The sequence below is a fragment of the Ursus arctos genome, unplaced genomic scaffold (assembly GCF_023065955.2).
Source record: "Ursus arctos isolate Adak ecotype North America unplaced genomic scaffold, UrsArc2.0 scaffold_4, whole genome shotgun sequence".
Classification (NCBI taxonomy): domain Eukaryota; kingdom Metazoa; phylum Chordata; class Mammalia; order Carnivora; family Ursidae; genus Ursus; species Ursus arctos.
Window position 1 is genome coordinate 92,973,075 of NW_026623056.1, and position 68,161 is coordinate 93,041,235.

General features: G+C 57.9%; 1 protein-coding gene and 1 non-coding gene across 3 annotated transcripts; both read left to right on the top strand.

Annotated features, from left to right (window-relative positions):
* Positions 1–6,661: 6,661 nt before the first annotated feature.
* Positions 6,662–60,712, top strand: TRPM2 (transient receptor potential cation channel subfamily M member 2). 2 transcript variants are annotated; one of them, XM_057306754.1, is made up of 34 exons: positions 6,662–6,788; positions 7,402–7,470; positions 9,555–9,827; positions 10,521–10,609; positions 19,172–19,340; positions 19,922–20,102; positions 21,779–21,945; positions 24,285–24,465; positions 25,630–25,691; positions 26,675–26,875; positions 30,577–30,679; positions 33,837–33,958; positions 34,178–34,531; positions 36,686–36,823; positions 38,134–38,263; positions 38,415–38,560; positions 39,049–39,161; positions 39,726–39,939; positions 40,701–40,819; positions 41,359–41,491; positions 41,917–42,088; positions 46,296–46,479; positions 47,695–47,876; positions 48,048–48,180; positions 49,851–49,938; positions 51,793–51,880; positions 52,567–52,724; positions 53,354–53,430; positions 53,684–53,785; positions 55,054–55,140; positions 55,700–55,805; positions 57,412–57,513; positions 59,038–59,154; positions 59,736–60,712. In XM_057306754.1, exons 3-34 carry the CDS (start codon positions 9,663–9,665, stop codon positions 59,859–59,861), a joined length of 4,509 nt encoding a protein of 1,502 aa, XP_057162737.1. In that variant the 5' UTR covers positions 6,662–6,788; positions 7,402–7,470; positions 9,555–9,662; the 3' UTR covers positions 59,862–60,712. The 2 variants fall into 2 exon arrangements, with proteins under 2 accessions (XP_057162737.1, XP_057162738.1); XM_057306755.1 differs by lacking the exon at positions 59,038–59,154.
* On the top strand, positions 57,411–57,451 carry LOC113257031 (Z6 small nucleolar RNA). Its single transcript, XR_003316793.2, has one exon. It is a non-coding gene; the product is annotated as a Z6 small nucleolar RNA (small nucleolar RNA).
* Positions 60,713–68,161: the final 7,449 nt, after the last annotated feature.

Sequence of the window (68,161 nt, forward strand, 5' to 3'; positions counted from 1 at the left end):
GGGGCTGGATCCAGGACCTCAGTCTTCGTTACCACCCTCCCAGCCCTCAGTTGCCCATGTCGGATGCCGTCTACCCTCTGCTCAAGTCCAGCAGCCAGAAAGCTTTCTCCCAGTGACTTGGGTGCATGTTTGGGTATCGGCCTGGCATTGCCCTGTGCTACCGTGATCCCACACTACGCCTGGCTCTGCAAGGCAGACTGCTGGCCTGAGCCACATGCCCGAGGCATGATGGGAGGGTGCATGATGGGAGGGGAGGTAACCCAGAGGAACACCCGAGAAAAAGAGAACCTGCTGCTTCGGGCTGGTGGCGCCGCGGGAAAGATGACAGCCTGCATGCACTGTGCCTTTGGCTGGCCACCACATCCTTCCTCGTGTCCCCTGCACACACTTCCTTATTCCTGGGGAAACTCCCGTCTCTCAGCGGTCTGTCTGGGGTCTGCTCACAGGGTGGTCACGCAGCTGGTGTCCTGGGGTTGTCATGGTGGCCCCAGCTACAAAAGCACAGTCTCCTTCCTCCACCCCCCTTCCCTCTTGTTCTAGCCGAGCTGAGTTCTGAACTTCGTTTCCGCCAGTACTGTATGCCAGGCCCACGTGGCTCTCCCAGAACTCCCGCAAGCTGCCTTTCTGGTACCCACAGCGACAGCGCCTCCTCCTTAGGGCTCTTTGAAGTCCTCGGCTGGAGGGGAATGGGAGGGCCTTCCAGGGGCTGGAAGTGCGGTCATCCCTCTGCCTGGGTCCTGGGGCCCTGTGAAGTTTTGGGGATGGCACTCCTCTAGCAGGGGTGACTAGGACCCAGGGTAGGGGCCTGCTCTCCTCTCTACAGCCCGACAGCTCAGGTTTCTTCCAGGGGCCTGCCCCACAGTGGGTAGGGACTGAGGCGCAGGGGAAAGTTTGGGGCACTTGGGCTGGACCATGGGGCAGAGAGGAAGGTCCTGGGGTGTGGAGGGTGGAATGTCCTCTAGGCATGAGCTCTGCTTCTCCAATGGCAGCAGAAACTCACTAGCGAACAAGGTGATCCTGGGGTGGACAGTCCCCAGGCCTGCCTGCTCTCCTCCTGCCCGGTTTTATGTTGGGGACTCACCCCCTCTGTATTTCAGCCACTCTGCCTCCAGACTGCCCTCAGCTGAGACCCTCCCAGGAACCGGCCCTCTGCAGGGGAGCTGCCCCGCCCCAGGGCATGGGCCCTGGCCTATCACTGGTGGGGGGTCCAGAGGCAGACCCCTGGGGCTCAGGTGCACAGCTGGAGGGCCACCGGCCTCAGAGCTCCCTGTGGGCCCCACTCCCGGGAGAGCACAGGACTCAGCCTGGCCCAGAGCTGCTGCCCAGTCTCCCGGGGGCGCTGTCCAGCACTCCCTGCTGTGGGGAGTCACCCGCTGGTGTGGGCAGGGCTGCCTCTCACGAGTACTGCTGAGGGCAACAAGCTGCTGTCTGTGCTCTCCTCGATGCCCTGGGAGGGAGACTGCATGCTGGGCCCGCTGGCCACGGTGTTCTGACCACACAGGGCCTAGGTGATGACCCAGACCTGCCCCAGGCTCTGCCCCAGCTTCCCCTTCCCTCCGTCTGCCCTCCCCCGGTTCCACCATCGAACCTTTCCAGCTGTATCAGTTACCGTGGCTGCATAACAAACAGCCCCAGATGTAGCAGCTCACAGCTGTAGAGGTTACCATCTTACCGCTCCCGAGGGGTGGGGGTCTGGGAGCTGCTGGGGGCCTGGCTTGGGGCCTCTTCAGAGGTCAAGCTGTGGGTCGGGGCTGCCACCTCTGGTGACCCAAGCGGGGTTTTCCAAGGTTGTTCACGAGGCTGTGGGCAGGAAGCTTCACTTACCACACGGCCTCCGGGGAGTGAGTGGTGAGAGAGGGGGAGAAATTCAACACAAACTCAGGGATGGAAGCCTGGGCACCATAGCCCGTCCCCTTGGAGGCGACCCGCCGTCCCTCATGCACAGGGGACAGCACGGCAGGACCAGTGGGGGCCCCCTTGAGCCGCTGCCCCATGCCAGGCACTGCCCTCAACTCCACATGGCTCTGGGCTCCTAAGCTGGGGGTGCCCTGAGCCACCCCGCCAGAGGCTCCTGTGGGAAACAGCTTCTCCCCGGCTTCTGGGTGTGCTGGGGCCACAGCCCTCAGGTGCAGGCTCCTTGGGGTGGCCTTCCAGGGGCCGCCCCCTCCAGTGACGGACTGATCAACGTGGGGCATCAAGGCCTAGCCCCTCACTCGACTTGGGGGCCTCTGGGGTGCAGGCAGCCTGCTGTGCGGGCCATACAGGGGTGGAGGGAGGGTAATAAGCCTCAGTAGGAAAAACACCCCACAGTGTTCTGGAGCAAGTCTGTGCCATCTGAGTGGGGGCTATCCACACTTTGGAAGCCCTGGTAGACACTGTGACCAGGCGGCCAGCCCCATCGTGCCTGGGTGTGCATGAGGCCCAAGGTGGACCAGCTCCCCCCACGGAGCACCAGCTTCTCTGCTCTGTGGGGGAGGGGACGAGCGCTGACATCAGAGCATGTGTGGAATCATGGCTGGAATGGCCTGATGCTCTGGTGGGGGCCCAAGGGGAGGAAGACTGGAAAACCAGGGGCAAGGGGATCTGGAAGAGACACTGGGAGTGGGCAGCAGGGCGGAGATCCTCCTACCCCCCGCTAAGGCCCACCAGGGCATCCACCGTGGACGAGGTGCTGGACAGCTCGGGAGGGAAAGTCCTTGGCCAGTTGGTGTCCATCAGCATCTGTCCTGAGCTGGGTCTGGGCTATGGGTGGATCAGGAAGGGCATAGCCACGAAGGCCCAGACAGAGGCCATGCACCACAGCAAGGAACAGGATGGCAATGCTTTCCCACAGAACGGACACATTCTGGGTCTGAGCTTGCCCTTCCTGCCTGTGGGGCCTCAGCCAGCACTGTGGTCTGAGGGCCCATGGTGGTTTGACCGACCAGCACAGGGTCCCAAACAACATTGTGTCAGAGAAAGGGACCTGCTTCCCAGCCAGGAGGCCCTTCAAGGTCTGGCCCCTGCTTTTGCCTCCCCTCATCTCCTGCCATAGTCCCCCGGCACACTCTACTGGCCATGGTGGCCCTCCTGTTCCTCAAACACACAGACTTGAGTTCACCTCAGGGCCTTTGCACCTGCTCTTCCCTGACATTGACTCCCCTTATTCCCCAGCTCCTGCCCTGCTGAGTTCATCAGATTTTATGACACACAACCTGAAGCTGTGGATGCAACTCTCCCGTAGAGACCTGGGCTCCCGTTCTTCCAGAGCCCGTGCCCCTAAACAGGATCTGGGCACCATAAGGCTTCAGGAGATGCCTGGGGATGGGCTGAGCAAGATGAACGCTGGGTCTGCAGGTGCCTTTGGACCCTGTCAGGGGTGCTTGGAATGGTCCTTAGTTTCCCCGAGTCACAGATCCCTCATCAGGGAATGGGCATGAGAAGGTTTCCCGGCACGTCACATTGTGAGGACCGCAAATGTGCATGGGGCGCATGGTGTGGTTCTTGGCACGGAGGGTGCACGCTAAGTGAATAAGCCTCGCTGACCCCTCTGCTGGAGGGTGCCCCCGGCTGGTGCTGAGAGAGGTCAGGAAGGACGGGCCGCAGGCATGTTTCAGATCCCCGCGGCTAACCACAGAAGATGCTGGCAGAAAGAAGAGTGGCCTGTGTGTGTTCATCTCATGCGGTGACCGGAGAGGTCCTGTGGGGCCCGGGGTCATCTCCAGCTCGGTCCCCATCACTGTTTGCTCAGAAACACCCAGGCTGCTCTGGCTCTCGGGGAGGGCTGCAGAGACCAGGAGGGCCGTGGCCGCGCTCCTTACTTGCAGAGTATCTGCCCGCGCACCCTGGCTCCCAGTTCACCTTCGCATCTCATGGGGAGCTCTTTTCCAGGAGTGTTTGGGAGTGCAGCTGGTCTGTTGACCTCAGACACGAAGAGGTGAAGGAAAACAACGGTGTTCCCAGCAGGAAACCCACCTCTCTCCGTGCTTGCTCTAGACCAGGGGTCTGGAAACGCAGCCGCTGCCTGTTTTTGTCAATAAAGTTTTATTGGCACACAGCCACACCCATCCATTTACCTGCGGCCAATGGCTGCTTTCCGGCTGCAGGGGCCAGAGTTGAGCAGTTAAGAGGAGATCCTGGGCCGAAAAGGCCTGAAATCTTTACCAGGTGGCCGGACAGAAATTTGCAGCCCCTGCCCTAGACCCTGGCCGTGTTGTCTCCCCAGCCCTCGGAGCCGCGCCAGGAGCCCGCAGCTGAGCTGCTCTGCTCCTGTGTATTATTCATGACCAGAGCAAGCCGATGCCAAGCGGTCAGGCTGCTCCCTTTTTCACGGATTGCGGTTTTCTTTCTGCTGCTGGAGGTTTTATCTCGGGCATGTTGTCCATGTCGGAAAAAGTCCTCTGCTTTGCATTTCCTTTATCTGAACTTGAGACAATGCGCAATCAACATCACTCACCCTTGCAGGGCTCCTGCTTTATGGTCAAATGCCTTTTTATTTTTACGGGAAGGATGTTTCATAAGTGCTCTTGCAATGGCGTCCCGGCAGATGGAACGTGGCCTTCTTGTGAAATGTGTGGTTTCTCTTTAGAAGGGAAGGAGCCACATGGGGGACAGCACGAGCACAGATGTCGGGTCAGCAGCCCATTCGTGAACGACTTCCCCTCAGCGACGTTCCCACAGAGGCCCTGGGATACTTGGAAGCACACGGCAGTCCGTCCGTGCCGCCCGCCAAACTCGGCAATCGCGACTGTGTCATGAAATATTAATACACGCCCATGCACGCACACACACACACCGCGTGCTTTTAGTCCATGAGATGGCTCGCAGGCCCGACGGCACCCGGGGAAGGAGCGGCGGACGGGGCTCTGGACACAGCCGCACACGCTGGTGGGTCTCTGCTTCCTCTGCTGGTTACCTGGGGCCTGAGACCCCTCTCCAGGGCAGCGGCAGCTGTCAAATGCCTGAGCTGGCTGGCTCGGAGTGCCACAGTGACAGGCGGGCTGGCCTCCGCAGGTGTCTCGGGCCCGCGGCGGCCACGCTCGCTGCTGTCCGCTCTCCGCCTCCGCGGTGCTCAGCTTCGGGGAGCAGGTCTGTCAGCGCCCTGAGAAATCCCTCAAGTGCCGGCCTATATGAGCGGCTCTGGTGGGTTCTGACACCTTCTCCAAGCTGCACAGAGACCTCCAGAGGGTGGGACAGTGAGACGGGGTCCCGTGGACCCACAGCACTGTGGCTGGTTCCGTCGTGGAGACGCAGGGGTAGATAAAGGCCAGGGGTCTTCCAGTACAGGGTGTTGCGGGCAGGAATTTGGACACTAGGTCAGCACGGCCGGGGAGGAAGTGAGGGGGTGGCCAGTCAGCCAGGGGTCAGCCGGCAGTCCCCCGCCCCTTGGTCAGAGAGGCCCAGGGCCTGGGAGTGGCTGCGGGACACTGTGGGCTGGTGGCTGGAAAGGAGAGGGCAGTGGCCTTTGTGAGGTGAGAGCCCTGTGAGGATGGTGTGGACCTTTAGGAAAGCTGCTATCAGCTTTTTTTTGGTGGTGGGGGGGTCAGAATTCCTTGTCGTTCCTCCAGTCAGGAGGACTGAGAAGGGCCAGGGCAACCAGGGTGGAGTTCAGACATCTGTGGGGCCCCGTGGCCGGCACCTGCCACATGGGTGCTCTGTGGTTCAAGCTTTCGGGCTCTTCCTGCCCTCCTGGGTCCTGCCTTACTGGGAATGATCTCCTGGCTTTGGGTCCTGCCGGGAGGACTGGGGGGAGGGTAGCGTCTGGAAGCTTGGTGGAGGAGGTTCTGAGGCCTGTAGGGAGGTGGCTCACCCAGGCCCCAGGCCCACTTGGGTCTCCTGCCCTGCCTACCACCTGTGCCCCCCACCCCCACCTCCCCTCCCAGCCCAGCGTGGTTTAGGGCTTGGGGAGAATTGCTGCCGGCCAGCCTTTCAAGGAGAAGCTGGCCCCTCAGGAGGCAAGCACCTGCCTAAGAGCCGGGTCTAGGGGTCTCTGGGAAGGCAGAACCCTGCAGACAGGGCGTCTCCGAGTCCCCACGTCCTTGGCTCTCTTGCTGGCGCGGGACTCTGCAGGCTGAGCTCTCTGGGCCAGTGACGCAGAGCGTGCTGCGCGGGGCGCAGGCTCAGCCCGAGATGCGGGCGGCCCCACGGGGCCAGCTGGCGGTCGTGCACAGCGGCGCAAGTGAGGTGGGGACAGGGACCCGCTCCCAGCAGGTACGCATTCCCTTGCCGGGACGGAGGACACCGGGGTGCGGAGACAGGTAGCAGGACTGGCGCAGGCGGGGGGAGGGGAGCGCGGGCGGGGGGAGGGGAGCGTGCGCGGGTTGGGAGGAGGGTATCCCAGGATCCAAGGGCGCGGATCGGGCTGCAGGCACTAGCAGAGCGCAGGCTAGGATGCGTGCGCCACCGGCTGCGGGGAGCTGGTGCGGGCGCGGGGCCCAAGCTGGAGTGCCGCGGGGGTGCGGGGTCGAGGGCAAGCTCCGGGGAGGGGATGCAGGCCTGGGCGCGGGCAGGAGCGTGGAGTGCAGGGACCCAGGCTGCAGGCGGGGTGCGGGCCCCCGCTGGGCTGCGGCAAGGCCAGGGCGGTCTGTGGGGGGCGACTTACCCGGCCTGGGAGATCCGCAACTTGGCCCATCTGGGACTTAGGCTCTGACCACAACTTCCCCACCCCCATCCCCCAAGGCTACGGGGCCCAGGGCTGTTGGCTGGCACTTCCTTCGTCCTTCATCCAGTGTATGGCTGTTTTTAGTCTTCGAAGTGTTTTCACAGCCTGGATTTCAGCGGCCGCTGACCTGGGGAGCTGCAGGGAACAGGTACACGGTCTAGAAAGAGAAGTAGAGAGGCGGGTGGTGGGGGCCCCTGGCCAGCCTGTCCTCATAGCCTCACCGATGAAGTCTGTTGGTTGAGCCTTTCGGGCTGGGGTGGGTGGGTGTGAGGAGGAGACCCTGTTTCGGTGATTTCCCACGGTCCCGGCCCCAGGTGGCCGCTCTAAGCCGCGGTCCTCAGTACTTTCACTCCGTTTGGACCTGGTGTCTCCTCCTGATGCCACCAGGGGCACCGTCTTTCAGGGCACCCCCTGGACCGTGGGAGCCGGGGGATGAGGGGCGCTGCCGTGGGGCTCCCTCCCCGTGCACCTGTGCTTGTGGCCCACGGCCCCATCTGAGGATTGCTTGTGGCAGGGCTCAGATTTGGACATCGGCCCAGCTCGGCCCGGACCGTTCAGGCCCGCTCGCTCCGTGGCGACAGTTTCGCGTTCCATCTGGGGGCTGGTACCAAATGACATTTATAGAGGTGCTTTTTGTGCATTTCAGAAACATTTATATAGCTACCCTGATTCCATATATTTATTAGAATTAGTGTTTATACCATGATGTTCTACTTTTTGAGTCCATTGATTGTGTTTGGGATGTTTTCCTACTTTCTAAGGAAACACTTCCAAACTTTCCGCAAAGTGAAGTTTTACCGCGAGCACCTGCACGTGCACTTCATGCCACGGTACGTGCAGCCCGTGCGCTGACACCGTCTGTGTCGTCCCGCGTCTGCGCGCCTGCCTTCTTGGAAGTCCTTTCCCTTCAAAGTGTTCTTAACACCCCCTGTGCTGTTGTGCATGGAGAATCAGACTGCGAACCAGGGTGACCACAGCTGCTTTCGGGGGAAATGTGAAGAAAGACTGATGGGCGGATTTGGGGGAGAACCTCAGAGAAGGCTGGAGGGGGGACTCTGTAAGGTCATGGTCAGCCCTGGGTTTCCAGACTCTTCCAGGGCTCAGACTGTGGGGTGGGGGAGGGGGGAGGAGAGGTGGGGAGGAGAGGGAGGGTCGGGCCACTGTCACCAGGCGCAAGTGAGGGCCCTTCGAGTCTGACGGGTGCTGGGCAGGGGGCTGGTGTCGATCAGTTCTTGGGGTCTGAGGGCAGCTGGGGTTTGGGAAAGTCTGCACGGGACCCCAGGGGGAGTCTCACAAAGGGCCTGTGGAGGGAGCGGCCGAGAGTGTCTTCACGCGGAGGCCTTCATGGCACGAGCCCGCAGTCTGAGCACCGGGCACCCTATCTGGAGGCGGGAAGCCCCTTTGGTTCAGGTCCCTGCAGACTAGCGGGCGGACCGAGATTTCCGAGCCTCGCTCTCCTCTTCGGTCACTAGGAACATTTCTCGCTTAACTGCTTCCCTTGGAAGCTGGTTGTGGGGCCCGGTGAGCTCCTCTTTAGGACTGCCGATGGCCCTGTGGAGGCCACGCTCGGGTGAGGCATGGTAGCCACCGCGAGGGCTGGCCAGAGGCCCCGGGAGGGACGGCGGCCTGGTGCGGCTTGGCTCAGCGGTGTGTCCGTCTGGGCTGCTGTACCCACAGGACCGGCAGCTGGTGAATGACAGTTCATTCTCACAGTGCTGGAGGCCCAAGTCTGAGATCAGGGTGCCAGCACAGGTGGTGGGGACCCCCTTCTGGGCCCTCAAAGTGGGGAAGGGGCAGGAGGGCTCCCTGGGGTCTCCTTCCTAAGGGCACTCACCCCCATTATGAGGGCTCCCCCTCCTGCCCTAATCACCTCCCAAAGGCCCAGCCACCTCCTGCCATCACCTTTGGGGCTCGCCGTCAGCCTATGAACTTCAGGGGAGCACATTCAGACCCTAGCATCCCACTCCTGGCCCCCCCAAAGTCATGTCCTTCCGCATGAGAAATACATTCACTCCATCCCAACAGCCCGAGTTTTAACTCATTCCAGCCTCGACTCCAAAGTCTGAGTTGGAGTCCGATCTAAATCTCGTCTAAGTCAGGTGGGGGAGACCCCAGGTACGTTCGTGCAGGGGCAGACTCCGCTCCAGCTGCGAGGCTGTCCCGAATGCAACGGTGGGGCCCGGGACAGACATTCCCATCCCCAAGGGGAGTAGCTGGGAGGAAGGATGGGGTGACGGGGCTGACCAAACCTGAAACATGAAGGCCTTTGGCCTGGTGGTCCTGCCAGACGTCTTGCTGGACATAGCCCCCTGCAGCCCCCACCTGCTGGTGGTTCTACTGGTTTGGGGTCGTCCCACCCCACCGCTCCACTGGGCATTGCCCCAACAGTGGCCTTCTCTCTGGATCATGTGCCCAAGGCTCCGGGTGGCCCCATCCTTTAAAGTCTGGGTGGAGGTGGCCGTGATGGTACATGGTGCCAGGTGCCACCAACCTGGGCCACAAGGGGCCCGCTGGGGCGGCACCTGGGACTCTTGCATGGCTCGCTGCTGGAATCAGAGAAGCGAGCCCAAGATGGGAGGGGTGCAGGGCAGCTGCGGCTCCTCCTTCGAAATCGTTCTGCCCCCTCCCCCGCCGAACTCTGGGCCCGTGCAGGAGGGCAGCCCCATGATCTCCATGCTAGGAGCAGCAGGGGTGGGGAAACAGTTTTTTCTTGGGACCTTCGTGGTGACCTGAAGTCACTACCATTACAGATGGGCACCTGGGCCCTGGGCTCGTGCGAGTGCTTCCAGACTGCCCAGGGGTCCCAGCTGGGGGACAGAGCGTGGGCGACAGGATAAGTGTGCAGACCCATGAGGGGAGACACATGCCTGCTCCTCTCAGACACCTGCCTCATTTCCTCTCTGACCTATTCCAGCAGCCGTCCATGATGTCCTTCTAGAACCTTCAGCCTCGTGAGCTGGAGGAAAGGCTGTCCTGAGGGGGACAGGAGACCGAGGAAGCTGGAGTGGGAGCAGGCCACAGGATGGAGCCCCCAACCCTGAGGAAAGCCGGCTCCAAGCAGGAGGAGGGCTTTGGGGTGCAGCCCAGCAGCATGGCTGACCTGGGCATGGTCCCCAGTCTCCGGCGCAGCAACAGCAGTCTCTCCAAGACCAGGAGGTTGCATCACTTGTTCAGCAACAGTGCAAAGGTAGGCTTCTGGGGGTTAGCTGGCCCCCCTCGTGCAGGTCCACCAGAGCCCTGTGGGGCACCGTGACCACCAAAGAGGGCTGTGTTTCCCACCTGGGCAGAGGCTCAGCGGAGCTGGGGGGAGGGGGCCTGGAGAGAATGGTAAGCGGCCAGGTCTGTCCCCTCCCATGGACGGCACGACCCCTCCATGTTCTTGGTCTGGTTGGGAGGGTGCTGGGTAAGCACTTCGGTCCTGTCCGGGGCCAGACTCACGGGAAGCCGTCACCCCTGACCTCCCTGATTTGACTGGGAGGGCCCTGAACACCACCTAAGTCCTGGATCAGATTCCTGGAGGCCTGGGACAGGACTGTGCACAAGGGCGCCTTTGACATGTTAAGCCCCTGGTCATATCGGCTTGCTGTGTCGCCAGGACGGAGGCAGGTGTCCAGACGCTTTCTGCCGCATGGCTCTGTTCTCGAGGAAGGCAGTGTTGACAGAGAAACTGAAGTTCTGGGATACTCGAGTGGGGCTCGGGATGAAGTGGTCCCCCTGTCAGCACCCACACCTGAGAGCCTCGGCCAGCGCCCCCACCCCCGGGAAGAGGCCCCCGAAGCTGGACAGGGAGCTCAGCAGTGTCTGGGAGCAGCGTAGGGTGTGCTCCCCCGAATAGTGCTGTGATTGCTCAGGGGTCTCAAAGTGCCCTTTTCATCCTCAGCAAGAAAATCTCAGCTCGTGGGTCCCGCAAAGTATTAAGAAGAAGGAGTGTGTGTACTTTGTGGAGAGCTCCAAACTGTCCGACGCCGGGTGAGTGGCCTGGCACAGTCGTGTCTGTGTGGCTTGGGTGCCCGCGGCATTTCCGCCTACCCCTGGAGCTCGCTGTGGGGGCGCGGTGTTGCCCCATCCTGTGCACAGAGGAAGCACAGAGGGCTTAAGTGACCCGTCCGGGGTCCTAATGGGGCCACCCTGTGGTGGTGCTTGGACTCGGATCCAGTTGTTTGGGCACCACGGGGCACGCCTCTAGAATGTTCGTTTCCCCCTGGAGTAGAGGGTGTCACAGGGTTCGGGGACTGTAAGGGGACTCGGGGAAGGCCCACAGCCCGGGCCCCTCACTGGGGAGGGTGCTGAATCCAGACAGGGCCCCCCTCACCCCAAAGCCCCACTGCACCACCGTTGTCGCTCCTTCCCATGGAGGCTGTGGCTCGGTGCGGCCTCCACGACTACCTCCACGGGCAGCAGCGGACACGTTGCCTCCACGCTGCGGGACATTTCACTCCTAAGCCCCTGGCTTCCCGGTGGGGCCCCCCACAAGTCAGGGGGAGCGTGCGGGCGGCTTCACAGGAACCTCCCGGAGGTGTGGCGTGTCTTGGCGTTCCTTGAGGACGTGCTTCCCCTCCAGCCACACTCCAGTGCGTGCTGTGCCACAGACGGGCCACGTTCTTCCTTACTTCTTCCACTCCTTCCTTGTCACCGGCTGAACTCTGGTGGCCCACGCTGCCTCTGCTGAGCAGCCCTCCCTGACTGCACTGGGAAGGACCCTCTCCCTCCCCCCCATCCAGGTACTTGTCTTTTATTCCAGTCGGTTGCACATGGTTGTGTGGCTCTGTGGGGCAGAGTCACTTTCTCAGTTCCCACCGTGGACAAATAGCGTCCAGCTCACATGTGTCGCCTGAGGAGGGAGGAGCAGCCCGTGTGGGGGGTCCTGCGTGGGTAAGGTGGAGAGATGATGACATGGAGTCAGGCAGGAGTGGCCCCCACGATGGTGCCGTTCCCGGGGTCCTGTGGCACGCCCCGGTGTCATCACACCCCACGCACGTGTGGCGGTTCACGCCCCTGCTTGGCCCCACTTCAGAGAAGAGTCCTCACGTCTCAGTGCTGGGAGCAGATCCCCAAGCCAGAGGGCTGCCGGCATGTTCCAGAGCACGGGGACCTCTAATACACGCGGTGGGGGGTTTCCAGGCCACACCGCTCTGTCTGACAACATACAGAGAGAACTTTGCGTCGAGGTTTCTGGTGTTAGTTATGCTAAAACAGGCTCATGAACAGCCTCAGAGACACCTAGAGCCACCCGAAGTCCCCGTACAGGACTCACAGGCCGCAGAGGCTTCTGAGACCTACCACGCCTGGTTTCCATCTTGCGGGGGCTCCGGGCGCCCCCGATGGAACCCCGGAGCCCTTCTTTGCTCTGAGTTACGACCCCTGGAGAATGTTGACAGGGGTCAGAGAGGGCTGGGGGACACAGCTTGGGTTTGAGGTACTCCTTTTGTACCCCTTTCCCCACTTTGGAGAAAAGGGCTCAGGACGTGTTTGGTTCTGGAAATTTCCAGAAGCACCTTTACTAGCATCGGGTTTAATGCCGGGCGTGCCACAGGGAGATAGCAGGTGGAATGGCTTGTTCACTCGGGTGTTACGTTGAGGCCTGGGGGCCACGGGACCCAGGGAGGGCCAGAAAGATGGGGGACACCGAGAGGTATTTTACTGTGAGGACGTGTCAGTGTAATTGGTTCATAGCAACTAGAGTGAGCAAGTCCACCGTTTCCTGATTGGCCACGACTTATTAACGTAGTTCCCTAAATTGTGTTTCAGAAGCTTTAAATGAGTGTGAACTCGGGGAGAGGGTTTATAGCTGGAAAGGGGAAGCAGGCTTCCGGAGGTCCTGGGGAGAGAGCCAGGGCCCGGGGCATCAGGAACCTCAGGGAGGGTGGGAAGCTTGGCGAGGCGCAGCTGCGGGAGATTTTCCGTCCTCCGCTAACTGGGAACTCACCAGGCACGTTGGGTGCCCTGGCAGCGGCCAGGGTCTGGGTCATCGCCCTGAAGCACCTGTGGCCCTCAGACTGTGGGCTAGAGCCCATTTATTGAAGAAGAGGGCACCCTTATGATCTCCTAGTTTCCTTCTCGAAGATTTGGGACCACACGTGGCAAGAGTGGGGTCTGTGGAGTGGTGGGGTGCCTGTGGTTGGGGCCGTGCGGCTGCCTGGCACCCTGGTAAGCATGCAGGAAGCAGCGTGTCACAGCCTACTGCTCGTCCGTGTGCTTCCCACAAGGAGGTGCTCCCTGCGGGTGGGCAGGCCCCAGGGAGGAAGGGGGGCTGATTCCAGGCAGAGGTGGGCGGTGGAGGCTGGTTTCCGGGGGTCCTCGAGGCCGCCCTACGTGTTCAGTGATTTGCTAAGACTTCTAGGACCCAGCGACAGGCTGTCACTGCACAAGGACACACACCAGGCTCAGCAAGGGAAAACACACGAGCAGGGTCCAGAGACCCCCACGCGCAGGCTTGTGACGCTCTCCCCCTCCTGAGGGGCATGCCCAGAGGGAGAAGGGCTGCAAGCCATGCGGCGGGTCTCTGCCCTGCAAAGCCGTCGGGGACTCCGTGCCCGGGGTTAGCCCTGTGAGCTGGTCCCATAGGCGGCTCTGCCTAGCCCCCCCCAAATTCCAGGACCCGAGGGAAAGCAAGTGTTCCGCACAGATCCCAGCGTTTGCGCGGTCGGGGCCCAGGGCAGAGCCCACGGGTCGGGGACAGCAGAGCGCTCTGAAAGCCGGTCGGCAGGGGCCGGCAGGGGCCAGCCGTGTGACCAGGCCCCTCTGGAGCCGGCAGCGTCAGGCCTGCTGGGAGCGCGTCCTGCACAGAGCCCTTGTCATCTGGCCCATCAGACCGGTCCCTCCAGCGGATGGCAAGAGGGCGTGGAGGACTGGGTCCTCCCCGTCACAGACGGAGCTTCAAAACAGATGTATTTCTAGACTTTAAACATTTCCATCAAATGCGCTAGGGTCTCCCCCACCCTCTTCCAGACCCGAACCCCCTGCCCCCCACCATCTCTGGTTAGTCCCACGTCCTGAGGGTCCTCCTCGGCTCTGTCCTTCCCTCCGCTGCCGCCCCGGACTGTCCCCGTATTCTGTCACGTTTACGTCACGGCCTTGGCGTGTTGGTTCTCTTCTCTGGAACACCAAATCCTCCTCCATCAAACGCAGAGACTGAAGTGGATGCTTCGGAAACTTCTCTCAGGACGAGGCGAGCGAGCCCAGTGAGACAAGGCGCCTCTCCAGACCGCAGGGAGGGACGCAGACGGAGAGACCGCGCCTCCGCGGGGTCCGTCCTCCCACCGGGGCTGGTGCTGGTGCTCCCGTTTATGCCTGTCTGGGCCACGACCTCCACAGAAACTCTGATTCTGTAATCCTGGGCCAGTGGACTGGGTGCCGTTTCCTGCCCCGGGTCAGCCTGGGGAGCCGCGTAGATGAAAGTCCAGCAGAGGGGCCGGCGCAGGGACCAGCTAAGGAGCTGACCCGTCACAGGCTGTTAGAGACTGAGGAGGTCTGGGGCAGCACTGGGCCAAGACGAAGAGCTGGGTCCTCATCCTGGCGGCTCCATCCCTGCCGTGGACCATAGGTCGAGGAGGTCACACAGCACACTCACGTGCACCCCGAGATCACAGCAGGTGTGAGAGTGCCTTGCGTCTGTCTTAGGGGGTCTGTGGAGGGGGTCGGAGGGCACGCCCTTAGCTCACCACAGGTGGGCCCTTGTGCTCCGAGCACTGGAGGCCCCTGTGTCACTACACACAGCAGGAGGGGCAGCCCTGAAGGAGCCCAGGAGCACGGGGAATAGGCAGGCTGTGAGTCTCTTTTAATTTTTTATTTAAATTCAATGTAGTTAACACATAGTGTTATTATTAGTTTCAGGGATAGTATTTAGTGATTCATCAGTTGCATGTAGCACCCAGTGCTCATTACATCACGTGCCCTCCTTAATGTCCATCACCCAGTTACCCCACCCCCCTTCCCTCCAGCAGCACTCCTTTGTTTCCTAGAGTTAAGAGTCTCTCATGGTTTGTCTCCCTCTCTGATTTCATCTTGTTTTATTTTCCTCTTCCTTCCCCTGTGATCCTCTGTTTTGTTTCTTAAATTCCACATAGGAGTGAAATCATATAATTGTCTTTCTCTGACTTATTTCGCTTAGCATAATACCCTCTAGTTCCATCCATGTCATTGCAAATGGCAAGATTTCATTTTCTGATGTCCGGGTACTATTCCATCGTATATATGAACCACATCTTTATCCATTCAGCTGTGGATGGACAGCTGGGCTCTTTCCACACTTTGGCTGTTGTGGACATTGTTGCTGTGAACATTGGGGTGCAGGGGCCCCTTCGGATCACTCCATGTGTATCTTTGGGGTAAATCCCTAGTAGTGCAATTTCTGGGTCGTAGGGGAGCTCTATTTTTAACTTTTTGGGGAACCTCCATACTGTTTTCCAGAGTGGCTGCACCAGTTTGCATTCCCACCGACAGTGCACGAGGGCTCCCCTTTCTCCACATCCTCACCAACACCTGTCATTTCCTTCCTTGTTGATTTTAGCCATTCTGACAGGTGTGAGGTGGGATCACTTTGTGGTTTGGATTTGTATTTCCCTGATGCCGAGTGATGTGGAGCATTTTTTCATGTGTCTGTTGGCCATTTGTACGTCTTCTTTGGAGAAATGTCTGTTCATGTCTTCTGCCCATTTCTTGACTGGATTATTTGTTTTTTGGGTGTTGAACTTGATAAGGTCTTTATAGATTTTGGATACTAACCCTTTATCTGATAAAACATTTGCAAATATCTCCTCCCATTCTGTTGGCTGTCTTTTGGTTTTGTCGACTGTTTCTTTGCTGTTCAGAAGCTTTTTATCTTGATAAAGTCCCAATAGTTCATTTTTAGCTTTGTTTCCCTTGCCTTTGGAGACATGTCTAGCAAGAAGTCACTGTGGCCGATGTCAAAGAGGTTGCTGTCTGTGTTCTCCTCTAGGATTTTGATGGGTTCCTGTCTCACATTTAGGTCTTTCACCTATTTTGAGTTTATTTCTGTGTACGAAGTAAGAGGCTGTGGGTCTCTTAACCTATCCTTGGTGCTCTGCAAGGTTAATTGTTTTGCACTAATTTTATAAATTATTTCTAGGGGCACCTGGGTGGCTCAATCGGTTGGGCATCTGACTTTGACTCAGGTCATGATCTTGGAATCCTGGGATCGAGCCCTGCATTGGGCTCTGTGCTCTGCTGGGAACCTGCTTGTCACTCTGCCCCTCCCCCAGCTCATGCGTTCTCTTTTTCTCTCTCAAATAAATAAAATCTTAAAAAAAAAACTATTTCTAGAACCTTGTTTGACCCGCAAAGCAATTTTGAGGGTGGGGTTTTCCCCATCTACCAGTAGAGAAATGGAGAGCCAGAGCATCTGAGACTATGCACTGGGTAAGTGGCAGGGCAGCCCAGCCATCCTTCCCCTGTGCCACCTGGCCCAGGTCTCACCTCGCTCCGGTCTCACCTGGCCTTGGACTGCTTGTTCTGTCTCATCTGGATCTTGTCTTTCAGGTCACTCGATACAACCAAAAAGTCAGAACCTAAAAATTCATAATTTCCAGTTAAATGAGGTATAAAGAGCACATTTATCTCCTCTCCCTCCTGAAGCCCCAGTGAATAGCAGTGAAGGAATAAAAAGTCTCAACCCATGAACATGAAGGAAATAAGAGAGGCGGTCATAGCTGACAAGAGGTGTTGGTGCATTCTTGCGTGGAAAGAAGAAACCAGAGCGGGGAGTCCCGGAGATGGGCTTCTCCTGTAGCAGCTCCCGGCTTAGGCCAGCTGGGCCCCGGGCCAGGCTGCAGGGTGGGGCCTTGTGCACCCTGCTGGCCCTGTGTCTAGAAGGTGCTGCTTGGAGCCTGCACTACATGTGGGTTTTTAACTTTTTTATTTTGGAATAATTACAGAGTTTGGGAAGTTGCAGAGATACAACAGGTATCTCCCCTGGTTCCACCACGGGCTCCGCGCCCGTGTCCTCTGTCCCCGTCACCCTAACCCCTGGCAACCATGAATCTGTTCTTCATCTCTGTAACGTTCTGACCTCGAGAATGTCACATGAGGACTCCTACCCTACACGATCTTTTCAGTTTTTTGCTCAGTGCAATACCATCAAGATCCACCGGGTCGTTGGGTGTGTCCAGTCTGCTCCTCTTCATTGCTGAATGGTCCGGTCACTTCCAGTCACTTCCAGTTGCCTCCATCATTACACTGGAAGTGAGATTTTTGAAGAAAACAAATAATTAGGTCTCATTTTTTTAACCCACTCTCCCAATCTGTGTTTTTTTTTAAACTGGCGTATTTAGGACATTATATTTAATGTAATTATCGATATGTTAGGATTTAAGTCTGGTGCTGCATTTTTCTGTTTTCAGTTTGTTTTTTTCATTTTTCTCTTTCTGCACTTCTGGGGGACTTGAACATTTCTTTGGAGTCCTGTTTACCCTTCCTATTGCTTTCTTCTTTTCTGATATTCAACAATTCCACCTGCTATCACTCCATTTCTGTTTAGAGCACATCCTTTATCCATCCTTTTTGGGTAGCTCTGCTGGTGATTCTCTTAATTTTCCTGCATCTGAAGATGTCCAACTTCTGCCTTCCGTGTGAATGATGTGTTTGCTGAGTAGAGAATTCTGGGTTGGTAGGTTCTGGTTTTGTTTGCCACTTCCTCCTTGCACTTCTTTCTGGTTTCTGATGAGAAGTTGTTTGTTATCTGAGTTAGTTTCCCCCAATAGATAAGGTGTAATTTCTGTCTTGCTGTGTTTAAGATTTTTGTTTTGTCTTTAGTTTATAGAAGTTTGATTTCATGTCTCCTGGTATACATCTCTGTGGGTTTATCGTATTTGGTGTTCCCTTAGATTCTTGAATCTGTGAGTTTATGTCTTCTTTCCAAATGCAGGAGATTTTGGCCATTTTTTATTTTTCTTTGCTATTATAGGTATTATTTTGTTTTGATTTTAGTTTCTAATTGTTTGTTACTACCAAATAGACATAGAATTGATTTATTTCTGTTGATGTTGTACCCCATAAACGTGTTAGACTTATTGTCAGTCTAATAGCTTTTTATAGATTCCTTGGGATTTTCTACACACAGAATTATCTCATCTGTGAATAAAGATAGTTTTACTTCTTTCCCTATATGTGTGCCTTTTTTTCTTTCTTTTCTTTCCCTCCTTCCCTTCCTCCTCTCTCCTCTCCTCTCCTCTCCTCTCCTCTCCTCTCCTCTCCTCTCCTCTCCTCTCCTCCTCTTTTCTTTTCTTTCTGCCATTCTGCTAGCTAGGACCTCCAGTGCCTTGCTGCACAGCGGAGTTGAGGGTCGACACCACTGTCTTGTCCCCAGTCTTCATGATGAGATCTCAGCCTTTCATCCTTGAGTATGATGTTAGCAGTAGGATTTTCACAGATGCTTTTTCACCAGGTTGAGAAAGTTCCCCTCCATTCTTACTTTGTTGAGAGTTGCTATTATAAACAGGTGTTGAATTTGGTAAAACACTTTATGCACCCAAACAAATGATCATTAGACTTTTCTTCCTTATTCTGTTAATATGATAACCCAAACTTGCATTCCTGGGAAAGCTCCCATTTGGTCATAATTTTTTTATTAAGTGTTAAATTTTAATTTCAGCGTAATGTACAGTGTTATATTGGTTTCAGGTGTATAATATAGTGATTCAACACTTCCATACATAACTCAGTGCTCATTGTGATTGGTCATAGTTTCTTTACATGCTTTTCCAGCCCTGCCTCCTTTCTCTCTTTCTTCTGGGACTCTGAGGACACACGTTTGCTCTTCTGTCATAGTTCCACTAGTCCTAGAGTCGTCTCACTTGGTTGTTTATTTAGGTCTGTTTTCTCTCTGGTGTTTGTATTGGGTTATTTCTATGTTCTATCTTCAAGTTCATGGATTCTCTCCTCTGCCACCTTCATTCATTGGCTGAGTTCACCCACTGATGTTTTTTTTTTAAATTTTGGTTGGTTAGTGCATTTTTTACTTCTAAATTTCCATTTGATGTACCTTCTATTTTTTTGCTGAAACTATATTTTTTCATTTTTTTCAAGTGTGTCCATGATTCCTTGGTAAAGCATTTTTATTAGAGCTGCCATAAAATCCTTGTCAGATAATCCTAACATCTGTATCACCTTGACATTGGTAGTTGCTGTCTTTTCTCATTCTGGCGGAGATTTTCCTGGTGCCTGATATGACTAGTGATTTTCAATTTGAAACCATGATATTTTGGATATTATGTATAAGATTCTGCATCTTGCGTTTTAGCAGGTCCCTATGACATATCTATGGGGGAGGGAGACACCGCCTCATTATTGTTATGTGGGGATGGGAGTCCAAGCCCCTCTCAGCCGGAGTTGATACCTGGCAGGGAGGGACTTCTTATTCCTGTGGTTGTGGGAGGGATGCTTAGCTCCCCACTGGGCCTCCACTAACACTGTTGCTGGGGGTGACTCATCATTGCTGGGGGGTGAAAGTCCTGACACCCTGGAGGGGAGCACAGAGGCAGCTTGCTTCCTCCAGTGACTGTGTGGTCTTTGCAGGAAGGTGGTGTGTGAGTGTGGATACACACGCCAGCAACACTTGGAGGAGGCTACCAGGCCCCACACTTTGCAGAGCAAAGATTGGGACCCCAAAAAACATGTCCAGGAGATGCCAACAGATGCTTTTGGTGACATTGTTTTCACAGGCCTGGGCCAGAAGGTGGGAAAGGTTGGTCTTCATCCCTCCATTGTTCCCACTGTGGACTCGCATCAACTTTCCATGATCTGAGGTGGCCAGGACTTCCTGGCATGGGAGAGAGAGGCTGGCTGAAACTCGAGGCATCCAGCCTGCCAGCAGTAGGGGAGGGGTGGGCGGGGGCTCCACAAGGCTCACAGGAGACCCCCAGTACTCTCAGAGTTCTGGGTCACCACAGAACAGGATTGGCCTTGGGCTGGTGTGTCCTACAGCAGAGAAGCAGGGTGGGGAGGGTGCTGTGGCCACAGGGCTGTGCTGAGGGGGTTGGGAAGATGGGAACTGGTCTCCTCAGGGTGGCCGGTCATCCCCCTGGGCCTTGCTTCTGGGCCTTTGCCATGTCCCCCTTCCTCTCAATCTGTGTCCTGCTTGGACGTGGCCACTTTTACTCACTGGATCTGGATCCATGGTGGGAGGTGTCCATCCACCTGGCTGGGGCTCTCAGGCATGGCCTGGTGTGGGGGTGCCCATTGCCCCAGCTGCACTGCCATCTCTGGGACAGGGCTGGCCACCCACTGACACAGGGTGTCCTCTGCTGTCCTCTGACTTCCCTGCAGTACGTTCGCCTCTCCCAGGACACACCCCCCAGCGTGATATACCACCTCATGACCCAGTACTGGGGCCTGGACGTCCCCAACCTCCTCATTTCGGTGACAGGCGGGGCCAAGGACTTCAACATGAAGCCCAGGCTGAAGAGTGTCTTCCGAAGAGGCCTGGTCAAGGTGGCCCAGACCACAGGTAGCACTTGGGGTTGGGAGCCATGGGCGGGCTGAGCAGACAGCATCAGGGGTGTTGGGACTGGAGCGGCCCTCAGGGGTCACTGAGGCCATGCCCCCCCAGGTCAGACTCACCTGGCCCTTGCTGGCCTGCAGCGGCTTCTGCTTGGCTTACTCATGGGACAGACATAGGCCTAGCGAGCTGCTGAGAGCGCCACCCGGCTCTGCAGCCACAGACGGCCTGAGTCAACTGTGAGCTGCTGTGGTGGCCGGTGGAGTGGCTAGAGGTGGTCGTGTTAGCTGTGGGGATCTTAGTGAAGGTCTCCGTGAACCAAATCCCTGTTCCCTAATCCATCCGTCCACATCTGGGAAGGATGGACTGCCCTGTGAAGAGACTGCCTCAGGGTTCCATGTCCCTAAGGCCACACCTCCAGTGAGTACAGGGCAGGGCCCAAGGCTGCATGAGCGCCACGGGAGGCGGCCCTTGGTGCTCTCTCAGAGTGATGCCATGGTGCCCGTGGCCTCCAACAGGGCTACGCTGGGTAGGTTAACAGCAGGAGAGCAAGGGTTCTGGGTCCAGGTGAGACTGGGGCACCCAGGGGACACTGACCCTCTTTCTAGGGCCTGGTTTTAGCAATGTAGGAGGGCCACGCCCCTGTTTGGTCCTTGCCCTGAAACAGAGGCTCAGTCTGAGTCCTCCTGGCCCGAGTCTCTTGGAGTCTCCTCAGCACGTGGGACTTGACCGTTCGCCAGGCACACTCATGACCTTGGCTGTGAACCCGTTAGGTGCTCACCTGTCCCCCAGGTCATCACAGGTGACAGTGTGACCACGTCTTGATGGTTATCTTTTTAGCATTCAGTGGCAAAGCCCTTGCTGCCACGTCCCGGCCCCAAAGCCGTGCCATGTGTTTGAGCTTGTTCCTTATGGTGATGCCACACATAACTGACTTCCAGGCACTGGTTTCCGTGCCGTGGTCGGCATGGCCCCGGGAACAAGCGTCCCCCACAGCAGTGAGCTTTGCCCTCGCCTGCGTTCCGTGGAGGCAGCTGCAGGTCTGTGGCTGCAGCTCTCCCCGTGTCCCCCCTCATCCGGGACACAGGTTAGGGGAGGAGACCCCACGGGGGATCTGCTTTCTCGTGGCAGGAGAGGTGCAGCAAAAACAGCTGTGGCACAAATCCGCAGCGCCCAGGCCTGGTGGTCCTGCTCCTTGCCTGCGCGGGGCGACCGGAGCCGGTCCCCGGGTCAGGCTGGACGGTGGGTGGGAAGGGAGTGCCAATGCGCAGCACGGCGGGGCGGGAGGTCAGGAGCAGGGGTTCAGTCCACCACACTCGGGCCCAGGAACTGAGGGGAAGAAGGGACATTCACGCCTTGGAGTAGAAGAATTCAGACAAACGTGTTCCCGAGTCCAGGACAGAGAAGAAGCAGCGGGCAGGTGGGGAGAGAGGCCTGCAGTCCCCGTCCCTGTGCCCATGCCCTACATGAGCAGGTGGGAAGCCTTGGCCCCTAGAGCCACACCGTGAAGACAGAATCACAGTGTGGCTTCCTCCGTGGTCCTGGTTCTGAGACTTACGCCTGATGATGAGTTAGGGAGCCCTTGAGGAGGGACCCCGCAGATGAAGGGAGTGAGCATCGAAGGACACAGGGCCCTCGGCGTCAGGCTTGTGGGTGGCAGGTGCACACCTCGCTCCTCTCCCCAGGGGCCTGGATTATCACCGGCGGGTCCCACACGGGCGTGATGAAGCAGGTGGGCGAGGCGGTGCGGGACTTCACCCTAAGCAGCAGCTGCAATGAAGGAGAGGTCGTCACGGTCGGAATTGCCACGTGGGGCACCGTGCACAACCGGGAAGGCCTGATCCACCCCTCGGTGAGCTCGGCGACCTCCCCTGGGGGGGCACAGGAGGTGAGGGCCTGATCCCATTAGCACCACAGTGGACAGACCGCCGTCTGGACACCGGGGTAAGGGGAGGGAGGAGCCTGGACGGGAGCCCTGGAGACGGGGGCTCATGCCCAGCCGCACCGCAGACCCTGATGACTGGGTCAAGCAGCTAGTTCGGCTGGACCCCCCTTCCAACCACAGGACAGGTCCACGTAGGAGTCGCCTCAGAACTACCACAGGTCATCGGGACAGACACTCCGATGAGACGTGGATTTCGCAGAGGGCAGGGCGCACCTGGGTGGGGTGACCCTATGCTGTCTGATCCCAAAGTCTGAGCCCTTTGAACCCGCACCGAGTGGTGGCTTCAGCCCAGCACGGCTTCTGGCGTCACCACCACACAGGCATGTAGAGGACGGGGCAGCAGGAGATGCCATCGTGCGAACACAGAGACTTGCGTTGGAAAAGATCAGATTCATTCAACGAAATTTTTACAGGACACAGTGGATTTGGCCCAATGAGTGCACGGGCACTTAATTCACACGGTCGAGGACATTCCAGGAGCACGCTGGCCCACGACTGGCCCGTGAGTGGTGGTTTATGAATGGGCCTCCCGTCCGCCACGGTGCCTCCTGTTACAACACGGTTGCTGGTGACGTGGCCAGCCTGCCCCCCCAGCCTTTGTCCTCCTGCACCCGACGGGACTGGTTCCACCTTGGTAGCTCATTCCAGGGAGTGGAAGTCCGAGGCTGAGAGAGATGGGGTGACTTCTGAGACCCCTTTTGACCTTCTCCCCGTGACAGCTCCCTGATGTCCTCTGTGGACGACAGGGGATGTGTGTGCTGGCCCCACAGCCATCCCTCCTGCATCAGTGTCCAGGGGCTGCTGGCACAAGTGATGGCAAACGCGGCGGCTGAAAGCAGCAGAAATGCGTTCTCCCACTTCTGGAGGCCAGAGGTCTGGAATGAGCCTCCCTCACCACAGTCGAGATGCGGACAGGCTGTCGTCCCTCTAGAGGCTCTGGGGGAGGCTGCTTCTCCCTCCCACAGACTCTGCCGGCCGCTGGGCCTTCCTTGGCTTGGGGTCCTGAGTCTTTGGATGACAGCAGCTCAGCCCGCTGCAGGCTACCCTTGACCCCCAAAGAGTCACGTCCGTCCCACATGCAAAGTATATTCACCCCATCCCTAGACTCCCCACATTACCAACCCATCACAGCATCCGCACAGCCAAAAGTCCCCGACCTCATCATCTGAATCATCCAGTCCGGGCTCGGACGACACTCTGCGTGTGATCCATCTGGGGACAGCACTCCTCCTCATGTGTGGACATGTGACGCTGGAAAACAAGTTACTTTCTTCCAGAATACAGTAATGGGACGGGCGTCCCAGGGTAGCTGCACGTTCTCATCCCAAAAGGGGGAATGTGGCAGGAATAAAGGGGTCCGGGTCCCCTTCAATTCCAAGCCCAGCAGGGAAATCGTTAGGTCACTGAACTCTGGACTCTCTGTGACTTGAGGCTCTGGCTGCGGCCTGGTCCCTGCCCCCGCCCCAGGGATGATCGGGCCGTCTTCTTGAAGGTGACCTGCCTGTTTCCCGCCTGTAGAGGTTTGGAAGTCCGACGTCCCGTGTCCCTTTGGTCCAGGTTAGCAGTGCTGCTGACACAATATCCTGTCTTCCCAGCATGTGTCCCGAGGGGCATGCCCCAGACACGGAGCCCGTCCTCAGGGCTTTCGCGGATAATGCCGCCTCTGTTCTAGGCTCCCGCCGAGGTGGCCAAGCCCACAACCACCCGCCACCTCTCCCACCCCAGCGAAGGTCCAGCTGCGCCTGAGAGCTGGCCTCCTGTCCGCGACCCGGGAGCTTGCAGGCAGGCTTCGCAATCTGGATGGGCTGTGTCCCAAGTCCTCAAGTCCCCGACCCCTCAGTGTGTCCCCCTCCTCAGCAAGAAGCAGCGAGGCGGGGCCTGCACTGCTGCTCAGACAGCCCCTGGCGCTGCGTCCCCGCCCACCGCTTACACTCGCCCCACGCAGCTTAGCTCCGCTTCCTGCTCAGAGAGCAATGGTCGCCCTCCTCCCGTTTCCAATGCCATGGTCCTCGTGCCCCTCCTGTCCCTCTGGGCCCCGCCCAGCAGCCCCTCAGCGTCCGTCCATACCTCCATACCGCCAGGGACGCTCTGCCGCTGGAAGACGACGACGGCTCGCTCCACCCGCTCCTCACTCCCTCTGGTGGCGCCCTCAGCACCTGCGCTCCCAGCGCTATCTGTTCCTCTTCTACCACGTGCCCTGTGCACTTTCCGTCTGTCTGTATCTGAGCTTCTCTGGCTGTCCCCAGGGTGGCTTTCCTGCTGAATACATCATGGATGAGGAAGGCCAAGGGCACCTGACCTGCCTGGACAGTAACCACTCCCACTTCATCCTTGTGGACGACGGGACGCACGGCCGCTACGGGGTCGAGATTGCCCTGAGGACGAAGCTGGAGAAGTTCATATCGGAGCAGACAAAGGAAAGAGGAGGCGAGTGGAGCGCATTTTTTGAGGGCTATCGGGACAGAGGGGAGCCAGCTGGTCAAGGGGTCTGGGACACAGCCGGCCATGAGCAGGACGTCCAACAGGTGGGGTGCTCAGGGTGCCACGGGACACAGCTGGACTTCTTCCCACCATCTCTTCACCCTTGTTCAGTGGGGACGTCTTCCCTCAGCCCGTTTAACTGGTGGAGGGAGGTGGGGGCGAGCCCCAGCTTTTCTGCTCTCTCGCAGGTCGTAGACCACCTGCAATCACTCTACAGCAACGGGCTCAGTTTAGAAATAAGACATCCTTTCCCTTGTGGGTGACATGGGGTTGGTTCTAGGACATGGAAAGGGCAGACACACAGGAATTCGTGCACGATTTGAGGGGTAGAGAGGGGACCCTGAATAGCAGGGGGTGCCAGCTCTCTGTAGCAGGCTGGGCAGCCGCCTTTAGAGCAGGGAGCAGTGGTGTCAAGCTTGGCTTCGCGTCAGAGTCCCTGGAGGACCGGTGTGCAGGCCCCTGAGTGCGGGTGGGTGGAGACACCTTGCCTTTCTCCGTCCTCGGGTGAGGCTGACGCTACTGGCCCAGGACCACAACTTAGAGCCCTGCTTTGCCTGCGGGGGCCCGGGCGGGGGTGGGCGGAAGAGCCACCATGGCACCTGGAGGCAAAGTTTGCTGCCCGGGAGAGATTTCTAAAGTCCTCACTGGGCCCCGGACCGCTGGAATGGATGGAAGGCTCAGGGCAGGGGGCGCACGGTGGACAGCGGACGGAGGTCCCACACTGTGCTCCCCGGCCTTGACGGTGCCTTACGCCCCTGGGCTGGGTGTGTCCCCATGGTGTGCCCAGATTTGAGGTGCCATAAAAGGGCCAGTGAGAAAAGCAGGCTGGTCATGGTGACTGGCCAGGCAGACAGCCCTGCCTCCCCTCCCGCCCCAGAACGGGAGCAGAAGTACACAGTGGAGGAGCCCTCTCAGGGCCTCAGGTCTGCTGTCGTTACACAGAACCAGCCGTCATCCTCGGACTGCAGAGGACTGCGTCCTTACCACGCATCTCCCATCGGATGCGTCTGCTGTGATTAGGCTGGAGCTGGGGGGAGGCGGGCAAGAGTGCCCAGGTAGAGGGTCTGAGCCTCCATGTTCCCTAAATCGAGGATCTGTGCTTCGTCCTAGGTGTGGCCATCAAGATCCCTGTCGTCTGTGTGGTGCTGGAAGGGGGGCCCGGCACCCTGCACGTGAGTACTGGTGGGGTGTGGGACTCTGGAGGTCCAAGGTCTGCCGCAGGTGGGACTGCTGGCCCAAAGCCCCCTGACCAGCATCCACGGGGCCATCGTTGGGGGGCCAGGAGAAAGGGAGGGGCTGTGTGGCAGGGCCCTTCCAGGCGTGGTGGGAAGGTGGCCTTCGAGGAGGTGCCCTGCTGTGGGAGGGGCATGCTGGCTCTGGCCCTGGGTGGCTGGCCAGGAAGAGGGGTCCCAGGGGGACTGTAGCAAGGACAGAGTCAGATGGTCCCCCGCTTCCAGGACCCCCGGGAGTGTTCTCGAAATTGCTGCCCTCAGGCCCCACCCCAGCCCCACGGGACCACAGCTGAGTGTGAAGTAGGCTCCCACGGAGAACACAGTCCACGGCGTGTGGTTGGCCCTGCTGCTGGAGCACTGGCTGCAGGGACAGGATAATATTATAGCCTGCACATTGGGGGCAGGAGCAAGGACCATGGGAAATGTCTCGCAGGAGGACTTCCGGGGGGATGGGAGTGTGCCTGGTGCCCCACGCCCTCCCCACGTGGAGCGCTCTGCACGGGGGCCCCACAGATGGCACCCAGACCTGCCTCCCCGGCCCAGAGGGTGTCCTTCCCGCAGGGTGTCCGAGGTCCTTCCTGAAGCTGACCTCGCCCTGGATGTCTGGGGATTTGCCCTGGTGGTCCTGGTCTCGCCCTGGGCCTTCCTGAGGGACAGGCCAGGCCGCACCCTCTCCCATGACACCGATCAATGGGCCAAAATGTCGCCGGGGTTCTGTTTCGGTGCTCCCGGTCCACCTGAGCAGTGGGCCTCAAGGAGCTGGTCTGTCAGGATTTTCCCCTCCGGGCAGAGGAATGCTACCAAACTCCATGTTTTCGGTACATTTCTCAGGAGCCCCTTAGCCCTGGTCCTGAGCCAGCACCACGGGGAGAAGTCCCCAGTTCGGCGTCAGCGTGGGACTCACGGGGGCCCCTGCCTTGCAGACCATCTACAACGCCATCACCAACGGCACCCCGTGTGTGGTCATGGAGGGCTCAGGCCGCGTGGCCGACGTCATCGCCCAGGTGGCCGGCCTGCCCGTGTCTGAGATCACCATCTCCAGGATTCAGCAGACGCTCAGCCTGTTCTCCCAGGAGATGTTCGAGACCCTCAGCGAGAGCAGGATTGTCGAGTGGACCAAAAAGGTGAGCAGACGGGCCCGTGGGTCGGGAGGCACGCCGCCAGCTCCCAGACACCGTTAGCCTGGAAACAGGACCCCAGCGGGCCTGGAGGGGCGTGGCGTGCTCTGTGGAGGGTGGGGGTTTTGTGAGGAGCAGGCAGGGGCCCAGGGTGGGTGGGAAGCCTTCAGGAGGGCATGTCTTAAACCTCTTGTCCCTGGAAGTTCAGGCCTGTGCTGGGGAACGTTGGGGGCTGACAGTGCAGCTGTTTTGGAAGAGGGGTCTACTGGGTTGGGGGGCAGGAGGCTGCCGTGGAGACCAGGGCAGGGGCAGAGGGGTGGGGAGCCGAGATCTAGGCAGCAGGGGTGCTGCCAGGTGACCGCCACAGGCAGCAGGGTCCGGCATAGCCTGCAAGCCTGGTGAGCTCCAGCACCCCCCACTCGGGGCAGGTGAATGGAGGCATCTGAGGGCCGGCAAGGCAGGGAGGCAGGTGAGGGGCAGGGGCCCGTGCAGCATCTGGAAGGGGCTTCATGGGCACCCCTCAGCTAGAGACATCTGCGGGGAGAGGGGCCCTCCTGGGGATCTGCAGGTGCCGGTCGTGTTCCAGGGGACTCCCTGGTCTCCAGGAGGACACCCGCAGGGGCACCACGGCAGGACGTCCTGAGTGGACACTGGGAGTTTGGAGATAGGGCCCTGCAGCTAACACCCCAGCGCAGGCCGCGGGAGGGCCGGGCCTGGCCCTCGGCTGCTGGGCTCGGCCTGTTTCCAGTGTCGTGCGGCTGCTCTCGTGCTCTTTTTATCCTGGAATAATTTCAGCATTGTAGAATAGCCGCAAGGATAGAGGGTTTCTATCCACGCTTCACCCACGCTCTCCTGACGCTGGCGTCCTGCGGGGCGCAGCGCACTGTCACCGCTGAGATCAACTTTGGTTCCTCGCTGCTGGCTGAATGCAGAACCCGCCCTCCCTCCCCTCCTTTCTTAGCAGAGATGTTATGTGCCTCGTACCTCGCTGCCAGATGACAAAGGTTTTCTAGAGCCACCGTAAGCTCTGCAGGAGGGTGGGCTGCTCTGGCCGTGGGGCAGGCTGGGGGCTGTGGCGCCCCACTTTCCACCCCTGTCCTCAGCTCCAGAGCTGTGAGCCTAGTCGGCACCCCACAATCTCTGTGTGGACCTTCTCCGCCCCTGACCCACTTCTCCAAGACCAGGCCAGTCACAGCACTGACATAATTGCTCCGTGTTTCAGTAATTTTGCTTTTTTTTTTCTTTTTAAAGATTTTATTTATTTATTTGACACAGAGACAGCCAGCAAGAGAGGGAACACAGCAGGGGGAGCGGGAGAGGAAGAAGCAGGCTCCCAGCGGAGGAGCCTGATGTGGGGCTCGATCCCAGAACGCCGGGATCACGCCCTGAGCCGAAGGCAGACGCTTAACGCGCCCCAGTAATTTTGCTGTTAAATGCGTCGTTACTTCACTCTTTTATGCCTAAGGGGGCAGATGACATTGTTCACAGACCGGGAAGAGTGGGGCCCTCGCAGGCGGGGTGGGGGTGAGCGTGAAGGAGTGTGGCTGCGGGGGGTCGGCCCTTGCTGACGCACACAGCCCCGGGGGCAGCCCAGGGGAGCTCGAGCGGGGAATCCCCACACCTCCCCGCTCCAGCGGTCATGCGGACGCTGCTGTCCCCGCTGCTCTCCGAACCGGGCTCAGGGCCCATCTGTCTGGAGTCACCCAACCTCCGTCTCATAGCCGGATCCTGGGGGGGCAGTTGGTGCTTCTCGGACCCTGGGTTTCCCCAATAGGAAGCTCGGTCTGTGTGCTTCACCAAGGCAACAAGCCAGCTTGTAAAAACTCCTACAAACCCAGAGTTTCAGTGCCTGACAGACGCTTTCCGGGCAAGTGTGTAGATCTGCTCAGCTCCTCGGACGATGTCGAACTTCGAGCCACGTGGACAGTCTGTGCCCAGCAGCCAGGACCACAGGGACAGCCGTGGTCGGCCAAGTGGAGGGGGATGCAGGCCTCGGGCGGGTTGGGGACCTGGCGGGGGCAGCCCGGGCTCACTCGAAGGGGGCAGGTGCAGGTTTTCCGGGGCTTGTGGGTGGCACAGAGCCTCGTTCTCGTGTGCGCGTACTGTGGTCTGCAGGACCGTGGGGGAGCCGCGTGTTCTGTGAGATGGTTTCGCCCTGAGCGCCGGCTCGGTCTGTGAAGACGCCAAGGTCCGGTGGTGAGCGTCTGCTCGGTCCCGATGTAGCCGTGGGGCGTTGGCAGGCACGCCTTTGGGGCCTTTCCCCAGTCAGTTTATGAATTATTCAGGCGATTCTTGGAACTGAATCTAACTCGCTATTGTCCAAAGTTGCCTGCTTCGATCCACTCTCCAGGGCTGGCTCAAAGCCCTAAAAGTGGTCTCGTCCAAATCCGTCTCAAGCCTTGCCATTCATCGTCATTCTTGTCTGGTGGGGAAGGGACCCTTAGCTGCAGATTCATGATCCGATATTCATTCAACAAACCTCAGAGTGTTGGTCTACACCGTGGGTGGCGGTGTAGGAGGGTCTTGTTCCCTCCGGTGTTGCCGCTGGCGGGCATGGACATCCACTGTGGGGGGGGCTCATTGCAAGGGCTTGCAGCCAACACCAGAGAGCCGCGTGTCAAAAGGAGATTGTTTGCTCTCTCTGAGCATTGCTTTTCTTGTCCTTAAAATAGGGATAATTATCACTGTAAACTCCGAGGGTAGACAGAGCAGCCACACGAAGTGCTTGGTACTGTGTCCGCACATATGAGCGCAAAAACGGGCAGCTACTCTCATTCAGTCAAGGGCTGGGTAAACTCAGGAGCCGTTATTTTAGCTGGGGGGGGAGGGTAGGTTTGGGGAGGGAGACCGGGGGGTATTTTAGGGTCAACTTGGAAGGTAGATGGGCGGGATGGGGAAGGTTGGGGTCTCAGACGTGGAGGTGGGGCGAGTGAGGCTGGCCTCTAGGTGGGGAGTAGGGCCAGGCTGGGAGCGGAGGCGGGGGTGGGGGCAGGCAAGGCGGGGCGTGGCGTGGCGGGCTGGGGAGCTAGGGAGAGAAGCTGGGAGCCCACGGGAGCCGCGGTGAGATGTGTTTGTGAGAGGCTCACCCTGCCTCAGCGTGAAGAGCCTGTGGGGAGCAGTGCCTGGCAGCAGCTGTGGCAGATAGATGGGTGGTAGATACGTGGATGGACGGATGGACGGAGGGGTGGACAGATGGGCGGACGGACGGGTGGATATAGTGGGTGGCTGGATATATAGATGGGTCAATGTGTAGATACGTAGGTAGGATGGGTTGATGGATAGGTACGTGGACAGGTAGGTAGGTGGGTGGGTGGATGATGGGATGGCTGGGTGGGTGGGCAGGCAGGAGGGCAGGCAGGCAAGGTGAGGAGTGGCAGGGCCCAGGCAGGAGGACCGGGGAGAAGTCTCAAGTTCAGTGGTGTCGGGCACTTGGCAGACACTGTCTCGTGGCGGGGTGAGATTCCTTACCCTTGGGTTGTGTCTCCACCGGCAGACCACTCAGGAACATCGTGTGTTTGGTCCCTACGCGTCTTCGTCGTCACTGCTGGGGTGCGGGGAGGCCAGGCGGTGGCCCGGGCCACACGGGCAGGCAGGACTCATGCCTGGGCTCGGCTGTGCGTCTGGCGTCTCGATTCTGCAACTGCCCTTGGAGGAGGCAGGGGGCCTGAGTGTCGCCCCAAACCTCACTCGGGTGATGTTTGTTGCAGATCCAAGACATTGTCCGGAAGCGGCAGCTGCTGACCATCTTCCGGGAAGGCAAGGACGGCCAGGAGGACATGGACGTGGCCATCCTGCAGGCCTTGCTGAAAGGTGAGGGTCAGGCAAAGTGGGGCGAGAGGGAGAAACGGAACGAGGGGGCTCGGGACCCTGAGTTTGCACGAGATAAAAAAACGACCTCTGGGTCAGATGCACTGGTCAGAGGGCAGCTGGCGGTGGACCGCGCTGGGGCCCACCTCACTGTCCTGCAGGCAGGGGGATGCCCCGCGGCCGGTGTTGGGGGTTCGGGCTCCTTTCTCCAACTTCTCTGCTTCACTGGAGCTCAAAAGCAGCCACACTAAGATGGCCCTGTGGGCATCACGGTCGCACCTACGAATCCAGGTCTCCGAAGGCCTGCTCCTGACCCATGTGTCCTCGCACGCCTGCACTCCTCCGGCCCCCCACAGCAGGGACCCCCGGACAATAAAGCTCCCGCGGTGGCCTGGCTTGGGCCAGCCCCTTGGTCTGCCCTCTGCCCCACACTTTCCCGTCCTCCCCCTCCTGGGGGAGAGCAGATGCCCCCGTCTCACCTGCTGGCTCCCACGGGGCCGCAGACATCCCTGATGCCAGGAAGCCTGTGCTCTGCCCACTGGCCGCTCCTCATCCTCGAGGGACCGGGCAGCAGGGCCGGAAGCTGTGACGGGAGAAGTTCAAACCCGGGCTTTGTTCCACGCCCTCCTCCTGACGTAAAACCTCACAGAACCAGCGAGATGGTTAAAACCAGGACCAGGGCTCCCATTTAAAGACCTCTGTCTGGGGAGACAGAAGAGCCAGGAGTTGCTGGTTGAATAGAATCAGAGCAACTGTGGAGGACGACGGTGGGGCAAGCAGAAGCTGGGACGCCACCATGGACCCCGTGGACCCCTGTCCCCCACCAGCAAGGACACGGGGGGCCAGAAGGCCGGCGTGAATGTCCGAGTGACGACAGGGTTTTGACAGTCTTGCTTTGGGGCACCCAACCCTTCTGTTCACAGACGGGGCTATGAGGATATCTGTCCCTTCCTTTTCTTCCCTGAAGTGGCCGAATGACCGAGAAGAGGGACACCAGGCCGCCTGTGTCTGGTAAATCCCCTCAAAGGCAGTGACGGGGGCCCCCGGGGCCCTGAGTGTGGCCATCCATGCATAATGCTGGAGAGGGAAGGATCTCCGGCCACGGCCAGGATGGACCCCAACATCTGCTCTCCAAGTGCTCTCGGGGCATCAAGAGCCAGCGAGGCCGGCACTGTGAATCGTGGTTTCTCCTCGGGCACACTGAGTGGGGAGGGCGGGCCGGAGCCTCTGGGGTGTTGGAAATTTCCATTCTTGGTCGTGGTGGTGGTTACACGGTCGTCGAGCTGCACATCTAAGGCTGTGCTCTTTAGAAGCATGTCGCCCTCCGCGAGGAGTTAGGGAAAGCTGGTTTGGTACCAGCTCCGTGTTGTCCAGCACCCCATGGACAGTGCCTCCGAGCCCCAGCCCAGGGAGAGCGGGGTCGCGGGGAGCAACAGAGGTGCATTTGTTCCTGGAAGCAACACAGTGCGACAGGCTGTAATTGGTTGTTCAGGAGAAAGGCAGCGGGACTCTGAGACAGGGGGACCCTGTTGTGTGACTATAAATGAGAGAAGAGAAACACACACACATATGGTTCCGCAGTGACAACCCCTTCACAAACCAGCTTTATGGAGGCACAGCTTACATACAGCTACAGCCCCCCTCCCGGGTTTACTGCCGCGTGCATGTGAACAGGCACGCCCCACCGTGTACCCACCCAGCCAGACACGGGACACTTCCCCCACCCCCCAAGGCTCCCTGTGCCTCTGTGGGCCTCGGGCAACCACTTAACTGCTTTCTGTCCATATAGTCGGCCTTCCCCTGTGCTGGAGCCCCCCGTAAACGGGACCACGCGCCGTGCTCTCTGCGTCTGCTTCTCCGGCTCCCTGCCACATTTTGAGATTCTTCCGCATGTCGCACGTCTCAGAACTCCGTGCCTTTCTGCCGCGAGTGGTCCTCCACCGCGGGGGTACTGTCGCCCGTTTCCCGCTCTGTGTGGCTGGACACGCGGGCTGCCGCTGGTGTGGGGCTGTCACAGCGACAGCTGCTCTTTGTTCCCGTTTCTCTCGGGTCCGCATCTAGGAATGTGGAATTCCTGGTTCTTCATGGTAAGCGTATGTTTAACTTGGTAAGAAAACGCCAAACTGTTTTCCAACAAGATCGGCCCTCTGTACCCCGCCGCCAGGCGTGGACGTGCGCTGCCGTGGCTCGGCGTCGTCACCGTCACTCGGCGCGGTCCGCCCTCCGGGGGTGTGTGCAGTGACAGCTCGGTGCAGTTTGAATTTGCATCTCCCCGATGGCCGGCGACATCCTGGGTTCGTGGGCCGTGTGCATCATCCGGTGACGAGCCTTTCGGGTCTTCTGTCCGCGTTTATTTGGTTTGTTGTCTCCTTTTGAGTTGTCGAGGTCTTGATGGACTCGGATACAGACCCTCTGTTCGGTACACGCCTGGGGGTGTTTTCTCTTGGGTCCTGGCCCCCTTTCCTAGTTCCTTCAAGGTGTCTTTGGCGAGTGGAAGGCTTGGGTTTTACTGGAGCTTAATCGATCCGTGTTGTCCGTACGGCTCCTGTTCTCTACCCCCCGCGGCTGTAGGCTTCGCTGCGGCAGCTCTGCGGACACAGCCTTTCCGCTCCGGTCTCCACGCTCAGGTGTCCACGCTGCCCCTCACCTTGCTTCTGTGTGTGCTGTGAGGAGAAGTTCCTGTTTCCTTCTCCAAATAACGACCCGTTAGGATGTAGAGCCAGCAAGAGAGAGCAGGACCTCGCTGGCAGAGTGCCCGCAGTGAGAGCCTGGCTGAGCTCTGCTGTTGGTCAAGGCGGGAAAGGGAAGGGACCGCATGTGCAGGTGTAACGTTTGAATGTTCCTGCAGAAACGCCTGCATGTCCGAGACTGTTTTCTTTAAGCTTGGGGGCCGAGGGGCTTGACCGGGCGAGGGGCGGGGGTGAGCCAGAGCGATGCCCCAAACCCAGACAGTCTGTTTCCAGCACTGAAAGGAAACGTGTCTTCGTGAAGGTGGGGGGAGGGGGTGGGGGATTTTGCGGCTGGGCATGCTCTTCAGTCAAAGTCACGGAGAGACCAGGGTTGGTGACAGGTGCCTCCCTGTCTGACTTTATCGAATGGCAGGGACTGGCTTTGAGGCCCAGACCGGTGCCCCCTTGATGCGAGTCCCTTCTACCTGCAGCCTCTCGGAGCCATGACTACTTTGGCCACGAGAACTGGGACCACCAGCTGAAGTTAGCGGTGGCGTGGAACCGCGTGGACATCGCCCGGAGCGAGATCTTCTCCGATGAGCGGCAGTGGAAGGTAGGGCTTCTGGGCGGCCCCGTGGAGGGTCTTGTTGGCCCGCAAGAGCAAGGACAGGCCCTGGAGGGTGGCCTCTGTCTAGACCCCGGCCCTCGCCCTGGTGGAGAGCACTCCGGGCCACTTCCTCCCTTCCCGAATCGGAGACACCGGCACTCCGCGTCTCCAGCGGCCCCGCGATCAGGGTGTGCGAGGCATGCGCCCCATGGTGCTCTCCCTCAGCCTTCAGAGCTGCACCCCGTGATGATGGCGGCCCTCATCTCCAACAAGCCCGAATTCGTGAAGCTCTTCCTGGAGAACGGGGTGCGGCTGAAGGAGCTTGTCACGTGGGACACCCTCCTCTACCTGTACCAGCACCTGGACCCCTCCTGCCTGTTCCACAGCAAGCTCCAGAAGGTGCTGGCTGAGGAGCCCGAGCGGCCGGCGTGCGGGCCCACGGCCCCCCGCGTGCAAATGCACCACGTGGCCCAGGTGCTCCGGGAGCTCCTGGGGGACTTCACGCAGCTGCTGTACCCCCGGCCCCGGACCGGCGACCGGCCCCGGCTCCTGCTCCCCGTGCCAAACATCAAGCTCAACGTGCGTGCTGGTGATGTGCCCCCCCCCACACCTCTCTCTCCCCGCCCCCCCCCCCCCGCGCCTGGCCTGGGTGCTGGGCCGCTGCTAGGTCCTAGCGCTTCTGTTTAAAGAAATGATCCTTTATTTTTACTGGAAAAGAAATATGCTCCCTATCATCACAAAATACATAGACCGTGCGGCTTAAACAACAGACGTTTAGTCTCTCACAGTCTGGAGGCTGAAGTCCGCGGTCGGGGCGTCAGTGGGGTTTTTTCTAGTGGGGCCTCTCTTCTTGGCTGGAGGACGGCCGCCTTCTTGCCACGTCCACATGTGGTCTTTGTTCGGTGGGCACGTCGAGAGTTACAGGGGGCAAACACCGGTCCTAGCAGATCAGGGCCACAACCTACGACCCAAATCACCTCCTGAGACGCCCTGTCTCCAAATACAGTCACTCGGGAGCTGGGGCTTCGACATGCAAATTCTGGGGACATGTTTCAGTCCATCCTTTTCCCTTCCTAAAAATCTCAGTACAAAAGGTTATGCAGGGAAAATGGTCCCCCTCGTGCCTTGTACCCCAGTCCTGGCCAGCATGTAGTCAGGTCAGCAGGATTCCACGGCACCACTGTGAGGGTGCCCAGCACGTGCACTGAAGCAGGGGAGAAGTCATTTTCTAGTCTCTGCCCATATTTTATGGGACTCCCGCAGCATCTCAGCGCAAAGTGTGAGGCCAGCTTTTGCATCGTGTTAGCGAGTATCCGCCTGCCTGGTTCTTGAAGCTTTTACAAACGAAGCCCAAGTGCTGAGTTCGTCAGCTGCCTTTTGAGAATTTGAACTGTTGTTCTTCTTTCCCCTATGACTTTGCTGAATTATTTTAATAGATTTCCCGATAGCAAAACATTTTTATTGCTGTTTTGATCTCAACTTGATCGCAGTGTGACATGTGTTTAGTATGATGCTGGATAACGTTGCCAATGTTTTCACAGTTTTTGCCCTGGAATATTCGAGCCTTTGATTGTGGTTTTATTTGGGAAGCTCTCTTTGTCGGGGTCTAGGATCAGCTTTATGTTATCCTTGCGGAAACCACTGGGAAACCTTCCTTCTTTCTTTGCTCTGGAACAGTCTATGTGGCTGGAATTCACTGTTCTTACCAGCTCGGCAGGCCCTTCTGTGAGCCCCTCAGGGCTCAGGGCCTTTTTGGGTAGTAGCTCTGAGAACTTTCTCAGTTTCTTTTCTGATAATTTCTCAGTTTAGGTTTTCTATGTGTTCTACGATCAGATTTGGTTTTTATTTCTGGTAGAAAATTTTCCACTTCTTCAGGTTTTCGAATTCATCCATTGTCCCAGGTGAGCCGTGTCTGACCGCTGAGGAAGGTGTGGTTGTGGCTTGGGGTTGTGTGTTCACGATTCTGCTCTTCTCGATTCCGGCGTGTGGACGAGACCCTTTGAGAAGGGCCAGAGTGGAAGCTCACAGTTAACCACGTCTGTAATTTATTTAGTTTATCAACTAATTTCTTTTAATATAAAGTCAAGCCTTCAGGAAATTTCTAAAGTCACTTACAGAAAGTGGAATTTTGCATGTGCTGTGGGGAATGTGTTCTCACTTCTGGAAATTGCTTCCAGACTGTCTGAGTCCGTGTTTTCTGATCGATGGGCAGGAAGCTGGATTCCCGTGTCACTGTGTAAACCGAGTGTGTCTGGGGGAGGTGCCCTCCTGCACACGTGTAATCCTTGTCTGTCCGGCCCTTTCGTGTCGGACTTCTCTGCGGGAGACGCGGGGTAGATTCCCTCGAGGAGCTCACAGCCACGCATCTGCAACACACTCTGTGCCAGAAGTTGGCCTCACAAAAGGGCTTTGATGCCATCAGACGAGACTAAGGAAACTTGAGGTGCCTGGTGTGTAAACAAGAGGCTACAATCGTTGGTAACGGAGTTAGCTGGGTATTCCACTTTATGAATGTTTCCACATGTCTCCAGAGTGATGGTTTTACAACTCCAGCGTGCATGAGATCGGTCTAAGGTGTTGCTGGAAATGCAGGTTGCAGGGCTCACCCTCCAGGGACAGTGGTTCTGGGAAGGTGTGGGGCTGGGCTCAGGACCTGCACCCTCAACAGGCCCGCCGGGGATACTGATGCTAGTGGGGACCTAGGAGAGGTTCTGAATGTCCATTGCTCACCAGATGCAGGGAGTGAGTCTCCGGTCCCTCTACAAGCGTTCATCAGGACATGTGGGCTTCACCATGGACCCGGTCCGTGATCTTCTCATTTGGGCCATCATCCAGAACCGTCGGGAGCTGGCAGAAATCATCTGGGCGCAGGTAACTAGACCTGTTTCTCAAGACGCATGGCTGTGTGTGGACCGGTGACAGGGCTCCAGCCAGAAAACCCTATGCCAACAGCGAGGAGAGGAGCATGTGGCTTTGGAGGGAGGGCGGCAGGCGTTCATGACCCCAGAAGGGACCCAGGGTGCCCAGTGTTGGAGAACAGACAGCCTGGCTCAGGCAAGGAAAGCATTTTAGGGAAGTGTGCTGTCTGGGCGGAGGCTCAGCATGCAGGCCCCGCGGGGGCAGCCACCCTCCGTGGCCCACATGGTGGGTTCCGGTGGGTCGGCACCTGCGGCGTGGCCGGCCTGCTGGGTGGAGACTCTGCAGGCAGGTGGCACCCCTGGAGGGGCTGCATCTCCTTCCACCGACCATTAGGTCTCTACAGAGACAGTCTGTTACTGCGATGGGAGCCAGCCCCGCACCTGCCCGCCCCGAGCCGCTTGGTGGGCTGTTCGGGGACAACAGCCCTCAGCTCCCTCGTCACTAGGCTGTGGGCAGCTTCGTGGTCATGATGGAGGACATGCCAGGCCCAAGTCCCCCACACGTGGTTCTCCTTTACTTCAAGCAGATTCTCTTCTTAAAAGAAATTAAAGTGTCTTTTTTTCTCAGAGAGACCCTTTACATCTCAGCACTGGCATTTCCAAATTGCTTTTGTGGAGTCGGTCCCCTCCCCAGTGGGACCTGCAGAGGCACTGGGGCTTCTGCCCTCTCCGTGGTTCTGGGAGGCTGGTCCTCTCCCAAGGCTCACGGTGGGTCAGGGGCAGAGCTGGGCCTGACTGGGGCCTCAGGTGTGCTCTGTGGGGCTCGGTGCACGGGAGGACCAAAGATTTCCAGGTTCTGCCACCAGCCCCTTGTCCTGGGCCAGACAGTGCCTCTGGGCTGTGCTTTGAGAGCCTCCCTTGAGATTTTCTCAGTATCCCCATGCCTGGGACTGGCAGAACCAATGAGGCAGGTTGCCCAGAGCCTGAGGGGGACTGTGTGGACCCGGTCCGATTTCTGCCCTTTAGCCCCATGCCTGGGGTTGACCAGAGGCCCAGCAGTGCCGGGACTCATGCCATCAGGGCCGTGCTCTGGGTGGGCAAGCAGACCCCTCCCACTGGCCAGTGCGGGAGACTGGGCCACCAGCTCAGGCTCACCTACTGATCTGGGGCAACCCAAGTGGTTTATACAGACAGGGGTGTGACTAGTAGTCACCAGCGGCTCGTGCTGCTGTGAGGCCTCTGCTCTCATCAGCCCCGGGCAGTGTGTCTGGGTTTCCTGGGCTGGACCGTCCAGGTCCTCATGGTGGCTTCCCTGGTGCCCAGAGCCAGGACTGCATTGTGGCAGCCTTGGCCTGCAGCAAGATCCTGAAGGAGCTGTCCAAGGAGGAGGAGGACACGGACAGCTTGGAGGAGATGCTGGCGCTCGCTGACGAGTATGAGCACAGAGCCGTTGGTGAGTTCACAGGCGGTGGCCTCTGACCGCGGCTCAGCCCCTCCCACATGGCCCCAGAGTCCTCGTCCCTGGTCCTGCCCGGACCGTGGCATCTGGAGGAACCACGCCCTGACGCTGTCCCCGGGTCAGACATGGATCTTCCTTCTGCCAGGGGTGTTCACCGAGTGCTATCGGAAGGACGAGGAGAGAGCTCAGAAACTGCTGACCCGTGTGTCGGAGGCCTGGGGGAAGACCACCTGCCTGCAGCTGGCCCTGGAGGCCAAGGACATGAAGTTCGTGTCTCACGGAGGCATCCAGGTGACCTTCTGAGACTCGCTTCCAGGCAGAGCTCCCCATGGGGCTGCAGGCGCGGACACAGCCTCCCACTCACGTACAGGCACACAGGTCACTGTGCTGTGGCCCCCGGGGACCCAGGGACAGGGCCTGGCCCATGGTCGTGTGCTCCCCTCCCATTTTGCAGGTCAGGAAACTGACGCTAAGAGAGAGTGGGTGGTGGGTTGTGAAGCTCACCCCCACAGGGGTGTTCCTGCCTGGGAGCCTGCAGTCCTCCGGGTGGCCCCAGCTCACACCTCTGGGAGAGGCTGGCCCGGCCCTGCCCACCGGGAGCCTCTTCCTCAGCCGGCAGATGACGGTGTCTGTCCTGCACTGCCCACCACGTGGCGTGGCCGGGGGCTCAGAGCACTGTGCTAGGGAGCATGCTGGCACTTCGCACGGAGCGGGCACGTCGTTCACCCTCGGGGGGGCCCGGGTGCCCACTATTCTGGAGCTGCCTCCTCTGTCCACAGGCCTTTCTCACCAAGGTGTGGTGGGGTCAGCTGTGCGTGGACAACGGGCTCTGGCGGGTGATCCTGTGCATGCTGGCCTTCCCGCTGCTCTACACCAACCTCATCTCCTTCAGGTACCAGCCTGGCCACTGGGCTGTGGGCAGGGGCCTGGGCCTCACACCCTCCTTCCCGATGTGCTTTCAGGGGGCAGGTCATGCCTGTCCCGATGGCTGCCACCGGGTCCTACAGTGGTAGACAGGCGTGCGGGCAGGAAGCAGAGGGAGGGTCCCCACCTGTGTGAAGCACCCACTGTGTGCTGAGCACCTGCTGTGACAAAGCACCCATCATGGGCTCAGCACCTGCCCTGTGCCGTCACCCACCTGACACCGCACACCTGCCCTGCCCTGGGCACCCACTATAGCCATGCATTTCGTTTCAGTCCTAGCGAAACCAGAGCCAAAGGGCTCTTTCAGGGTCCTCCCTTACGTGGAGCCGTCTGGTGGAGTCCTGTACGTGGCTGCGTATGCAGGGCCAGTGGGCTGCATGGACCCAGGCTGTGTCCCAGCGCTTCTGTCTCCGCCATGTGATGTGAACACATGAGCACTTTGGCCCCACCCCTTGGGGAGGCAGAGGTCCTTCGGGCTCTCAGGTCCCTCACAGCCCCGCCATCCCCCCCCCCCCCGGCATCTGCCCTGTAGGGAGAGGAAGCTGCAGGCCAGGAGGGGCCTGCTTCGGGTCCGCGCCTTCTTCAACGCGCCCGTGGTCATCTTCCACCTCAACGTCCTGTCCTACTTTGTGTTCCTGTGCCTCTTCGCCTATGTGCTCATGGTGGACTTCCGGCCCACGCCCTCGTGGTGCGAGTACCTCATCTACGTCTGGCTCTTCTCCCTGGTGTGTGAGGAGCTGCGGCAGGTGCGCCCACCCGCCCCCTTCCCACTTCCCCACATCCCCAACCCACGTGGACTGTCCTCTGGTCCCTGCCGCCACCTGGGAGCGCCTGGCCCTGGGACCCGCAGCCGGGTCACTTTCATGGGTGGGCTCACAGTGGGCTCACCAAGCACCCAGACACCACTGCCAGGGCCTGGGGTGGCATCAGAGCTCCTGGGAGGCAGGTGCAGGGGCAGGTGCGGGAAGCAGGTGCAGGGCAGTGCTATCCCGCTGCCCTCTCCCCGGCTTTCCTCTGGCTGCACAGCCTCCTGAAGCCAGACCCCCTCCCAGAGGCAAGCCCCAGCCTCAAAGGTGGCAGCCCCAGAATGGAGGTCACATGTGTCCTCCTCCCTGAGTCTGACCCTCTCCAGAAGGGACCCATGGGGCCGTCTGCCCAACCCGCCTGGCTGCCAGGGTCCAGGGCTGCCGTGGTCCCACCCTTCTCGGGGTCCTGGTGTCTGGTGGGAGCTGGTGGGCTCCTGACAGAGGACAGACTGCCCCAAGAACACACACGCATCTGCGGGTTGAGCAGGGCTGTGGTCGATCGGACGGCGGGCTCAGGGCGGCCCAGCAACATCTCTGCCTGAGGCTCCTCTCCCACTCCTCCTCGACCCGGGGGCCCAGGGATGGAGGACATCCGTCACCTCCCCGGCAAGCCTCGCTGTCTGGGAAGGAGCAAGTGCCCTTTTGCTCTGGTGACGATGGTGACGCCAGCCAGGCCCCTAACGAGCCGTGTCTTTGCTCAGCTCTTCTACGACCCCGACGAGTTTGGGCTCACGAAGGTGGCGTTCCTGTACTTCAGCGACTTCTGGAATAAACTGGACATCGGTGCCATCTTGCTCTTCATAGCGGGACTGACCTGCAGGTGAGTGGCCCCCTCTGGGCCTCCCCGTTTGCGGCCGCAGCCCCGCGGGCTCAGGCCCCCGGACATGTTTGCTGTCTGTCTGGTGGGCGGAACCCACCCTGGGACTGTTGGAGGAGCAATGGAGGAGGTGCCCCCCAGGTGGCTGCGTATCTGCAGCCCAGTGCCCCCCCGGGCCACTCCGCTGCCCACCGGGGCCACGTGCATCCCCGCCATCGTCCCTTTCTCCACGAAGCAAGAAGGACCAGCCACGCTGTTTCCCAAGAGGTCTGCATGGCCTCCCCACCCTGCCCAAGGCTGGGCTTCCGGATGTTTCTGGAGAACACACCTCCTTGGAGCTCTGGCCCGTGAGCTCATACCCCATTTTTAGTACTTTGGGGTCCAGAGGCCTCCAGAGCCACATGTGGGCTTGGGCAGGTGGGCGGGCAGCTGGGGGCCGGCTCCGGGAGCAGCGAGCTGAGGGGCCTTGGGCAGGTGGGCGGGCAGCTGGGGGCCGGCTCCGGGAGCAGCGAGCTGAGGGGCCTTGATTCCACCTCGGGCAGGCTCATCCCCGGGCTGCTGTACTCCGGGCGCGTCATCCTCTCTCTGGACTTCATCATGTTCTGCCTCCGGCTGATGCACATTTTTACCATCAGTAAGACGCTGGGGCCCAAGATAATCATCGTGAAGCGGATGGTAAGGGGATGAGCGGGTCCTGCACCGGCTGCAAGTGAGGTGCCCAGGGCTGGAGCGCACCGCCAGGTTCCCACGTCCCTGCTTTGTCCTCAGACTCCCAACCCCAGCATGCTTGTCTCAGGTCCTTTTCTGTATGTCACCTCTTCCAGGCAGCCTTCCCTGATCTCCACAGCTCATTCTTTATCCCTGTCACAGCTCCTGCCACTCCCCTCCGTGGGTCACAGTCGCATCCAGCCCCTCCTATGCATCATGTGGTGCCCAGAGCTCTGTTAGGACATGGGGGCAGGCCCAGGACTGTGGGCCCCTGCGTCCCTGCCCTGGGCATCAGCGGCTCTGCACATTACTGCAGAGCGTACAACCCGGGGGTGGGGGGAGGGGGCGCGTGTGGGTGCGCGGCTGCAGCTGGGGCCACCCTGTCTCTGCAGATGAAGGACGTCTTCTTTTTCCTCTTCCTGTTGGCGGTGTGGGTGGTGTCTTTCGGGGTGGCCAAGCAGGCCATCCTCATCCACAACGAGAGCCGGGTGGACTGGATCTTCCGGGGGGTCGTCTACCAGTCGTACCTCACCATCTTCGGGCAGATGCCGGCTTACATTGACGGTAGGACACGGGGCGCTGACACCTCCAGCAGGGGCGCCTGCAAAGCTCACAGAAGGATGGAGGCAGGGGGATGGGGGTGGCAGCTCCCCAAGTGACTACGTGGCAGAGAGACAGGTGCACGCGATGCTTGGTTGAGGGGGGTTGGCATCAGTGGGGTGGGGGGAGACTGAGCTCTACCTCGAAGCTGCGCTGAGATCCCAGGCGGGCCAAGGGTGTGGCCGGGGGCTCTGGGGCGCCAGCTGACACTCCTCCCCCATACTGCGTGCCAGGCTATCCCTCCTCCTCTAGACGGGGAGAATCCTTTCTGTATACTAAGTTTTTTCTTTTCAACAGCCTCATTGAGATATAATTCACATACTGTGAAGCTCACGTGTATAAAATGTGGGCTTTAGTGGTTTTTAGTGTACTTACAGGATCTAATTTTAGAACATTTGCATCACCCACCAAAGACACCCATTAGCAGTCACTCCCCATCCCCCCAGCCTTTGGCAACCTCTAATGTATTTTCCATCTGTACAATTTGTCTTTGCTGGACATTTCATATAAATTGGATAATATAATATATAATCTTTGTGTCTTGTTTTTTCTTAGTGTAACATTTTCAAGACTCACCTGTATTGTAGCCTGCATCAGTATTTAATTCCCTTTTATTGCCAAATAATACTCCATCATATGGATAGACCTCATTTTTTTTATGCATTTATAAGTTGGTGAACATGCATTGTTTCTACTTTTTGGCTGTTATGAATAACATTGCTATGAACAGTTACTTATAAGTTTTTTTGTAAGCTTTTGTGCGGGTGTATGTTTTCATCTCTCTTGGATATATATCTGGGACTGGAATGTATACCTGTTGGGTTATATGCTAAGTCTGTGTTTAACTTTTTGAGAACCATCCAAACTATTTTCTATGGCAGCTGCCCTGTATTCTATGCCCCCACCAGCAACTTACACGAGGACTCCAATTTCCACATTCTCTCTGGATTGCCACTGTCTTTCTTTCTGCTTCTAGCCATCCCAGTGGGTGTGAAGTGCATTTCATTGTGGCTCTGATTTGCATTTCCCTAATGGCGAATGATGTGGAACATCTCTTCACGTGCCTGCAGAGCCGTTCGGATGTCTTCTCTGAAGAAATGTCTACTCTTCTCATTGGCCCATTTCTCAAGTGGATTATTTTCTTTCTTATTGAGTTATGAGAATTCTTTACATATAGACACCAGTCCCTTCTCATATATATGATTTACTGAAATATTCTGCGGGTCATCTTGTCACTTTCTTGATCGTGTCCTTCGAAGCACAAAGGTTTCTAATTTTGATGAAGTCCACCTTATCAATCGCTTTTATCATTTGTGTTTTGGCGTTGACTCTCAGAACCGATGCCTGACCCAAAGTCGTGAAGACTTATGTCTGTGCTGTTATTCCAGAAGTAATAGCTTTCATTCTTACTTTTGGCCTTTGAGCTACTTAAACTAATTTTTTATACAGTGTGAGGTAAGGGCCATTCTTTTGCCTGCAAATTTCCAGTTGTTCAACACCATGTGTTGAAAAGACGATTTCTCCCCATTGAATTGTCTTGGCCTCCTTGTCGAAAATCAACTGACCATTAATGAAAAAGTTTATCTATAGACTCTCAACTCTATTCTGTTGATCTGTATTTCTGCTCTTGTGCCAGCACCAGACGGTCTTGGTGACTGTAACTTTGTAGTAAGTTTCACAGTCAGGACATGTGAGTTCTTCAGCTTTGTTCTTCTTTTTCAAGGTAGCTTTGGCCTCTGGGTCCCTTGGAGCCACATGAATTTTTGGATCAGCATCTCCAAGAAGGCATCTAAGATTTTGACTGTGAGCATGGGTTGGCTCTCTGCTTATCTAGATCTTTAATTTCTTTCAACAATGTTTAATATTTTTCAGTGTGTAAGTCACGCTCCTTTTAAGTTTATTCTTAAGATTTTTATTCTTTTTCATGTTACTGTAGATAGGATTATATAATTAATTTCATTTTTGGATCTTCTATTGCTAGTGTATAGAAATACGCTATATCTGCATGTTGATCTCGTACTCTGAAACCACGCTGAACTTCTTTACAGCTCTCATAGCTTTTTAGTGGATTCCTCGGGATTTACTATATACGAGATCACGTCCTCCGCAAGCAGAGATGCTTTTACTTGTTCGTTTCCCACCCGATACCTTTATTTCTTTTTCTTGCTTCATTATCCTAGCTAGAACTCCTGGTAGAACATTTAATGGAAGAGTCCAGAACAAACATCTTTATGTTGTTCCTGATCTTAGAGGGCAAAGCCTTCATTCTTTCACTATGAAGTACGATATTCACTTGTGGGGATTTTTGTAAATGTCCTTCATTAGAGTGAAGAAGCACCCTTCTATCCCCGGTTTTTTGAGTGCTTTTATTGTAAAAGCATATAAAATTGTGTCAGACACTTTTCCTGCACCTGTTGAAATGTTTACATGATTTTTGCTCTTCATGCTACTACTATGGTGCGTTATACTAACTGATCTCCAGATGTAAGGCCGGCTCTGCATTCCTGGGCCCTATCTCACTCGGCCACGGTGTGTAATTCTTGTCATGTGTTGCTGGATTCAATTTGCCGGCATTTTGGGGAGGGTTTTTGCCTCTATGTTCATAAAGGGCGTTGGTCGTAGTTTTGTCTTTGTCTGGTTTTGGTATCAGGGCGATACTGGCCTCATAGAACGAGTTAGCAGTATTCCCTCCTTCATATTTTGGGAAAGTTTGTGAAGGATTGGTTTTAATTCTTCAAACATTCAGTAGAATTCACAAGTGAGGGCGCCTGGGTGGCGCAGCAGTTAAGCGCCTGCCTTCGGCTCAGGGCGTGATCCCGGCGTGATGGGATCGAGCCCCGCATCAGGCTCCTCCGCTGGGAGCCTGCTTCTTCCTCTCCCACTCCCCCTGCTTGTGTTCCCTCTCTCGCTGGCTGTCTCTGTCTCTGTCAAATAAATAAATAAAATCTTTAAAAAAAAAAAAAGAATTCACAAGTGAAGCCATCTGGGCCTGAACTACTCTTTGTTTGAAATCTTAAACTATTACTCCAATCTTTTTGCCTGTTATAGGTCTGTTTGTACTCGCCATTTCTTCGTCAGCCACTTCTGGCACTTGGTCTCTTTCTCGGGGTTCGCCCACTTCTCTACGCCGTCTACTTTGCTGGCACACAGTTCTGCAGTATAGCCTTACAGTTCTTTTTATTTTTATCAGGTTGGTAATGTTTTCTCTTTCGATTATAACTTGAGCAATTTGAAACTTTCCCCTTGATCAGTCTAGGAAGAGGATTGTAATCTTCTTAATCTTTTCCAAGAACCAAATTTTGGTTTTATTGATTTTCTTCATTGTTTTGTATTCTCTCGTTAATTTATGTGCGTTCTGATCTTCCCTATTTCCTTCCTTCTGCTTGCGTTGGGTTCAGTTTGCTTTCCTTTCTTTCGGTTTGCTAAGGTGGAAGGTTATGTTACGGATTTGGGCTCTTTCCTCTCCTTACCAGTGCATGCTTGTGGGGGGGGAGGGGATTGGCAAAATGAGTACAGGGCAGTGGACGGTCAGACTTCCAGTTTTTAACAAATAGTGCATGCTCATTGTTGAAAAAATGTGAAATCCAAAATAAGCATAAAGAATAACGTTGTCCGTAATCCCATTTCCAGGGTTAACTGCCAGTAACTGCCACTAGGCACGCCTCCTTGGGAGTTTTTTGATGTACCAGCTGGACATATATTTATGTTTTATTATCTTCTGTACCCTTCACTTTGCTACAAATGTGGGACTACACTTCGGTTTGCACCCCCGTGTTGAGTAGGTCAGCACGTGGCAGGTGCCACCTGGTTCCCTCCCCCTGCCTCCCTTCTCATTATGATAGTTGTTTATTTTCTCAGTTTGAATTCTCTCTCAGGGCCCCGGGCTCTCATGGCTGGGGCCTGCATCACCCGTCCTGGGGCTGGCTCCTGCCCAGGGTCCAGGATGTGCCCTGGAGGGGTCGGCTGGGTGCTGGGCAGGGGCCTGAGTTAGGCTGGAGCATAGGTCTGGCTCCAGGGGCTTCCGGCCCATGGAGGACACTTGGGTGTAGACGGACGCCTCTCTCTGGGCCTGAGCTGACAGCTGAGGTCCGCCAGCTGTGGGGGCGTCCAGGCCCGAGGACTCTCGTGACTCTGTGGTTTCTTTGTTCCCTGCCCCCCCGCCCCCGCCCAGGTGTGAATTTCAGCCTGGAGCAGTGCAGCCCCAATGGCACAGACCCCTACAAGCCCAAGTGCCCTGAGAGCGACGCCGTGCGGCACGAGCCTGCCTTCCCCGAGTGGCTGACGGTCACCCTGCTCTGCCTTTACCTGCTCTTCACCAACATCCTGCTGCTAAACCTTCTCATCGCCATGTTCAAGTGAGTTCAGGCCGCCGTGTGGATGGAGTGCTCCGGGGCACCTCGCTCAGCCCAGTGCACCACCTGTCTCCTGGTCCCTGCTGGGCAGAGGCCGCCCGCGGGCTGGGGGCTCACAGGGAAGCGAGCCTCCTGCGGGCCCGGGGCACAGCCGCGTACGGGGCGTAGCTCAGATTCCCACCCGGGGCTCTCAGGAAACACCCGAGCCTTGCTCGGCTTCTGTCCTGGTGGAGAAAATACGACATCACAGGGTGTGGAAACGAGTAAGATCCAGAGGACAAAAGCTTTCTGTGCAGACCTTTTCTTTCGTTCTTTCTTTCTTTCTCTTTCTTTCTTTCTTTCTCTTTCTTTCTTTCTTTCTTTCTTTTCTTTCTTTCGATTTTATGTATTTATTTGAGGGAGAGAGAGCACAAGCAGAGGGAACAGCAGGGAGAGGGAGAAGCAGACTCCCTGCTGAGCAGGGAGCCCGATGCAGGACTCGGTCCCAGGACCCTGAGATCATGACCTGAGCTGAAGGCAGACGTGTCACCGACTGAAACCCCCAGACGACCCCTGTGCAGACCTTTCATTTTGCAAACAGGGGAGCTGGGCGTGGGAGCCAGGCGGCCTGGCCGAGGTCACCTCTCGATGCGGAGGAGCGCGGGCCAGCACTTACTAAGAACGCGGCCCTTCCGATATGGGATGACCTGTATTCATCCTCTGTGTACAAAGCCCAAACAGGAGCCGAGGGGGGTCAGCCACGGGATCCCTTGCGTTCCTGGTCTGGGTGGGTATCTTTGTCTCCCGCCCAGTCGGGGGCTCCCCTGGCATTGGGCAGTCCGCCAAGGCCTATCGGCTAGACGACAAGTGTGTGGAGATGAACCACGTCCGCCCTTGAAGATCCTGTCCCTTCTGTGTGTTAGATTCAACAGATGAAGTGGTTTAGACTTAGTCAAACGCCAGGACACTGTCCTCTCCGCAACAGTCCTCTGCCTTGTTTTGTCCGCGAACAAGGTTTGTAGCGTCTGAAATCCAGGTCTTCGTCCTTCTGACCAAGGCTCCCGGGAAGCTCAGAGCCCCGAGGCTGGTCTCCGTCTGCACTGGGCACTGCCCTCCTGGGTGCTGTGTGTTTGCTTTTCATGGGACGCCCGCCCCCGGCCCCCGCCCAGGGCGGTGCTGCGGGCGATTCCGGGGGTCCCGCAGGCCCTCCTGTGACCCGCGCTCCTTGCCTCCTGCCAGCTACACGTTCCAGCAGGTGCAGGAGCACACGGACCAGATCTGGAAGTTCCAGCGGCACGACCTCATAGAGGAGTACCACAGCCGGCCCCCCGCGCCGCCCCCTTTCATCCTCCTCAGCCACCTGCACCTGGTCATCAAGAGGGTGGTCCTCAAGATTCCTGCCAAGAGGCACAAGCAGCTCAGTGAGCACGCCCCCCGCCGTCCCCGGACCGCGCTCTCGGGTGCAGTCGGGACCCTGCTGGAAGCTCCGCGGGCCTCCGACTTCCCCCAGCCCCTCGGGTGGGTGTGGGGTGGGCTCCCCCTGCCCTTCCTCCCGCGCACACAGCGATCGGTCCGTCTGTCTGCCCCCCCAGAGAGCAAGCTGGAGAAGAACGAGGAATCTGCCCTCTTGTCCTGGGAGACCTACCTGAAGGACAACTACCTGCAGAACCAGCAGTGCCAGCACAAGCAGAGGCCCGAGCGGCAGATTCAAGACATCGGCAATAGGTACGAGGCCGGCGGGAAACCGCTACTGCTCCAGGTCGCACTGGGGCTGCAGCCCACCTGGGCCAGGCCCCTGGGGCGGGACACCTGTGTCCTCCGGCTGACCCCCGGCCTTCTCTCTGGGTCCTTGGAAGACTGGGCCCCACGGGGGGGAGGAGGGTGAAGGTCACCTGAGCTGAAGGAGGGATGCAGGCCAGGGGAGGCCCACTTGGCCTGGGGGGTGAGCTCAGTGAGCTTGTGGGTACACAGCCTTGCTGCAGCTTCTTGGGGCCGTGGTGGCCGGGCCTGGAGCTCAGGCTCACGAGGCATTGTCCCCCTGCCCCCAGTATCTCCCTCCCCCCCTTCTTCCTGGTGTGAGATCGCTGCTGCTGCCCTCTGTCCACCTCACTCCTCGGCCCTGATGGGGGGAGGAGTTGGTCCTGCGGTCTGGGGGTGCCTGGCCGTGGGCCAGGAGGAGGAAGGGGACATGTGCCCTGTCGCTATGCCAGCTCCTGCCCCTGGTGCAGTCCCCTGGGCCGTGCATGGAGAGGGGCTCCCTGGGGCCTTGAGCATGTAGGGTGGGTGCCCTACAGCCCGGCTGAGCGCACCTCTCCTTAGAGCCGTGCACCTGTGAGTCTCTGGGCTCCTCTGCGAACGGAGCCAGTGATGGCAGCCGTCGCCCGGCACGGTTTCTGGGACACACGGGAGGGAGCACATGTGTAAGGCAGGAGCACGTCCTGGCTGGGGACACAGGGGACGATGCTGCCTTGCACTGGCCGCCTTCCCTCCCTGGGTCGGGGGGAGGTATCCAAGGCCCAGGGAGGCCGCATGGCGTGCCGAGGCCCCGCAGCCCTGGGGCTGAGCTGGGCCGACCCCTCTCCACCCACAGAGCGGGGAGGGGGTTTGTTGATGAGGTGGGGTCTCTGACAAGCTTGTCGTGGTGACGGAGTCATAGGGGTCTGCGTACTCACGGCTGGCTGGGGGCATGGGAGCAAGCGGTTCGGGGCTTTTGTGAGGTTGGGGAACACGTAGAGAGGGAAGGGTAGACGCCTGGGCCCTCAGTGAGATAGTTTCCTCCCCTTTCCCTGGAAAACCATTCAAAGTGGGTCACCAGCCGAGCTCAGATCACTGACCGATCACTGACGTGGGGGCTGAGTTTCTTACAGAAAAGCGTCCCCTGCAGGTGGTACTGGGTGCCCTAGGCACAGCCAGACAGGGAGTCTGGACCGTGTAAACGTGGCAGGCCAAAGCTGGAGAAACGGCCACGTTGTAGCAAAATCAGATGAAAGCAGACAGACGTTCCCCGAACAGCGGCACGGCCCCCTCCCCCCGCCCGGTGCTGCTAGAGCACCTCTGAACCTCCCAGCAGCCTGCGGGCCAACCAAGGCGAGGAGCGCCTCGCACACCTGCGTCTCTCCCCCAGGGAGGCTCCTGCAGGTGTCACAAGGGCTGTGTGAGCGGAGGCATCCACTCGCTACAAGATCCTCCCCTTTGGGGCAGGAGGCAGTGTTCATTCTGCACAGAGACATATGTTATAAATACTTTCAGACTGAGGGGAAGAGGCCTGAACTTACAGCAGGAGAGGCCAGGGGCTGGGGCTGGCAGGGACCTCCCCCTGCAGCCTAGCGCTGTATTTCGTCCACATCCGGGCCCCTGAGCCCGGCCTGGCTGGGCTCAGCTGTGTGCTCTTTCAGGGTCAACACCGTGGTGGACCTGCTGGAAAGGGAAAGTCTGAAGCGGTCAGGCTCCATGGAGCAGAGGCTGGCCTCCCTGGAGGCACAGGTAGGTTCTGGGCCAGGGCTTCCTTTTCTGGGTCGTGCATCGCACAGGCCTGGGCACCAGTCTTTGAGAAGGAGTACACTGGGGAAACGACCCTGAGGAGTTGTTGGGGAATGTTGGGACAACCGTTGCAACCAGAAGCGCCTTCTTTGTCCTCCAGAAAATTCTGCCAAACGCTTCCCCACAGAGTGCCACCCCACTGCACTGGAAGGTGTCTACACCAGGGGCTGGTCTGAGGGAACCGCTCTTGTCCCCTCTCAGAGATGTCCCCTCTGAGATGACCGCTCTGCAGGACTCCACATCCAGATGCTGTGGGAATTCCAGACACCCTCGGCGGCTTTCCCAGGCTGCCTGGGGATGCTAGGAGGGAGGGAGGGTCCCAGGGGGTGCAAGATGCATCTGCATGTCTGTGTGGAGCACTGAGCTGAGAGGCAACACCTGAAAGCAGCGTGTGGATGACTCAGAGCAGCCCCAGATGGTTGGGATGTGGGGTCAAGGTCTTGATGCTTCTGCACGCGGGGCGATTGTTCCTTACAAGAGGCCGCTCAGAGGATATTGTCAATAGGCAGCTGGCAACAGGTGAACAGCCTCTTTGCCACTCATCCCCCATCAATGAATACTGATGGTCCCCCCACCAGTTGGGCCACACTCACTGGGCTCCAAGCCTTGGGCCTGAGACAGGCAGCCCTGAGTAGCCTCGCAGGCCAGCTGAGCTCAAGTGCCTGAACGTTCATTCACCCATCCATCCATCTATTCATTCATCCATCCATCCCTCCCTCCCTCCATCCATCCATCCTTCTATCCCCATCCATCCATCATCCAACCATCCCCCATCCATCCACCCTTTCATCCATCCATCCTTCCTTCCATTCATCATCCATCCATCCCCCCCCCCCATCCATCCATCCATCCATCCATCCATCAATTCATGTTTCCTGTGCTTCTCCTCTGTGCCAATTCCAGGGCTGGCCTGAGGAATGTCAAGGTGAACAGGCATTGTCTTTCCCTCAGAGGTTTCCAGTCTGGGTGGCACAGACATAAATGTCCCTTGTCACAGTGTGGTTTAATACGCACAGCAATGAAGGCGAATGTAGGGGCTGGCAGTCAGGGAGGCCTCCAGCATCCAGGATAAGAAGGGGTGGGCTGGATTCAGGTTGGGTCCCTGCCTTTCTGTGCCCCTCTTGCTGGGGGCACAGAGGATCTGTGCTTTCTTGTGAAAGCCCCCGTTGCCCACAACAGCCTCCCAGCAGACAGCACCTGAGCCCCCCATGCTGTCACTGGAGTCTTGCCTCTTCTCAGCTTTGCTGTGTCAGGCGGGGGCAAGCTGCTTGGCCCCTGTGCTGGCAGGGTGCCACTGTCATCCAGCCCCGGGGACCGCTGCATGTGGGGTCTGCCCAGACTGCCTTCTCCCCTGTGGGTCCGTGCCTTGCTTGACACCTTCTAAAATGGGTGCAGCTGCTGCTGAGCTGTGTTCTCCTGGTCCCTATTCATCACATGGCTCCTACCGTCACCTGTAGTTGAGTATGTTTGGCTTCCAGAAGTTTCTTTTCTCTGGGAGGAGCAGAAGCCATGGGAAGCTTCCATGGGTCATCGTGCCCCACCTTCCTGTGGCTCAGAGCTGTATTCCTGGGGCTTCAGCATGGTTCATTGGCCTCTGATGTGTCCAGTTCCAGTGGCCATTGTGTCTCCCCGGTGGGCACTGCTGGTGACCAAGGGAAGCAGGGTGGGCTTGGATGCTGGTGGGGTCACTGCAGCAGGATGGGCCTCCCAGCAGTGCCCTTGTGGCTTCAGTGGAGGGGTGGGGGTGCTGTATGGGGGCAGGTGCTGACCACATCTTGTTTGGGATATGCCTTCCAGGTGGCCCAGACGTCCAGAGCATTGCACTGGATCATGACGGCGCTGAGGGACAGTGGCTTTGGCTCAGAGGAGGGCGTCCCCACCCTGGGTGAGTGGGGGGCCACGCCAGCAGCCGGGCTCTACTGGCCTGTGTTCTTTTGAGTCTGGGGGTCCGTGGGGAGGAGAGGCAGTAGGCAGGGCTCTCGCTGGGCCTGGAGGTAAGCTGACTGAGCTGTTCCCAAGCCCCAGGGCCCAGCGGGAGCGTAGCTTGGCCCAGGGAAGCAGAGGCCCAGCACAGCCGAGCCCCCGACGTGACCAGCTGGGGGACTTTGAGGGGAGGCCTGGCCCACATCCCTGTCCTCCCCCTGTGCATCAGGACACAAAGGAAGGGGGCTCCAGAAGGTGCTGGAGGCAGAAAGCAAAGTCTGTGTTTCTATGTTTGCGGCCAGCCAAGAAATGGGCGTGACTAACCACCCCCCACCCCACCCCACCCCACCCCCCCCCCCGCCGGCCGCTGGGAGTTGCTGGCCCTCCTTAACTGGACGGGCTCTGGGGAAGCCACACAAGGAGGCAGGTGCTGGCTGGGGGCACACTGCCTGACCCCAGATCCCGGTCCTCCCAGACCATGTGCTGGGGCCCTGAGCTGGGGTCCCCTTCAGGGCTGGGAGTGTTCACTCTGGGCTCAGGGAGGTGAAGGCCCAGTTGGGGGAAAGGGCCATAGAGGACGCCCCTGTCCCATGGGCCAGGTGCCTGAGCCGGGCCGCTTTGCCCATGGCTCCCTGTGGCTGTTCCCAGCACCCCAGAAGGCCTCGGAGGGGCAGGACCACGAGCTGGACAGCAGGCAGAAAGCAGATGCTGTGGGCGACACCCACCATGTGAACGCCCGGCACCTCCTGTACCCCGACTCCCACGTCACCCGTTTCCCCGTGCCCAACGAGAAGGTGCCCTGGGACGTAAGTGCCAGCCTTGGCCGGAGGCACCTGGGGTTCTGGGGGGCGGTTCTGCCCCGCGCCCTGCGACACAGCTGGGCACCAGGTAGACTCGCCCAAGGCAGCCCCCCCCGGGGATGTGCTGGATGGAGGCGGAAGAGCTGGGATCGGACCTGCACGGGGAGCAGACTGTCCCACTACCTCCAGCCACCTCGCTTCTCCTGGACCCCGGCATCTCCGGGGAGCAGTTGCTGCCCCTTTTGTGAGTGGCAGCTGAGTGAAAGCGTCAAAGGGAGAGGAAGGGGTGACAGCCTTGCATGCCCTCGCTGCCCCACAGGCTTTCTCTCTGGCCTTTCCGAAACGTTCCAGGCTGTGGCTTCCATTCCTTCTCCCCATTCTCTGCCAGCAGGAGTCCTCCTCACTCCTGGAGTCCCCGCCCCATCCTGGGGGCTCCCCTAGACCAGCAGTGCCATTGCCGCCCCCTCAGCTGGGTCCCCTGATCTCAGAGCACCATGTGCACTCGGGGACGATCTCAGGGTCCTTGGCTGTGGGCACTTGGAGGAAGAAGAGCCACCGCCGGTCATCCTGGGGTCCCGGGCCCTAGCCGTGGTCTGGGGTAATAGTCTGAGGGCAGAACCCCCGTGTTTATGCAGACGGAGTTTCTCATCTACGACCCGCCCTTTTACACGGACGACAGGAAGGACAAGGGCTTGGTAGACCCCGTGGGAAAGTGAGTGTGCACATCCTCGGCCCCGGGCGGGAGGGTGGGCGAGGGACCGGCTGGGCACTCCAGGGGGACTGCCAAAACCGGCTCGGGGCAAGGGTCTGCTTCCTGCCTGGACGGGGTGCCCTGGTCTCCCCAAGGGCTGGGACATGCCAGGAGGCACATGGCTAGAGGCACCTGTGGCCGCGGGCTCACTGATGGCCCGGTCCAGGGCATCACTCTCTCTTCTTGGGGACGTGACTTCTCCGCTTGCTCCCAGCGCCCTGGAAGCCTTGGCTGGGATCAGCTACAACGCCGTGGACGGACCCATAGACCGGCGGAGCTTCCACGGGCTCTACGCGGTTCAGGAAGCGCTCCCTCTGTGAGTGCAGCCGCCTGTCATCCCGCATCACCCCGACCCTTGTGGGGGGCCTTTGGGGGCTTGCTTCTGGGCTCAGCTGTCCTGTCTTGGCAAACTAGCCATTTTTCTGATAAAAATGAACAAAATACAGAAGAAGAGACACACTGACATAAAACGTTTCCTTAGCACCTCCTCTCTGCTCCTCCCCCTGGCCTTGGGTGCTTTGCCTTCATCCCTGAGTAACCTTGGGGGCTTCCATTCTTCCCCGTAAAATGGGGATGACCTTCCCGCCGTCTCCATGGAATTCTGAGAAAGAGCGGACTTCCCCTGAGGGCTTGTGACCACAGGGAAGCAGTTGAGGGGCAGGGGGTCGCGTCAGGAGATGCCGGTGTTTCCCAGCATCTGTCCTCTGCGGGGACGGGCGCTGTGTCCCATCGTATGTTGAGTACGTCCGGGTCCAGCTGTCGAGGGACCGGTGACATCATGCCCAGCAGTCTGTGGGGATCAGCTCCGTGTGTCAGCCTGGGGCTCTGGAGGTGAAGGCCCCTCCAGTGCACAAGGTTGCTGGGGAGGTGGCAGCTCTAGGGGCCTGAGAACGAGGAAAGTGCCGTCAGAATTAGGGGAGGGACAGCAGTTGCTGGATTACCGTGAGCCCCGCGGAGCAGACGGGACCTGGCTTGAGAGAGGTGGGGGGGTGGGGCAGGCCTTTCAGAAAGGTCTTGGAACAGGAGGGGGCGACTGTGTCGGGAAGCGGTGGGAAACGGGCCCCCGCTGCGGTGACAGGAGGCCATGTGGGGCCGTGGCACGGGAAGAGAGCAGACTGGCACGTCACAGGACCCGCCGGCCTTGCCCTGGCGCGGGCGAGGCCTTCGGATGCAGACGTGTGCCGTGTGGCGAGATGGGCCAGTCGCGCTCTGGGGGCAGAATGTGCACTCTAACACGGCTGCGTCCACCGGGCGGCTGGACACTGCTTTTCCAGCCAGCTCCAAGGGGACCTGGAGCTCCTGCCTCACCCCTCGGAGTCCCTCAGGGACAGTGTTTGTCCCCAGCTGGATGGTCCTAGGTGGGAGGGGTGGGGGGCCAGTGGATCTGGGGTCCCGTCAGCTCCTCCACACGCCGGCTCTTTCCCTGCCTCCCGCTGAGGTGAGCTGCCTGGGCTCTGAAAATCCTGGGCCGGGGAAGGTCCAGGAGGAACCGGCACGCTCCCCTGTGCATGGCCCCTGCCCACTGCCCGGTCCCGGTCCTCCCAGAGGCAAGCGGCGATCTAAGCAGACCCCCGTCCACCCCAGGAACCCCATGGGCCGCACAGGACTGCGCGGGCGAGGAAGCCTTGGTTGGTTCGGACCCAACCACACGCTGCAGCCTGTGATCACCCGGTGAGTACGCCCCTGACGAGGCCGCCCAGTTGCCCACGGGCCCCTCCTCATGTCCATTCCATCCGCTGACCCTCGGGCACACCCGGGACACAGGGTGGGAGTGTCCATGCACCCTGGGAAAACCCAGGCCCATCCCCACACCCTGGAGGCTGCCCTTGCTTCCCTTGGGTCCCGGGCCCTGGCGTGCCTCTGGGAGATGGGCAAAGCCATGGCCAAGGCCCAGGACCGCAGACAAAACGAAAATACATATAATCCCACCCGGCATTTCCAGAGTAAGCAGTGGGACAGCTGGGGCCAGTGCGTGTGCTTCTTTGAGGCTTTTGATAGAAAACTATTTTCCTGAAAGCTGGGCCCATTCTAGTCCTCCCAGCAGCGTTGAAGTGGGAAAGACACCCCCTAATGGTCCCCACCCCGTTCTTCCCCTGGAGGAGGTGCTCGGCAAGGAGACAGGGTCGGCCCCGGGAGGGCAGGGGCACAGGGGTGGGGCCCCCCGTGGCCTCCCCTGGGGCCGGGAGGGTTGTGCGGACATCAGGACCCCCGTGAGCGGCCCCCTCTGCAGGTGGAGGCGGAATCAGGATGGAGCCATCTGCAGGAAGAGCATAAAGAAAATGCTGGAAGTGCTGGTCGTGAAGCACCCCCTCTCGGAATCCTGGGCCCTGCCGGGGGTGAGCCAGTGCGAGCTGTCTGTCCATCCATCCCACCCTCCGACCCAGGACCTGTCCCTGCAGTCACCGCCCCGCTGTTCTGGACTCTGTCCCTGGTGCTGAAGGACAAACTGGTACTGGGCTTTGTAGCAGGAACTGCCTGTCCTGTTGGCTCATTTTGCAGTTGTGAAAACAGGTTTGGAGACTCTGATGTGTGAGAGTCTAACTGATACCCGCTGTGTCTGAGCACAGGCTTGGGGCTGGGGCTGCATCAGAGCCCGGGCTGGGCCTCCTTGTGGAACTCCTGGCCTCGGGGGCAGCCACAGCTCCTCATGCAGGTGTCTCGGGGGGGCACCTGCCCCTCGGGGTGCAGCCCTGAGCTGAGCTCTAAGGACAGGACAGCGTTCAGGGCTGTGGGGAGGCAGGGAGTGGCAGCTGGTTGTAGGGCTGAAGGCTGGAGTGCACCGCAAGGCCTTGTGGAGACAAACCTAACTGGGGTGCAGAAGACCTGGGGCTGAACTGCTCAGATCAGTCTGCTCTCCCCAGCCCCCATCCTTGTAGGTCAGCCAACAGGCTCTAAGCTGGTGTGCAGCATCTGGGATGTGGCCCCATTCGGGGGCCTCTCCTCTGAGCCTGTTCCCGGGACGTCCACGATCTACCCCAGCTCAGCACCTGCCTGTGGCCCAGTGGCTGCTCTGCTGGGGATGGCCAGGTCCTCAGGCTGCAAAAAGGAGTTTGGGGTGCTGGGCAGCTCTTGCCCCTGCAGCCAGGACCCCCGTATCCCCAGCTGAGGGAGCACCACACTAAAACAGGGGTCAGCTTACGGCCAGCCCCTCTCGCCCTGGGGTTTCTCTAGCATGATTCACCCTCCCTCTTGGGCACTTCGATCTCTCCGGGCAGGACACTGGCCCAGCCCTCACGTGGTTCCTACCAATTGGCATCTTCTGAGAAGCATGCCTGCAGCCCCCACCTCCAACGGCATGACTGCAGCCCCCTGCAGCCCCCTCAGTGGCATGCCTGTAGGCCCCCAGCAGCCCCCCCCACCCAGCAGCGTGCCTGCAGTTCCGAGCCTGCAGGGGTCCCCACATTGCAGCTTTCAAGGGGGCAGGCGTGTCTCAAGGGCCAAAGCAGGATGTCAGTGATGTGGACTTGGGGGGGATTTCAATAACAAACAGGGTCCCCTAGATGGGCGAGGGCCGGGCAGTGCAGGATCCGGGTCCCCAGGGCAGGTGGCATCGGGAGTGGACGGGAGCCCAGCCTGGGGGAGCAGAGGTGAGAGGTGGCATCCGAGGAAAGCAAACGATGAAAACATGCCTTCCTGCTGGTGGGCAGAGTGGTGGAGGGCAGGGCGCTGGTCACCTTATGGGGGCCTGAGAGAGACCCTGGTGCCCGCGTGCACCTCTCAGAGGTGGTGCCTTTGGCCTGACTCACCCCCGCTCCCGTCACACGCTGACGTGGACAGCGGGCTCTGGGCAATGTCACTCCAGCCCCGAGACAGGCAAGCTGCCAGACTCTCCCTTGCCTGTGGCTCCGGGGGGCTGGCCGGCTGCCCACACTGGGCAGGTGGCCAGTGGAGGTGGGTCTCTGGATGGCCTCGAAGACCTGCCCCTGCCTCCTTTCTGCTCAGGGCTCCCGGGAACCAGGAGAGATGCTGCCCCGGAAGCTGAAGCGGGTCCTCCGTCGAGAGTTCTGGTCTTCCTTCCAGAACTTGCTGGTTCAGGGCACTGAGGTAAGGTGGCCTTTCTGCTTCGATCCCATGTATGCGTCCTGGCCCCCGTGGTATGCTGGTGGTGAGGGCTGCAGGGGAAGCAGGATGGGACACTGGAGGCCCTGCTCCCGACCCTCACTCCGCAGCTCCTGGAGGAAGGACCGGGAAGCAGGAGGCGTGGCCGCCGTGGTGCTGGGCCTTGGGCACCTGCTCTTCCTCTCCGTCCCCTTCTCTCTAAATCAGGGCACAGGCCCTCCCTCCCACACTCGCTCTTGCCCTGAGCGCACCCGGGTGCTCGGGACCACAGGGCCTGTGTCTCCCTGGGCAGGGGGCTGCTGGGACGCCAGCCCCCAGCTCCCCAGGCCCTGGCCCGGGAGGCGCAGCGGGGCCCGTGCACCTCTGTCAGGCCTGTGTTCTTCATTGAATTTTTTCGTCCTTCCGGAAGCAGTCGGTGATTACTGTCACACACCCACCTCCACTCTCGCCCACGGGGCCGCCCGTAGAGCCCCCTCCAGGCTCTCTGTTGACCCCTGTGCACGCCCACGTGGGGCTCCGGCGCCCGCGACCTCTGCACGTGAACACCACACACACTTGACAGAAATGGGGCCCCATGGCACACGTTTCTCTGTAAACTTTTTCACTTAATTCACGATGGTCATATTTTTAAGCCCTGATTCACAAATTCTCCTGCCCTTTCCTGCGGCCGCGGGAGGCTTTGCGCCATGATTCGTCGAACGTCCTCTGTAGACATCTGAGTCGTTCCCGCCCCTGTTTCTGGCCCAGCTCAGGGCAGAACAGGCAAGGGCTGGTGTTTAGAGTTTTGACCTATGGAGCCAGTCCTTTCACGAGGGCCGTCCCGGGCAGTGCCAGGGGAGACACTGCCGTCTCTTTTCTGTACTTTGTAAGAAGAATTAAGTAGTTTATTTATTGAGCAGAAATCCATGTAACATAAAATTAACCATTTCAAAGTGAGCAGGTCAGTGGCCTCGAGTGTCCTGGCCGTGCCTGCGACTATCACCTCTGCCTGTTCCAGAACATTCCCACCAGCCCAAGCGTTCGCTGCCACACCCACCAGCGCTCCCTGGCCCCCCGCCCCACCCCGGGCACTGGTCTGCTGGTCTGCTCCCCTCCCGTCTCTGCGGCCCTGCCTGCACCGAACGCTGCCCGTTAGTGGAATCACAGAGTGCGGCCTTTGGCGTCTGGCTTCTTTCACTTAGCGTCATGTTTTTGAGGTCCGCCATCCCGTTTCAGTCCTTCCAAGGACAGCGGAGGAGGGTCTGGCTGCCAGGCCAGGACCGGGAGGGAGCTGAGTGAGGCGTGGGCCCCGCCATGGGCCAGGCACACTGGGGCCGTGGTGGGGAGTAGGCTGTCCTGGGCAGGGAGAGAGCCAAGGGGGGCCCTGGGGCAGCGGGCAGCTGTGCCAAGAGCGTCCCAGGGCCTGGAGGGAGCACAGGACACGCGTGGGGCCCCTCCCTCTGGAAGCACGCCGGGGTGGGGCTCAGCGCTCTGATGGGCAGAGCATCTCACCCCGGTGCTGCCACCCAGGTGTACAAGGGGTACGTGGACGACCCACGGAACACGGACAATGCCTGGATTGAGACAGTGGCCATCAGCATCCACTTCCCAGACCAGAGTGACATGGATCTGAAGAGGCTGAACTCTGTATGGGGCTTGGGCTAGAGGCTCCCAGGAGGGGGAGACGTGGGGCGAGCATGCTCTGGGGGGACCTCCAGGCCTCCAGGAGGGGTCTGCCCAGGTTCCCAGGCGGCCAGAGTTGGCTAAGAGCAGAGAGTGGGGGCTGCAGGGAGTAGGGGGCTCCAAGAGGCACCTGGAGAGGCCAGAGCAGAGTCAGAGCGGGACCTCCTGGGAGGGGGGATTCACGTGCCTTCATGGGGATAGCGTCCCCCAGACTTACATCAGTCTGGAGCTGGGACCACGGAGGCCCGGGGAGCAGGCCTGGGGCTGGGTTTGCAGGACAGAATGCCTGAGAATAAGGCCACCTGCTTTTTTCTCATGAAGGATTTTCAGGGCTGGGCAGGAGTTCTCTGAGTCGTGTGTAAAGTAGCTGTTCTCACTCCCCTTTGCTGGAAGAGCACAGTGAGCCAGCCGTAGGCCGGGCCTGTAGCGGGGCCAGAGACCAGGGCCGTGGAGTCCCCGCAGCCTTCTGCAGCTGAAGTTTTGGGGTGTCTGGGCAGAGGCGGGGACGGCTCAGGAGGAGTCAGGATCTCCGTTTGCCCTTGCAGCACCTGCACACCTGTGACCCCGGGATGTCCGTCCAGTGGCAGGTCGTGGACAAGCGCATCCCGCTGTATGCCAACCACAAGACCATCCTCCAGAAGGTGGCCGCTCTGTTTGGGGCTTTCTACTGACCCAGGGACTCCGGCCGGGCCCTGCTGCCAGGGGCAGGCGAGGCTAGTCTGCCCCAGTCCCCGTGGAGGCTTGGGCTGCCCGGCACACGGGCTGACACCGGCTGCCTGAACCACACGCCGCCCTGGACCTCGAGAGGGCCAGGGGCTGCTGCGGGGGCACCATGTGGTGTGGCGTGGGCATCTGCCACCTCTCACAGCCACCTCGAGTCGCCAACCAGATGAGCCTGTGAATTGGAGGGCGTCGGGGGCCCCGAGAGGAGAGCCAAGGCAGGGGACAGCTGGCTCTGGTTACACAGCCATTCCTCAGGATGTGGCCCCTGGGACCCCGCCAGCCGTCCTTGCCCCTGGCCTCTGCAGCCCTCAGCCAGAGTGATTCCCTCCTGGTCACATCATGAGCAGCTGGTCCATGACCAGACGTGCATTGGCCCAAGGCCTGCATTTCCTGGACAGTCGGGGCTCCCCAGTGGCTTTCTCCTAGGGTTCACACCCCAGAGATGGTGTCCACCTGACCTTACTTGGACCCTCGCTGGCTCTGGGGTGGGGCATCCTGGCCTCAGTTCACTGCCCCGGGCTGTCAGGGCTGAGCCCGGGCGCGAGGGGGCGGGGCCACGCAAGCACACGCCTGCTCTGGAGATCCAAGGGTGTTTGCCTTTGTGCCACCCTGGGGACTCGGGCGGGGCTCTCCAGACACAGCACCCCTCCCCCCGCTCCCTGTGAGCCCAGGGAGGGGCAGGCGGTGGGCATAGATGGCGGGGAAGCCACTCTGCTCCGGGTCAGTGGCTCCGGTCAGCATAAACCGGGAGCCGTCAGGAATATTGTAAAACTCAACATTAAATGTGCTGCCCAAAGCAGCCTGCGTGCGTCCTCTGTGCTTCCTACACGTCAAGGTCAGACACACGGCGGGCAGGGGCTGTGTCTGGGCCACCAGAACCTCCTCCAACCCATGGCCAAACCACCCGTGGCCCGAGGGCGTCTCCTGTGGCCATGTCCTACGGCTCCTCCCCACGGATATCTTGCAGGCCCCTGAGCCCAAACTCTCCGTTTCCTCTTGGATCCCTGCCAGCTCCCCGCGCTTTACTCTCTGAGACCCGGCCCCCAGCTGCGGCCCCCAGCGCCCAGGCTGGGACCCCGCCACCTCAAGCCTTTTCCATGGCTCCCCCCACGCAGGTGCTCGGGTGCTGTGGGGCCTTGGTCCTTTGCCTGGACGCACGCACCTACCCAAGCTAGCGTTCAGCCGGCAGGACCAAACGCAGCCACTGTAGAGTTGTGAAGACTCAGAAATGTGTTACTCACGCATCCTTTCTGAAAGATTTTCCCTAAGATGCCTTTCAGAAAAGCAGACACCGACTTAGCTTGGCTTCTGTAACAAAATTCCAGACGGGGCGGCCCACACGGCGGACGGTTATTTCCAGTCTCGGAGGCTGGAGGTGGGAGATGGAGGTGCCAGCGAGGTTGGTTGCGGGGGGATCTCCCTTCAGGCCTTGTAGACGGCTGTCTCTCCCCACCCTGCTCACACGCTGGTCCTCGCTGCTCGCACGGGGAGGGAGTGAGGGCTCCGCCATCTCTCCTTACAAGGACCCTAACCCTGTCACCTAGGGCTTCGCTCGTCTGTCTCCTTTAACGTTAATTACATCCTGAGAGGCCCCACCTGCAAATACAGCCGTGCTGGGAGTTAGGGCTCCGACATACGAATTGGAGGGGGGACACAAACATTCAGTCCTCAACACACGCCCATGCACACCCCCACGCAGGCACGCAGACTGAGCTCTGTGCCGAGCAAAGAAACCATTAAAACGTATGGCTAAGTCTCGTAACTCTTGAGGCATACTGTAAAAAGAAATTAATACCAGCTTAGCTGGTCTCCCCGGAGCTGGAGGGGGAGACATGCGGGTGATCCTGGCGGAATGGTCTCCTCTCTCTCGGGAGGAGGAAGGCGATGTCTGCCGCGTGGCCGGTGGGGCTTCCAGATGCTGGGCCACGGAATGGTGACGGGGCTGGCGGCCGCGGGTGGGGCAGAGACAGGAAGAACCGTGCACCACCAGAGGAATTAAGTGGGAAGGACGAGATGCCGGGAAGTCGGTGACCCGCAGCGGACGGTTACCATGAAGTAACCTGGTGAGGAACCCTCGAAGTGAGCTGTAATTATGACGCGTATAAATCGGGATTTTCATACTGGGATAAAGAAATGACACAACTCACTTGTCTTGTTTTCTACGTATTTTTCTGTATCACCTAAGACAGAGAGACATGTGATAGCTGACGACGTGGAGAAGTCGTGCTGGGCAACGGCTGTCAGAGAGGAAGGTATGGACGAGTCCGGGCAGGACCCCAGACGCGGGCTGCTCCGCGGGCTCCTGGAAGGAGCCAGGACAGGTGTCTGGTTACGTGAAGGTCTTCAGCTGTTGAGAACGTACCACTTTCAGGACCTGTTACCCACCCAACACCGCAGCTTTTTAAACGTGTAAAGCAAACTTGATAGAAATTCAAGGAGAAATTGGCAAATTCACAGTAATATTTGAGATATTTTCTCAGAAATCAGGGACTCAAGAAGCAAAAGGACAACAGGGCAGAATTTGAATAATGCACCGATAAGACTGAGGTCCTTCTGTGTGTGTTGCATAGGGTGTGTGTGTGTGTGCACCTTCATACGTGTGTGTGTTTGCATATAAACATCTGTATGTATGATATACACATACAGTATGTCTAATTTATATGTAAATTCATTTACATATAAATTAGAGGCGTGATATACATGCATTTATCTCTATATAATATGAGATACATATATTTGTGTACTAACTTCTGTGTCACATAAGCGCACGGACACAGCACATACATAAACATACATGACTCACGCGTGTGTGTATATGATTCTGCACCCACCCCAACAGCAAGAACCGGAGGCCCAGAGGAGACACATGGGACAGTCACAAAAACCAAATGTGTGTCACACCATTGAGGAGGTCTCAGCAGCGTTGCGAAGGCCCAGGACGGGGCCACACTCTCTGGCCGTAGGGGAGTCTGCCTTCAGCTCAGGCCCCCGTGATCCAGCCCCGCATCACATTGCTTCCTTCAGCGGGGAGCCTGCTTCCCCCTCTCCCTCTGCCCCTCCTCCTGCTCTCTCTCAAATAAATAAATAAATAAAATCTTAAAAAAGAAAAAAAAAGAACAGTAACGTTAGAACGAGAACACATGCTAGAAGGGATGGAAAGTACACCCGGTGGTTCCAGGAGCCTACGCGTGGGACGGGGAGTGGCCGGTGCCCTGACCAGCTCGGAGGGACAGGAGGTGGTGTCCCGGGCAAGGCACTGCTGGGTGATGCAGCCGTCTGCCCTCCGTCCTCCCTGGAGGGGCTTTGGCCCTGTTTCCCAGGCAAGAGCACTAATGAGGAAAGCAGTGCCTGTGTCGGGAGAGCAGACACTGTCCTTGCGACTCTGGCCGGCGCTCGGCCCCAGGGCCACCCCCAGCCTCCCGGGGAAGGACAAGCAACGACCTGAGCTGGGCCTTGTCCAGGGAAAGCCCAGGGGGGCCACCGTGCCTGCCACCTCCCTGCCTGCGACCTGCCCCTTTAGTGGGGAGAAAACCAATGCAAGACAGTGAGGGGTTCATGTTACAACCTGTGGGATGTGGCTGGAGTGTCTCAAGAGGAAGCTTGATAACCTCAGATGCCCTAGTTAGAAAATCAAAGACTGAAAGTGAATTATCTGAGGTTATAACTTAAGAAGCTCGAGAGATGGCGGTAACATACATGCAGGGGCAGAGAAGTCGGGATTTACGGACGAGGAAGAAATAGAGTCGGCAAAATGAATACATGAAAACATCGGTTCTTGGAAAAGACGGACGAAGCAGACAGAACGCGGCAGTCCGTCAGCCGGTGAGGCTCGGGGAGAGCCCGCGGGTTCCCCGGCCCTGCCTGCTCGGCCTCCCTATCGGCTGTCCTTGGTCCCCTCCCTCTGTGCTGCTCCAGCCCCTCGTGGGAGCCAGCTGTTTCCAACGGTGCCTGCCGGGCCCGAGGTTCGGTCTGGGGGTCCCCATGGCTGGGCCAGGCGGGAGCTAGGGCCCAGTGGGACCAGTGTGGAGGCCGGGGCAGAGAGGGCTGAACGTGCCCCAGGAAGGGCGGGGCGGGATGAGCACGCACCCAGACACCCCAAGGAGGGGCGGTCTCCCTGAGGGAGGGCAGCACGCTGGCCTCACCGAGATGTTTACTCGCTGGCCTGGTTTCATCCTGGCCCCTGTGGATGCCACGGGCTCAGCTCCTCCATGCTGGTCCCCAGAGAGACGCTCTCGAACCTTGCCTAGCAAAACCACCTTCCTGCCGGGGAAGCAATTAAGCCTCCGGAGCAGCTGTTTCGTGTCCCTGGGGCCCGCGAGCCTGGATTCTGGGTGGATAAATGGGTTAGATAATCAGCCCTGAGCCCAGTTACAGTCGGAAGGGCAGCTACAGCGGGCAGACCACGTGGCCGGGAGAACATTAGGAGGTTTCTGGTGGTTTTGAGAGCATAGGTTCATGGTCTGGAGTGGACGGAGAGCCAGACTCTCGCAGGGCTCTGTGGGCTGGGCCTGGCCCATGGCCAGTGCCCCCCGCAAGGCTGGCCACGCGACCGGGAAGACCGCTCACCGCACAGCTTTACACGAGCGCCCTGAATCGATCTGTCTGTCCACCCATCGGTGCAGAGTCGCCCGAGAATAGCAGACCTGTGTGGCATGGTCCTGTTTTCTGTTGTCGAGGCAGAACACACTGAGTCATCCAGGCAAATCTGAACCGGGAGCAACCAGCTCTCAGATCCAGCTCCCGCACACACAGCCCCAGGAGCCCCTACTGCCCCATCCCTGCTTTCTGTCTGTGGATTCTGCCGCACTGCCACTGTGGCTTGGGGTAGCAACCCCATTTAACGTGTTTAATTTGAATATTCAAATATTCCTTAATGTGGGGGCTCCCTCTGGGCATGTGTTTGATTTGCCACAGACTGGTGGACCCACAGTTTCAAGCCTCATATTATTTTAATCTCTAAAGGGAGAGTTGGCTGTTGAAAGCAGAAAAGATCACGTGTTGTGCAGTTCCCACACACGAGGACGTACACCGCTGCATGGGCCGTGGCCAAACGTGGCCTGAAGGACCACCGTGGTAAGTAGGGACAGCTGGACGTAACACCGTAGCAGCCACTGAAATCACACGGTAAAGAGTCACAGCTGGGGGTCAACTCAGGACAAAAGGCACAATTACAAAAAACCCTCTCTCCAAAGGAAGGCAGGGAAAGGGGAAAAGGGAGCAGCGCAGAGGAAGACAGACTGGAGCCCGAGCCCGGAGTGTGGGTTCTCGCAGCCAGGACAGCATGGCCAGCAAACACTGTGGCCTGGTTCTCCTCCTGTCTTCCCCCCATGTCCTTGCCTGTCCGGGACCCTCGCAGCTAGCTCTGCTCTCTCCTCGGTTTGCTCCGATCTGTAACACAGATCCAGTCTTTTCTTCCTTGTCTTTTATGAACTGCACTGATCAGTCACTTGTAACATTCTTTCAGTTTGGGTGTGTCTGAAGAGCTCTTACGAGTGCAGTGAGATTATGTATTTTTGGCAAGAACGTCACAGAAGTGCTGTTGTGCGTTTCTTGGCCCATTGCATCAAAGGCTAACTGACACTCATTTCTTATTACTGATGATATTAACCCTGGCCCCATAGGTAGGGTGGTTTCTGCTATGTTTCTCCACCGTAAAATTATTATTTTCACCTTTTGTAGTTAATAAATATATGGAGGAAGATACTTTGGTGCTATAGAAACCCTGTAGGGAGCAAAGTGTAAAGATACAAGCGTGAGGATGGAACTAGACACCCATGCTGACACAGTCGCAAGGAGGCGGCGTGGCTATGCTAGTGCCAGACAAATCGAGGTCAAGGGAAACAATCTGGGGAAGAGTGTTATCCCATAATGACAAAGGGCCAATTTATAAAGGAGACATCATAATCTGAATAAAGGACTTCAAAATACGTGAAGCAAAAGCTGATAGAAGTGCAAGGAAGAGCAGATAAGTCTACAACCACAGTCAGAGACGTCAACACCCCTCTCTCAATAATTAATAGACCAAATAGAAGATCAGCAATAATGTACAAGGCTAGACTCGCACTATCAGCACTCTTGATCTCATCAACACTTCTAGAACATTCCACGGAGCAACCATACAACACATTTAAGTACACATACAACAGTTATTAATACAGGCCACTTTCTGTGTCATTCATAAAATGAGTCAGTAAGTTTAAAAGGACCCAAAGCATACAGAGTATGTTCTCTGACAATGAATTTAAATTAATAATCAAAACCAGAAAGAGCTCTGGAAAATTCCCAAGTATCTGGAAACAAAACACTTCTAAATCCATGAGACAAAAAAGAAATCAAAGGGTAAATTAGAAAGCATTTCAAACTTAATGAATTTCATTAAGAATTTCTAGGATGCAGCTAAAGCAGGACTTGGAGGGAAATTTATAGCACTAAAATGCCTACACTAGAGAAGAAGAAAAGTCTCAAACCAGTGAGCTCAGCTTTCACCTTAAGAAACAAAAAAAAAAAAAAAAGAGAGAGAGAGAGAGAGAATTAAACCTAATGTAAGCAAAAGATTAATTGAGAAATACAAAAGAAAAACAATAAAGAAATCAATGAAACTAAAAACTGGCTCTTTGAAAATGTCAATAAAATTGGTAGACTTCTATCCTGGCTAATGACTAATAGAAGAAAGAAGATGCAGGTTACCCATATCAGGAATGAATTAACATCACTTCACACTCCATATTGAAAAGATAACTAGGGGACATTATGGATAACTTTATGCTCATAAATTCAACAATTCAAATGAAACAGACAATTCCTTTTTTCATTTATTTAAATCCAATTAACTAACATACAGTGTATTATTAGTTTCAGAGGTAAGTTCAGGGATTCATCAGTTGCATACAACACACAGTGCTTATTACATCCCGTGCCCTCCTTGATGCCCATCACCCAGTTTCCCCATCTCCCCACCCCCCTACCCTCCAGCAACCCTCAGTTTCCTATGATTAAGAGTTTCTTATGGTTTTTCTCCCTCTCTGATTTCATCTTGTTTCATTTTTCCCTTCCTTCCTCTATGCTCCTCTGTTTTGTTTCTTAAATTCCACATATGAGTGAAATCATATAATTGTCTTTGTCTGGTTGACTTATTTCACTTAGCATAATACCCTCTAGTTCCATCCACGTTACTGCAAATGGCAAGATTTCATTCTTTTTGATGGCTTAATAATATTCCACTGTATAATACACCACATCTTCTTTATCCATTCATCTGTGGATGGACATCTTGGCTTTTTCCATAGTTTGGCTATATTGTGGACATTGCTGTTATAAACATTGGGGTGCAGGTGCCCCTTTGGTTCACTACATCTGTATCTTTGGGGTAAATACCTAGTAGTGTAATTGCTGGGTCATAGGGTAGCACTATTTTCAACTTTTTGAGGAACCTCCATACTGTTTTCCACAGTGGCTGCACGAGCTTGCATTCCCACCAACAGTGTAGGAGGGTTCCCCTTTCTCCACACCCTCACCAACATTTGTTGTTTCCTGACTTGTTAACTTTAGCTATTCTGACTGATGTGAGTTGGTATGTCATTGTGGTTTTGATTTGCATTTCCCTAATGCTGAGTGATGTGGTGCATTTTTTCATGTGTCCATTGGCCATTTGAACATCTTCTTTGGAGAAATGTCTGCTCATGTCTTCTGCCCATTTCTTGACTGGATTATTTGTTTTTGGAGTGTTGAGCTTGCTAAGTTCTTTATAGATTTTGAGTACTAACCCTTTATCTGATAAAACATTTGCAAATATCTTCTTCCATTCTGTTGGTTGTCTTTTGGTTTTGTCGACTGTTTCCTTTGCTGTGCAGAAGCTTTTTATCTTGATGAAGTCCCAATAGTTCATTTTCGCCTTTGTTTCCCTTGCTTTTGGAGCTGTGTCTAGCAAGAAGTTGCTGAGGCCGAGGTCAAAGAGGTTGCTGCCTGTGTTCTTCTCTAGGATTTTGATGGATTCCTGTCTAACATTTAGGTCTTTCATCCATTTTGAGTTTATTTTTGTGTATGGTGTTCAGTTTCATTCTTCTGCATGTGGCTGTCCAATTTTCCTGACACCATTTGTTGACGAGTCTGTCTTTTTTCCGTCGGCTATTCTTTCCTATTTTTTCTAAGATTAGTTGACCATAGAGTTGAGGGTCCATTTCTGGGTTCTCTATTCTGTTCCATTGATCTACGTGGAAACAGACAATTCCTTGAGAGAGATGAACTACCA

Bases quoted from the DNA above. Each gene is read 5' to 3' on its own strand.
- TRPM2 (XM_057306754.1), top strand. From the start codon at position 9,663: ATGGAGCCCCCAACCCTGAGGAAAGCCGGCTCCAAGCAGGAGGAGGGC. The intron at 34,532-36,685 runs GTGCGTGCTGGT...ATTGCTCACCAG, and splicing joins TGCCAAACATCAAGCTCAAC to ATGCAGGGAGTGAGTCTCCG. The intron at 53,786-55,053 runs GTGAGTGCAGCC...CGTCCACCCCAG, and splicing joins GTTCAGGAAGCGCTCCCTCT to GAACCCCATGGGCCGCACAG.